Source organism: Vigna unguiculata, chromosome 3 (genome assembly GCF_037176805.1).
Source record: "Vigna unguiculata cultivar grain cowpea cultivar isolate G323 ecotype 2 chromosome 3, ASM3717680v1, whole genome shotgun sequence".
Lineage (NCBI taxonomy): Eukaryota > Viridiplantae > Streptophyta > Magnoliopsida > Fabales > Fabaceae > Vigna > Vigna unguiculata.
The window spans coordinates 14,045,880-14,117,968 of NC_140794.1; the positions used below are offsets into that span (position 1 = coordinate 14,045,880).

Here is a 72,089-nt window from a genome sequence, read left to right on the forward strand (position 1 = left end):
ATTTCTTAATTCAAAAAATAATTGAGTTTAAAATACTTCTAAATGAAAAAACAATTAAATTTAAAAAAAAAACACTTAAAAGATAAAATAAAAATAAAATTAATATATATCTTCCACGTAAAATAACTTTTGAGATTATTAATTAAAAGATATATTAGCTTGCGCACACCCTATTTTACAAAAATATATTTTAAATCTTGCAACAAATTTACGTTACTATTCTTTAATATTGTTCCAGAAAGAGATATGGTGGTATCTTTTTATTCAACGTATTTATTAATAGGGTGGTCTTGTTTGTTCGGATTGTCAAAATTCGTCTGGGTCGTCATGCTCGTATTAATTATCAGGTTTGATCGTGTCCGTTTAGGTTGTCAGGTTCGTCCGTGTCGTCGAGCACGACCGAATTGTCGGACCTGTTCAGGTCGTCGGGTTCGTTTGGGTCATTGAACCCATTTGGGTCATCGAGTCCGTCCATCTCGTCGTGTCCATCTGACTAGTTGGGATTGTCCGGCTCGTCTTGGTTGTCAGGGTCGTTTGGGTCATTCTGGTCGTCAGGCCCGCCCAAGTCGTCCGATTGATCGGGCCTGTCCATGTCGTTCGGATCGTCAGGACCATCCGAGTCATCGGGATCGTCCGGGCCATCGGGCCCCGTCCAGGTCATCGAGCCCGTCTAGGTCGTCGAGCCCGTCTAGGTCGTCGAGCCCGTCCAAGTCATCGATCTCGTCCAGATCGTAGGTCCAGTCCAGGTCGTCGAGCTCGTCCGAATCTTAGGTCCAGTCTGGGTTGTCGAGCCCGTGCAGATCGTTGGGCATGTCTGAGTCGTCGTCCCTGCCCAACCCGTCCGAGTTGTTGAGCCCGCTTGGCCAATCTGGCTCGTTGGACGCATCTAGGTCGCCGAAAAGTTTAATAATGTATTTTAAAAATAATATATTTTTCATGTTGAAGATGAAAGTCCATGGGTTGGCCTTGACCCACAGGACTTTTGTGGGGTTTTTAGCCCTGTCGACTTTTTTGATGGAGGGCTTTTTTTTCAATGTGTGCTTTTTTGGTCCCATCCCACATAGGTCAGGGTCAAGTCCTATGGACAGGGCCAAATTGACACCTCTACACAAATACGATATGTGTATCGGTTACGACACGTATTTGATACGCTGATACGCTAATTTTGAAAATAATAGAACACGACACGTGATATATGCATATTGAAAAATATACATTTTTTAAATCATGAGAAATATATGATTATTCTTGTGTAAATCCAAATTAAAATCAAATAAATTAAAGACTTTCAACATAGAAGTTTATAATAAAAATATTATTGGTTTATATATTAGGTATATCATTGATAATTATCACTAAAGTTCCTAAAATATCGGATACGAATACATATCGGACATAAATAACGTAACACAAATTGAAGTATAGTGCATCATAGATCATCCTCCCATCTCTATTATTGTCCTTTGAGTTAAACCTTACACACCTAAAGACTATTGAATGATACAACACATCTCAAAATCCCACACTACCCACTTTTTCTAAACTATGAGGCATAACATTCAACTAATATTTATAACAATCACAATTTTTTCTCTTTGTGTTTTCTCTTTCTAGTCTTGGTTATGAATAAAGAAAAATCAATAGCAAATGAGGTGAAAAATTGACGGGAAGGGGATTTATTTATATATTCAATAAATGAGGTAAAAAAACGAGAAAAAACAGGCGGAAGGGGATTTATTTATTCAATGAAATCATTTTCTGATATTTAAATGATATTTATATAACAATTCTCATTCTTTATTTCTGATTTCTGACGTGATAATTTAACATAAATCATCGATTAATATATCTTTATTTTTTTCACCGAAAGAATTAATAACTCTCATTAAGTGACGTAAGATAAATGAAAAATGGAATTCAAAAAATTAAAGTCGTATTTTCATTTTTCTATATAAATATCACTCATATACTGTTTATGTATACATTTAGATAATACTTAATAATAATATTCAATTTTAATATGTTTTTTTGAAAAAGTTATAACAATATTTATTTTACTCTGTGAACTAACTATAAATCATACATACAACATTTAGGAAAATGATATTTTAGATAAATGATAGGTTAACAAAATTTCTTTTTACAAACTTTAACAAATTACCTATTTAAATAAAAGAAAAGTACTACTTTGATTTTATTTAAAAATTAAAAATAATCTATTTTAAATTTATTTATGGAGATTTTGTTTTGTAAAAAAATATTTGTCAAAAAGATAATTTTCCCTACTTTAAATGGTATTGTATCTACATATTTAAAGATGGGACAAATGGCCACTTTCACTTTTGGAATTGTTGCGTTTTCGTCAGAGAAGGCGAAACAGAAGAGCCGAGAATTCGCCCGCAAACGTAACGATGTTAACATTAAGCTTCAGACTACTATAAATTAGAGCCTCTACATTCATCTTTCTCATATGAACAACAAACCATCAATAAAAATGAAGTATCTAAGCTCCTGTTTTACCTTTGCTACTGCCGTTCTTCTTCTATTCTCATTTCATCCTTCTTCAGCAGATTCTCATGAACAGTTTGTTCAGTGTCTTTACAAATATCCCCATATCACCAACTCAATCTCCGATGTTGTTTACACAAAAAGCAACTCTTCATACTCCTCTGTCCTAGATGCTACCATTCAAAATCTTAGGTTCTTCAACATAAGCTCAAAACCCCAAGTCATTGTCACACCACTCGATGTTTCCCACATTCAAGCCACCATAATCTGTGCCCAACGCCATGACCTGCAGATTCGAGCACGAAGCGGAGGCCATGATTATGAGGGTCTCTCCTACGTTGCCAGGGTTCCATTTGTCATCCTTGACCTCATAAATCTTCCAAGAATCGAAGTTGATGCTGAAAACAGAACTGCTTGGTTCAAGCTGGGGCGACCATTGGTGAACTTTACTATAGGATTAGCCAGAAAAGCAAAACACTTGTGTTCCCAGCAGGTGAGTGCCCCCTTGTGGGCGTTGGTGGCCACTTTAGCGGTGGTGGCTATGGATACATGATGCGTAAGTACGGTCTTGCTGCTGATCATGTAATTCATGCTAAGATTGTTGACGTCAATGGTAATCTCCTTGATAAAGAAACAATGGGCGAGGATCTATTTTGGGCCATCAGAGGTGGTGGCGGGGCAAGCTTTGGAGTCATCGTGGCTTGGAAGATAAAACTAGTTCCAGTTCCATCAACTGTCACAGTGTTCAATATTGCAAGGACGTTGGAAGAAAATGCAACGGAGATTATTCAAAAGTGGCAGCGTGTGGCAATTAAATTTAATGAGAACATAACGATGAAGGCCAACATGGAAAGGGTAAATTCAAGTAAAAGTGGGAATCCAAAAGTAGAAGCGCGGTTTGAATCGTTGTATCTGGGGCGTGTAGATGAGCTGATTCACATGATGCAAAAGAGCTTCCCGGAATTGGGTTTGGTGAGAGAAGAGTGCACTGAGATGAGTTGGATAGAATCAATTCTGTACAAGGCTGGTTTCCCTAGCGGTCAATCCACCGTTGTTTTGTTGAACAGAACTCAATTAAACGGTTTGATGTTATTGAAAGCAAAATCTGATTATGTGAGGGATCCAATTCCAGATGTTGGGTTAGAACGGTTATGGCATTTCTTATATGAGGATGCAGCTAAATATGGTTACATTCAATTCACTCCTTATGGAGGAAGGATGAATGAGATTTCAGAATCCGAAACTCCATTCGCACACAGATCGGGCTACATATTCCACATTCAATACGGTGTGTATTGGGAAGAAAAAGGGGATGAGGCAGCTCAAAGGTACATGAATTGGATTAGAAGAGTGTATAAATATATGAAACCTTATGTTTCAGAGTCTCCAAGAGCTGCATATATGAATTATAGAGACCTTGACATCGGAGTTAATAACAATGGTTACACAAGCTTCAGCCAAGCCAGCATTTGGGGCTTTAAGTATTTTGGTAATAACTTTAATAGATTGGCACGCGTGAAGACCAGGGTTGACCCTCGAAACTTCTTCAGAAACGAACAAAGCATTCCTCCTCTTATGTCGAACGGAGGCAAATAGACCTTCTTGGGTGCGCAGCATGCCATTATAAAATTAGTTACTTTCTATAGGTTTTTTTTCCCTTATAGGCAGATCAGTCTTCAATATTACGGAAGTAGGAATGTTTTTAAAAAATTACGGAAATGGGCAAAACGTTCTGGGGGTGCACGTTTTTTGGATGAAGAAATCGTGCAACCCCCAAACGTTTTCATGGTCAAGCGGGTCAAAGGGCGAAATCGTGTGGGGGGGGGGCACGTTTTTGGCTCAGTAATCGATTACAGCATGGTGTAATCGATTACTGCATGATGTAATCGTGCAGGGGGGTACGTTTTTCATTGTGTAATCGATTACCACATGCTGTAATCGATTACAGCATGCGTTGCAGTTTTCTGGGTGTAATGTAATCGATTAAGAATGAAGTGTAATCAATTACATGATTAGTGAAGTATGTTCGAGGGCAATGTAATCTATTACAAAGGTATTGTAATCGATTACAATGACAAATTTTTTTTAAAAAAAAAAGGTGATTAAATTAGAATTGGATAGAGAGGCAAGCATAATAATTTGTAATGATTTTATACAGTTTTTTGGTCCATCAAAGAATAAAGTATTTGAAATTATAGTTCATGAAGACATAAGAAATATTAATCTTCATAAAAAGTTGTCTTAGTTTTGACATTGTACAAAGAAGAAATAAACATTGAAAAGTAAATTAATTGAAATAAAAAATGTACAAATTATTGGCAAAATGGACATTGTCCCCTATGATGACCCTCAGTGCGACAATAAGAGCATTTTTTTGGCTTATCCGTAACGGGTTGATCCATTTCGTTATGGATCCTATTTGTTGTAGGTCGTCCGGAAGCCTTGCGCCTAGTTTGGGGGTCTGGAGTGAAATTAGGACCTGTAATCTTTCTTTTTCATTATTATCATCGTTTTTAGTTTCATATTCAACTATGTCATATATCATTGCTTTCCTATCCACTAAAATGTTTGTTAACGTTTTTTTTTTAAATCACGCATGTAATCGATTACACTTCGTTCGTAATCGATTACATTACACCCAGAAAACTGCTACGCATGTTGTAATCGATTACAGCATGCGGTAATCGATTACAGAACGAAAAAGTACCCCCTGCACGATTACAACATGCAGTAATCGATTACACCATACTGTAATCGATTACTGAGCCAAAAAGTGCACCCTCCACACGATTTCGCCCTTTGACCCGCTTGACCATGAAAACGTTTGGGGTTACACGATTTCTTCACCCAAAAAACGTGCACCCCCAGAACGTTTTGCCCATTTTCGTAATTTTTTAAAAACCTGCCTACTTCCATAATATTGAAGACTGATCTGCCTAGAAGGGAAAAAAAACCCTTTCTATATTTACTTTTATGTTTTGGGTGATGTCGTTAATAATGTATCTTAGGTACTTAATAGTGTGTTAATTAAGTATACTCTTAAAATTCATACAGGACATCTTAGAGATGTAAGTATTTTATATTATAATAATAAAAAATATTTTTGACAAGTTAATGCAAAAACATATTAAGGTAATTATTGAATAAGGAGTCATTCACGAAGAGCATACAACAAAAGATATTGACTGTAAATGAATCTGTTCATGTTACATTTGAGAAATCTAACCAACAAATGCAAGTGTTAACAAAGAATAGTGCAAGTAACAATGATTTATTGCATAACTTCACCAATAGAGGGTTATCATATATCATAAACTGAGAATGTTATCATAAACAAGTGGGAAAGAAAGGTCCAAGAGTAGTGAAACCAAAAGACTTCCTCTGAACCACATGTTTTTACAACAAAAGGAGCATTCAACATTTCTTATCCTTATAACAAGGTCAATCAGAACCAATAAAATAGTGGAATTATGAGACATTTTCATCCACGAAGACCCAGTTTGCAGGAAAAGGCAGAAGACAGAAACAAGTGACAAGCTAGATCATCTACTGGGGTTTGTCTTATAACAGAAATACAAAATCCCTCATCAATATCACACCAACCAATATGAGAACATAACATAAAAGGCAAAGAAAAATTATAATTAAACATTTCATTTTGGCTTCGCTGTTGAAAAGGTACGTGCTTGAGAATAAGACTGCTTATGTTCGATAACAAAAATCATAATGATGCTTGTTTGAAATCTTTTTTCTCTATCATTTTATTTATTTATATCTTAGTACCTTTTACAAATTAAAATATTAATTTTTAAAATACATTATTTAAATAATAATTTTATGTTAGCTATAATAATTATAAATTTATAATAACAAAATTAATACTAAAACCATTATTATTTTTATAATAAAAATATTATTCTACTAATTATATTTATATTTTTAATAATATTATTATAATATATTATTATTATTATTATTATTATTATTATTATAATGATTCTATTACTATTGTAGAAAACTTTCGTAATAATATTTATTAGTTTAAATAATATTTTATTATAGTAATTTTATAATACTTTATATAAATATTAAGGTGGATAATAAATATTTTCGTTATAGTTTTAAAATAATATATTAATTATCAATTTTTTTCACACGTGCATATCATTTACTAATTATCGAATATTCTTCTATTTCTTGGAAGGAGTGCTTCCATTTGAGTTTTGAGAGAGATGATTATAGGTATCCATCTCTTGACATGATAGTTTTGATGCTTTAAGTCTAACTTCGAGTAAGTAGCAAAATGGTCCGAGAATAGCTTTACTCAAGCCCTACAATAGACACCAAATATTTTTATTGGGAATGAAGAAAGAATTTTCGAAGTTGAAGTTCCAGGCAAACCGAGGAGAGATTCACCTCAACAAGACTCTTAAGCGATCAAGTTAGTAAGAATTTAGGGAGTATGGTATATGGTATCGTATAGTGAATGATGAAAAAGAATTGATGATATAATGTAGCAATAGGTTTTTTGGGCCCATATATAATGACAATAGATATAAAACATATTTTGTTACTTAGAATATTTGTGAAGATAATAAATTATTTATATTATATCAATATATTTGAGTTGTTCGACAACAAAATTTAAGAATATAATTAGTTTTGAATATCTGCGGGGTTTGCTCCCAATATTTCGAGATCCAAGTATTTCAGGTTGAATACCCAAAGGCCAAGTAGGTATGTAAGTCCCCAAGCTAAAAAGCCAAAATTAAGGTGCAGGTGCAGGTGGACCGTGTTGCTAGATGAACGTTTTATCATTCTCCAAGTTTCAACATAGGAAATTAATTAATTTAAAGTTGCATTTTCACAACAATTTAGATCAGGGTTTTTTTTGACCGAGTTTAACGTTGAATCTCTGTGATTGTTGGACATGTCACCACAAGGTGATAAAGTCGTTGCACATTTAATGAAGGTTTTTTCCTTGTAATGGCATGATTTAAAAAAGATAATAAAATAATGACCTTAATTTTTTACTTTTTTTTTTCGACGTGGCAGCATGTTTTTTAAGTTTATAATTTTTGAAAATTGTTTGGATGTAACAATTGAAGGTGCACGCTCGTGTGAAACAAAATAGGCGGTTCAGTAGAAATAAATTCAACCCTCAAAAATATTTTCCCTCCTTCTTCGCGAAATGCTTTGTAGAGTAACAAAAATTTTTGGGCTTTGAAGGTTTGAAAGAGAGAAGGCTTCTCAAATGAAGCGTTTCGTTGAAGGTTGGGTCATTCAAGTCATGGTTCTTCTGTTGTCATCGATTTTACGTCTTTGTTGAAGGTTTTTTCAAATCTCTCTTTTTGAATAATGTTCTTGCTTTGTGGTCTTTATTAACCCTGTGAAACACGAACGACGTGGGTACTATTTCGTTGAAATTGTTTATCTTGATTTTTTTTGTTCGTGAACCCTTGATACCATTGAAAATTTTGATTTTTTTTTTTTTTTTGTTGAGGGTAGCTTGACGTTTTCGCAGTTGTTGTTTGTTCGTTGTGGGTGACCGTTGAGGCAGTGTAAGGAAGGGAAGTTGTTCATTGTTGTATTTTAGGGTATTTTGTTTTCTCCTCTTGTTCATTAAATTGATTTTTGAAATTTTGTGGTAGATTGATTTTAGGATTATTGACTTTGTTATGTGGAATTAGCGTGATAAGTTGTTTTTCAATTTATTGGGTTTGAGTGGTTGTTATGTGTTTGCTTTTGTACAATGCAACATATAAATTGGAATTTCAAATCCATTACATCAAACATAACATAACTAGTTATATTTTTTTTGTAGGGAGTAAGTTCCATGGACAACACATTTTTTGCTGGAAAAGCCGTTCACATGATTCAAGCCTGATGACATTGACAAACACATTCTATTTTCTATGGTTTTTGTTTGTTAATGATATTTGATATTTTACAATTCACACACTATAGCATAAACCTATATTTTGTCTTGTACTTGCTTTTTTGGATACAATATATGTGTTGTTTAAGACCATTTTTTGGACAACAATCATGTAAGTGCAATGAATTAGTGTCCATTTCTATTTCTTTGGACAACAATCAGTGCATCCATATTTTTACATTAAATGATTTGTGTGGTTCACATCTTTCAACTGAATTGAACTCCATAAGTTTTACTTTCAAGTGGACTAAAATTATGTTAAATTTCATAACTCAAATGGTCCCCATGAATATATGGATCACGAACTAATTTTTTAGCGTCCAATAACTGTTTTTCTAAGATATAGTTTTTGTACACCAGACATGTCAGGGTTATTATTTGATGAAATCATTAACGTGCTAAACATTTATCAACTGAACTGGATTCCATAAGTTTTACTTTCAAGTGAACTAAAATTATGTTAACTTTGATAACTCAAATGGTCCCCATGAATATATGGTTCAAGAACTGTTTTTTTATCGTCCAATAACTGTCTTTCTAAGATGCAGAGTTTGTACAAGAAACATATCAAGGTTACTATTTGATGAGATCATTTATGTGCAAAACAATTTAGAACTGAATTGGACTCCATAAGTTTTACTTTCAAGTGAATTGAAATTATGTTAACTTTCATAATTTAAATGGCCCGCATGAGTATATGATTCAGGAACTGTTTTTTTATCGTCCAATAATTGTCTTTCTAAGATGTAGTTTCTGTACAACAGAAATACCAGGGTTACAATTTGATGACATCATTTATGTGCAAAACAATTTTTAACTGAACTAAACTCTATAACTTTAACTTTGAAGATCACTCAATTTATGTTAACATTCATAACTCAAATACAGCCCACGAATATATGATACATGAACTGATTTTTTACAGTTCAATAATTGTCTTTCTGAGACTTAGTTTTTGAACAACAGACATGCTAGGATTATTATTTCATGAAGTGATTTGTGTGGTAAATATCTTTCAAGTGAACAACACTCTTTAAATTTAACTTTGAAGATCACTTAATTTATGCTAATATTCATAACTCAAATGGAACCCACGAATATATGGGCAAGAACTGATTTTTTTACAATTCAACAAGTGTCTTTCTTAGACTTAGTTTTTGAACAATAGTGCTGCCATAATTATTATTTCATGAAATCATTTATGTTTAAAACAATTTTCAATTGAAGTGGACTCCATAACTTTAACTTTGAATACTCACTCAATTTGTACTAACATTCATAACTCAAATAAAGCCCACGAATATATTGGACAAGAACTGATTTTTTATAGTTCAATAAATGTCTTTCAGAAACTTAGTTTTTGAACAACAGTGCTGCCAGAATTATTATTTCATTAAATCATTTATGTGCAAAACAATTTTCAACTGAATTTAACTTTGAAGAATCATTCAATTTATGCTAACATTCGTAACTCAAATAGAGCCCACAAATATATGGTACATGAACTGGTTTTTTACAGTTCAATAAGTGTTGTTCTGAGACTTAGTTTTTGAACACCCGTGGTGCCAAAACTATTATTTCATGAAATTATTTATGTGCAAAATAATTTTCAACTGAAGTGGACTCCATAACTTTAACTTTGAAGATCATTAAATTTATGCTAACATTCATAACTCAAACAGAGCCCATGAATATATGGTACAGGAACTGACTTTTTACACTTCAATAAGTGTCTTTCTGAGATTTAGTTTTTGAACAACAGATATGACAGGGTTATTATTTGATCAACTACAACGACAAAGTAAATTAATAGCCTTAAACACCAAGACAAATTATTCAAAACTATATGTTTCCTACATTTTCACTTCAAATAACAGTTCGTACATTAACCAAATGAAAATGATATTTGATTCACAGCAAACAAATAAAAGCCCCAAAAGAACAATTTACCAACATAAACAAGTTTTCTTCCTTTCACTGCCTTAAAGGAAAACCATCAAATGAATGTATCACAAAAATTCGAACTTGGGTTTAATGAGTGGGCATCGATCCTTGTTGAACGATAGACAATCTTCATTTTGAGTGGGCATCGAACTGTTCCAGAAATGGTTTTCCGTTAACAAGCTTTCCCTCTTTCAAACCACGATTCCTTTATTTTTCACAAAGACCCTAAATGTTACTTTGTTAATTGAGATTTGGGAAAAAAGAACAAAAAAAAAAACCACATTCATAGGTCACTTCAAACCTTTTTTTTATACAACCGCCTGCTTTTTCCATACTCTCTTTCACGCGCGTGATACTCCAACAACCTTCACTTGACAAGTAATAGTAGTTAAAAAAATTAAAAATTAAAATAAATCAAATACCACGTCACTGGGTAAGAAAACGATAAAAAATTAAGGTCATTCTATCATTATCCATTTCAAAAAGCGTATTGTTTTCTGACACTGAACTATCGCTTTTGTGACATGTAGCCTAGGGATGTTATTCTGGTTTGTGCAATTGAGTTTGATTGTTTGTTACTTGATTTCATTGATTTAAGTTTTTTTAATGGTTAAAAGTTTTGAAACTTAGTTTAGGTGTCTCTTTTTGTCATTTATGATTTTGAGCAAGAATAATTGAGCGTAACATATGTATATTTGTTCATAGGTAATCGTTTTTATGATTTTAGAGAGTTTGTGGTTTTACTTTTTTTCTTCTCCAAGAGTGCAATAGTTCCAATGAGGTGGTATGATAAATCCCTAAATTTTAAACTTTTTATGTCCATTGGTATTATTTTTGGTTAGTTTAAGTGCTTAATTAGTAATTTTTAGCTTAGATTTAATTTAAAGAGTCTTTTAGTTGATTTTATAAAATTAGCTTAATTAGGGTTTTTTACATCTTTTTCTAGTGTAGTTTCTTAAATTGGTAGATTTTACTCACTTAGCTTAGTAGTCATTAGATGCATTAGATAAGCTTTGTAATATGCTTAGATAGTTTTTGCTTACTTTCTAGCTTGTACTTACGTAAATTTTGTATTCAATAATTTCGTATAAAATTTGCCTATTCTAATTGAATATTAACAAAGTTAAAACAAACTAAACTATTTATAATAATCATCGGACTGTATTATAAAACAATTCAGTTTTAATACCAAATTAACTGATTATTATTTAAACTGTATTAAGTAGGCCATTGACGTGATAGGAAATGTGAAAAAAAAAACACCACAAATGAGATATTGGCACTAGTGCAAAATGGGTCTTTAATGTTATCATTTTAATATCAGTTCCTAAAACAACCAACGTAAAAAATGATTTGTGGCATTTTTGTAATTATAATGTCAAAGTTAACGTTAGAACCCCTTCCCACAAACGTCGAAGGACATTTGGTCCCTTTCCCACAGACGTCGAAAGACGTCGGACCCCATCTAGTAGACGTCAAAACACATCATATCCTCACCAGCAGACGTTAGATCCCCACCAGTAGACGTCAAAGGACGTCGGATCCCCACCAACAGATGTTGAAGGACGTCAAATCCTTACCAGCAAACGTTGAAGGATGTCAGATCTAGCACTTATCCAACGTCACATTGCTTAAAAACATCAACACGACCTTAGTTTCCCTGCATTGTTTCTTCGGGATCTCTCTTCCAAGACTCCCTCACTACTGCGACAATGCTCCCTACTGCTTCACGTTATCACCTAAGGAAGTTTGTGGTTCATTTGACCCAAATGCATGTTCCTTTTAGCGACGCGTTGTCTTCCATTCTCCATTGTCGATGACAACTCCTCCACAAACACTAGTGAGTCTTTCACAACGACGACAAGGAGGCTTGAGGTGCTTAGTTCCCTGCAACATCGTTCAAGGTTTGGATTCATACCAAATATTGAATAGGTATTGAATTATATTCATTGAATTTGGTATGCTTGATTTGTATCATCGTTCAAGGTTTGGATTCATACCAAATATTGAATAGGTATTGAATTATATTCATTGAATTTGGTATGCTTGATTTGTATGTGATTTTGGTTATGTTTCCCTTTATTTTATTTATCTTGGAAAAACTTTTGTATGGATTTTAGGAAATTTGTCTGAACAAGTTTTTCTTATCACTTTTTGTCTTCGTTTGATTGTTATGTTTGTTTCATTTAAATTTGTAGAATATTTGTGAACTATGCTGGAATTTTTCTATTTTTTAGGTGTGGGAAAACTGTAAATACAACAAAAATTAAAAGGAAAAAATAGCAGCTTTTGACGTCTAGTACTGTACTACCACATGTCAAAAGACGTCAGATCTTGTATAATTGACGCCCTTGGACTTCAGGTTTGCATTACAACGTTAATTGACGTCATCCAATACAACTTTGGAGTTTGAACAGACATCAAAAGCCAAAAATACCGAATGTTAAAAACTTTTTTGTGTTAGGGTGGTATTATGGTCAACTGTTAGGATTATGGGTTTTGTGTGTTATATGTTATGTTTTGCATTTTCGTTGGAAAGTCTTTTTTTATCTTTGTTTTAGCTTTTTCTTTTATTTTTTATTTTCTTTATTCTCTTTCCAGAACAAATATAAATATTTATATTTAATTTATTAAAAGGAATTTAAAAATTCGTGTAAAATGTTATTTTATTTTGAATGAATTTTATTATATAATATTATTTTTATGTTAAAATTTACGAAAAAATAGCAGTTAAGTTTTGTGACAACTAACAATTTTATAATTTTTATTTGTATTAAAGTTTTCTTAACTTAAAAAGTAATTAAAATATTAAAATTAATATAATAAATATAAATATTGGTATATCACCGTATTTTTTATTTTAATATATTATGTAATATTAATTTTTAGTTTTAAGATATTTATTATGTTGCGTGAACCTTTTTAAGGAGAGTTTATTTTAAAAAATTCTTAAATTTAATATGTTTATGAACATTTGTATTTGGAAATGATACTTTCTTTGAAATATTTGTGTGAAAAATGTTCTATGAAGTTTTAAAATATACCTATAACTTACTAGAGAGGGTAGAAATGTGTACCTATATTATATCGTATAGATGAGCTCAATTAGTTTGAAATTAATTTAAAATTGCATGTCATTGTTTGAATACTGTCAATTGAATCATTGAATAAATAACTTTTCTTTGCATAGTAAATATAAATTAACTCTTCAAATTATTATCCAATGTCAGTATAATTATAAAAATATATTTTAATTTTAATTATGTTGGACGAATAATTATTTCATTTTTATCTATTCAACAATTAGATCGGAGTCTAGTTGTATTCTATAATGCAACTTATATTTGAGAATATAATCTTTATGTCTTCTTAGTTTTATATTTGAAAATATGTTATTAATTAGAGATATTTTTTTTATTTACTTATTTTTATGTCTTTTTATTTAGTTTATGGGAAATCTATATTACGAATGAAATGGGTAAATACTATTTTTTTTTGTTTTTTTAATTGAAATACTATGTTTAGTAGAATAATTTAGTTAAATAATCAAAATTTTCGGTTCAAAAATATTATAATTTGGTTCAAAATTAATGTAATTTAGTTCAAAAATAGTCACTAGTACAAATTATTGTTTTTAACTCGTCTTATATGCCTCAGTTATTAAAAAAACGAAGCATATAATGGTGCGGTGGCATTTTTGCAATTCCACCTAACTTTTATGTCTCGATTCACAGAAAACCCGAAGCAAAAGCCAAAAGGTAGTATATGCCTCGGTTGCGGAGAATCGAAGCCAAAAACTCACATATTTGGCCTCGGGTGACAGATGACCGGTGCCAAAACGTGAACCCCTTTTTCTTTTTCTTCTTGCCCGCACTCTCCATTTCTCTCTACAACTCCATTTCTCTCTTCTCTCTCCCCGCAACCTGCACCTCCACCGACACTGTCACCACACTGCTCCGGCCACCGTCACATTGCCGCCACTGCTGGTTCGCTACATCTCCATTTCCTCCACCTCCATTTCCTGTTTCCTTGATTAAATTTTATATGTAGCTTTTAGGGTTTGTTGAAAATGGGGGCTGAAATGCAAAATGAAGGAGGGGCTGAAACCAGGGGGCTCAAACGCTGCCAGATATGGGCATTTTGGCGATGTTGGACCAACATGACTTTCTTCCTCGTTCCTCTCCTATACGAGACAGGTCGCTTCTTCTTCCTCGTCGGCGCCGACAACACCAACCTCCATCATTGAAAAAGCTGGTGTGGCTCACAAGATCAACTTCAAAGAAGGACATGTTCTTCCTTTTCTGACGAGCTTCTTAAAAAATGTGCGTTCACTGTTTCTCACCATCTCAATTTGTGTATTAATTTAGAAAAAAGAAGAAAAAGGAACTGTTTTGGTTTCATGAATTAGTCTATCCTTGATAGTTAAATCAACTGTGTCAATTATGCAGGAGAATAAGAAGGGAACGTTCAATTTTGTTTTTGTGGATGGTGATAAGAACAATTACTTGAACTATCACAAGAGAGTAATTGATCTAGTGAAAGTGGGAGGTCTGATTGGATATGACAACACCCTATGGGTTGGATCTGTGGCTGCGCCTCCTGATGCATTGTTGATGGATTACATTAAGCCTCTTCGCATCTATGTGTTGGAGCTGAACAAGTACTTGGGACAAGATTCAAGGATCGAGATTTTCCAGCTCTCCGTGGGTGATGAGATTACCTTATGTCGCCGCATCATCTGATCATTTAATTTTTCTCTACACATTCATTACTTAAATAAGTAGCGTGAAGATTGTAGAATCCAGATTAGGTTGTTTGGGTGTGTTTATGGCTTCGGTCCTAGCTGACCTAAGGCAGAAAAGACACCATATGGCTCCGGTTCGCCAACAACCGAGGCATAAAAGGGACTATATGACTTCGGGTAACAACCGAGGCCAAAAGGCACCCCGTTTTGGCCTCGTCCCAATATGCCTCGGTTTCGGACCCGAGGCAAAATGAGGAAAATAATCAGGGCAAAAAGCCCTTACTGCACTAGTGAGTATAGTGTGGCTCAAAAATAGTACAGTTCAATTCAAAAATTGTGTAATTCTATTCAAAAAGTAATGCAATTTAATTTAAAAATAATGCAGTTCAAACAAAATTTAGTTCATAATAGTCAAGTTTAGTTCATATTGTAGTTTAGTTAAGTACAATTTAATTTGTTAGAACAAAAAATATTTCAGTTTAGAAAAAACATGTCAGTTCAGTTTGTTTGAACTATTTTTTAGCTCAGTTCAAGTAAATTAGTTTTCAATTCATTACAGTTTTTAATACTGCAGTGCAGTTCAGTAAATTATTTCCAACCCTAACTAACAATGATTTATGTAAGAAATTTGACCAAGAATACATAGTTAACAAGCTTTGACCAAAGTTGATCCGATGTTGACTTTTTGTATTTGATTTTCAAATCTTGTGTTAGCTAACGAAAGCTACAAAAGACATTAATCCACAAAATTGATGAGTTGTTCTGCCCTTTGGGAGTGAGGGAAGTTGTTGTTGCCATGATGTCTAAATGAGTTGGAGTTGTTTTCATGTTGTCAAAATGCCAAGAATTTGTTGTCAAGATGGATCTAAAGTGTGCTACCATGGTGCAACTGAGATAAACTTGTTGCCATGCTGGAATAAGTGAAAAAGAACCAGCCAAAGTTGAACTAATGATCTGGAACATGAGGCAATTAGTACACTTACATGCATAACATGTCAAGAACTCTAAGAGGCAAAAAATGGAAAGTTGTGTGACCTACTATTGGTAGTTGATTCACTTGTTGTTACACAATTGGCAAGTGTATCTAATTGTGCAAGTAATACAAATAAAAACTACAAATATCATTTCTCCAAGAGGTTGGGGTGATTAAGTTGAATTATGATTATTTATTGAATTTAGGCTAAGAGGCTTTTAAAATAATGAAAAGAATGGAATTTGCATAAAATAACTATAAAATTAGAGAAAGGGATGTAAAATATTGAGATTAGTGATATGGTAGAGAATTCACTAAGTTGGAGTTCATGATCAAATTCAATGTAAAATCATTAAACAATATACCTTTAACCTACTCTAACATTCACACCACAAGTTAACAACCCGGGTTAATGTTGAGAGTTAATGTTGTAGGTAGCATCTCGTAACGGAGGTCAAGTGGATCAGGTCACAATCGAATGAATCGTGACGCTTGGGCTTGTGTTACACTTTTAAGTAAAAAGAGTTACATCTTGACTAATAATTATAACTTTTGACCTAATGATAAACGTTCGATCTAACAATTGGTATCAGAACAAAGGTCATGTTTTTTTTCATATAAATTTATTCATTAACCAAATCATTTTTTTCATTTCGGGTTTTATGGGTTTGGACGGGTGAAGTATTTTTTTCTCACTCCTACTTTGATATTTTATGATTTTTTTAGTTTTCTTAGAATTATGAGCTTTTCTTGAGAGGTTATTTCATTGCCATGATTGTACAGTAGGCTTGGTGTGGGAGAATTCTTCGAGATTTTCTTTTGGTTCATATAAATATGGTACTCCATGTTATTTTTTTTTTCTTCTACTTCTACTCTTATTCATGTTTGCATTCAATTCTACAGTTATATTACTTCTTTTACATTTTTCATCTAACTTCGTTTCAATGTATTTAGTTTCATTAATTGAGACTTGCCATTGCACACCAACACCGGTTCAGTATAGAAATATGCTGAATTTTAGAAGATGCATGGTCATCTATCTAAATTTAAATGTTTTTTTATTAGAAATAGCAGAATCACGTAATTTGAACTTAGCTTTTGAAATCTGCTTTAGATGTGCTTTTTGAACTGTTCGCATTTGCTTATACACTTCGCTTTATGATTTAAAATCACTAACCTTACTGTTCAATGGATCTTAGGAATCTATAGTCACGATAAGGTTACTTTCACGGGTAACTTTAGGATTTCTACATAGAGATATATGAAGATTTCTTCCCAATGTTAGAAAACTGTGAACACTTTCACATGCTTGCTTCATGTTTTGGATTGGATTGGATTAATTTGCTAATACAAGAAGGAATTGTTCATTTACTTTTTCTAATGTGCCCCTAACTTAAGACATTGTTTTAATGATACTTAGAAAAAGTAAAGTAATTAAATATATTGTCACTGGAGTGAGTGGCATGAGTTCACCATCTTACAGAGGCTCAAGATATATAGGTGTCCATTGCTATGGTGATTCGATGGTTGTCACACAATACGTGCCGACTACAACGTCTCCTTGGTGGAGGTTGGTGTTGTAGTAGAAAAGATGGGTGTTGCTAGTGTGTTGGAGTGATTGTAGAATCATATTTTAGTACTTTAGATATATTATTTTAGTTGTAGAATTATTGAAGCTAGTTTATGGATAATTAATTATAAATGATAAGTTATATGTTTCATCTACTTTCCCTTCTTTTTTTTTTTTGGTAATTTATTTTTATTAAAGTAGAATGTAAATTCTTCAACAACATACAATAATATAGAAAAGTCTAAGATAGAATTATAGAAATTTAATGAAAAATCTAGAATATTGTAGAAAGGCTTAAAATAGAAGGAAAAAAAATCAAGAGCATTCTACATGAGTAAAAATCTAGAACATTCTATGTAAGTGAGATGGGGTCGATAAATACCCATGATACCCATGTACACTAACATTTAATGACAACAACTAAGATAACATCTGTTAGTGAAAAACCAATATGGCAAGTGCACCGGTCGCACATAATAAGTAATAAGTATTTTATCGTTTTTTCCCAAGGGACTTGTGCAACACATGACAACTCTCACAATTCACGACTCAATTAGAGACAAAGTTCACACAAACAAAATGAAAATTGTTTTTGTATTTTATGATACAGTTGGTGTGCAACAAGAAATTAACATAGTGTATTTACAATTTGTCAAGATTAGACTTCAACCATTTCATTCTCATGCATTCTAAATTATCCCAATTCCATATTCATATTAAAATCAATTCACAAGAATACTCAAATCTTATTCTTAGAGCCTTTGAGCCTATGATCACTCATCAAGTTTCAATTCCTTAAATCATCAACAAGTGAAATCATGCATTAGTTTTAAGAATCTAGGATTACTAATGAACCAAGTTTTATTCCTAGATACAAGCATGTTTTCTACCTTTTATTGATGTTAAGTTTTGTGAATAAAATCAACTCCTACATAACTTTTATCTTGTTTAATCCTCTAGTTTATGTTGTTTTTACATTGTTTCGTATTTTAGTTGTTTTATGCTTTTTTACTTCTAATCTCTATTATGAGTGTGTGAAATAAAACAATAGGAAGCAATTCTGGTGGAGGAAAATAAGCTGAAACTCAAGGAAGCATGATTGGACATGAAAGATTGACTTTTACACAAATACACATGTCAAGGGGCACCAAGATCAAGTCCAGCACTGCAAACATCGAGAAAGGACTCGCCTATATGTATATACGACCTTGGACCAACCTTGGAAGGCCAAAAAATGACCATTGGGCGCCAGGGTCACTCGCTGGGCGAGATGGTAGCTCGTTGGGTGAAAATGACAGACAAGAACTGCAATATATAAGTCGTTGGGCAAAAATATGGCTCGCCCAGCGAGTTACATGTCCGAGAACGTCGATTTTAGGCCTCAATGGGCGAGTGTGAAGCCGCTGGACGAGAATATCGACCCCAATACGCGAATATGGTTATTTAATCATGTTTCTACGAGAGTATTAGGGGATTCCTCTTTTTTCACGAATAGAAACACCTTGGGTGCTTGGGAGAGACTCTTGTAGGCTATTAGGAGTGTTGGGAAACTCTCCCTTCTCTTTCTTGGGTCTCCTTCTTCATCCATGGAGGTTTTACCCCTTTTGGGTTTGAGAGGATGATGGGCTACAAAATTGGAGGCGGAGATGCGAATGGGAGGCGCAAGTGGAGCATGGAGCAGTATTCAAGAACCTTGGGAGAGGGATTGTTTCTACTTTATGGTTCCAATTTCTTCCATATTCTTCAATTTTGTAAAACCCTAGGTTCTCTACCATGGAGAGCAATTTCTATTTGTTGAGATTAGATGTAAAACATTGAATTCTTGTATACATTTATATCTATATATATATAAGGAAATGATTTTTTTTTCATATTTATTTTTTAATTTTACCTTTTAAATATTTTTTAAATAAAAATAATTATTTTATTAATATTTTCTTTTAAAATATTATTGATTTGATTTAACTATCTTTTATTTGATTACTATTTTAAACTTAATCATTATAAATGGAAATTAATTATAATAAAATTATAAAAAATATTTATATTTAATTTTATAATTATAATAATAACATAATTATTATTTTATTATTTTTTATTATTATAAAAGAAGTAAATATAATTTTTTTACTAATTTATATAAAAATTTTGAAACTACTCTTTAGGCTTCTATTTTTGTTCAAAAATGTACTTCAGTCTTCTTAGTCTCAATTTGGTCACGATCTTGAAAAAATGATGCAATTTTATCTTTTTTTTCTTTAATTTCTTAAATCGAATTAAGGATTTTTCATCAAAATTGAAGTAGTAAATAAGGATAATTTGCTTTATTGGTGTATTGACATAATCCTAATGTTAGTTTTGATGAAAAATTCTTGTTCTACTTCAAGAAATTTAATAAAAAAAATCAAATTGCATTAATTTTTAAAAAATCAAAACCAAATTGAAACTAAAAAAATTCTAGATGACCAACTTAATATTTTTTAAAAGAAAAAATATTCAAAAAAGTAATTTCATCAAAATTTTGACACCCACATAATATTGACCGAAGATTCGTTACTGGTTACACACTTAAAAGTTCCTTAACCCGTCGACCTAATAACAAACTGATTATTTTATATACTGATCAATTATATTTACAACCAATATTTAAAACTATCACAAATAATTAAATTAAATTTTAAAATAGTTGATTGCCCTAATAAAGTATATGTCAACCCATATTATTTGTTAAAACTAAATTAATATAATTAGTTAAATTTATTAATTAAATGTTAGACATCATTAAAGATATGCCAGCTACATTCTTCTTGGCTCTCGTTTAAACGTAAGTGAGAGTGAATGTCAATACACCAATAATTTGTATAAACTGCTATATAATTCAAACACATTTTTTGACTTGACGCAAAACGCAAGATATGCCAGCTACAATCTCTTTGACTCTAGTTTAAACACGTGAATATGTCTACCGGAAATTCTTCTCTTTTATTATTATTATCGAAAATACAGACAGTTCCGCATGTATTTTCGTATTTTTTAATTTGTATAAGTTAAATTAATAAAAAATATATAATTAATAATTAAAATAGTTATTAAATATAAAATTAAAAAAATAAAATATATATATAAATTTTTTGTTTAAAATAATTGGATGATTTTTAAAATGAAATGACTAAAAATAAATTATTTATAAATAATAATTTTAAATAATAATTAAGAATAAAAATGAAATAATCAAATATGAATACAAAAGAGGATATCCATTTCATATATTATTATAGATGTTTATAAAATTTTGTATTGATAAAATTATTTAAAACCTTATATATATATATATATATATATAATTTAAATATACAAATAAACATTTAATTATTAACGTATTTATTTATTATTGATTTTGACATCAACAAGAGTGTAATAATTGTATAATATGATAATTCTCTCCATATAAACAATATATATCTTTCACATAAAGTAATTTTTGAGATTACTAATTAAAATATATTACTTCATCTTAGTTGACCTGCACGGCCTATTTTTACAAAAATATATTTATATCTTGCAACAAATTTATGTTACTATCTTTTAAGTGTCTTTGGGGTGATGAATATGAGGGAGAGTACGAAGATAAATTTGTATAGATTTTGGTGAATGGATTTTTGTATTTTTTTGACTGGATTTAGAGACTAAAATGAGTGAATTTGGAGATAAATTTTATAAAAGTTAGTGAAAGATTTGATTGATGTGATAGATAAAATAAAGTGTAAAAATAGATGAATTAAAAAGTTACCAAAATATCCTTGATGGAAAAAGAGAATGATTTTGTAATTTGATGTTATAAAAATAATTATAATTCATTATTACAAATTAAAAAAATATTACAATTATATAAAATTTTAAAATAAAAAAAATTAAATTTTTATGAATGTAAAAAAAATTATACAATTAAATTTTAAAAGAAAATTAAACAATTAAATTTTAAACAAAATTTATATAAAGTTTTAAAAAAGTTTTAAAAAAGTTAAAAACAATTAAAAAAAGTAAAAAAAAGTAAAAAAAATAAAAAAAAGTAAAAAAAAGTAAAAAAAGTAAAAAACAATTAAAAAATAAAATAAAACCATTACACCGGTGTGGTAACCAGTGTCACTCATTCAGAAACCAAGGCACCGGTTACGTAACCGGTGCCATCACCTTCTATAACACACAACACTAGTGCATCCCCTCTATAACATACAACACCGGTGCCAGTCCCAACACACAGCACCACAACACCTCTCACAACACCACTGCAACACCATAACTCAACCACGGTTACCCTTTTCGTCGACCACCCTTTTCGTCGACCATCACACCCCAAACGCACATGGATTGGCAAAAATCGAAGGATAATTTGGTAAAGTACTCATTATACTCTGATTATACTCACTTATCTCTCCTTTCTATCGTGGATGAAATGATACATCCATCTCTCAAATCTTCACTCCCATATCCTTTCGTATCAGTGAAACCGAACACGTTCCAAAACCAATTTCGCGCTCCCAAAAGGGGATTTATTGCTGGTAATGTTTTATTCAATGTATTTATTAAATTCTAAATCACAAAAATATATAATGTGATTTTTCTTCTCCACCATTTTATTTACAATCTTAAAAATACTTATGATCTGATTATAGTATTTCGAATTTTGGTAGAAAATAAAATAAGGCTTAAATACCTTTTTGGTTCTCATTTTCTGTTTGTTGCGGATGGTCCTCATTTTGACAGAATGTTTAAAATGGTCCTCATTTTCGCAATTCGTGTTTTATTTAGTCCTTTACTGTAACGCCATTTAAATCATTAATGAAGCAGTGTACATGTGGCACATTTGTATTAGAGTGTATTACGTATACTTTACATATGACTAATTAACGTTAATTTCTCAATTTATGGGAAATTTTGCAATTAAGAAAATTTCTTCATTTTCGTCTTTCTTAAGCTCGAATTATTTGCAGAGGAAGCAACTAATACTTGCCATTTCATCATTGGATTGCATTTGCGCTCTTCATTTCAATTTTCCAGTTAATCTTCTTCTTCCTGCAATCCTATTATATAGGTATGTTATGGTCCCAATCTTCTTCCTTTACCTCTGGTTGTAATCGTTGGGAGGCAATTGTGTTGTATCACTTCGTGCACTGTTGGTGGTTCAACGAGAAATGGATTAACCCAGATTTGTAGTTGCAGAGAGATGACAACTTTGAGGATGACAAGAACTCCAAAGAATATTGGTAGAAAATTTTGGGTACAATTTGTTTTTATTTTTGTGTTAATAATAAATTGGTTTATTGATTTACAGAGTGGTGGTTCCAATAATGTGAGTTGCAATGTTTTCAAATGGTGTTGTTGATGAAAAGGATGTCATCATCATGACACAAATGAGGCAGATTAATGATTTGGAGAAGTCATTGAAGGTTGTTGAGAAGAGGTTGTAATTAGTAATAGGGTTCACGTTATTGTGTGTAATCTTTTAAAGTCCAATCTATAAAATTGAAATAAAGAGAGCAACTGCAGTCCAATGATGAAATGACAAGTATTAGCTGCTTCCTCTGCAAATCCGAGCTTAAGAAAGACGAAGATGAAGAAATTTTCTTAATTGCAAAATTTCTCCTAAATTGAAAAATTAATGTTAATTACCACACCTATACAATACATGTAACACACCCTACTACCTGTGCCACCTGTACAATGTTTCGTTAATAAAACACGAATTACGAAAATGAGAACCATTTTAAACATTCGGTATAAATGAGGACCATCTTAAACATTCTGTCAAAATGAGGATCATCCGCAACAAACACTACGAAAATGAGGACTAAAAAGGTATTTAAGCCATAAAATAATTATGATTTAATGATAATCGTTAATTTATAAAATTCATGTAATTAGAAAAGTTTCATTAATGTAACGTTTGTTATTTAAATGAAGAAAGAGGTTCTCATAAAAATATACTGTCAAGTTTTAAATATCGTAAATAAAATAAAAAATGCATTCAACATAACGTGCAAACAACTTTTTCTTCCATAAGGATCTTGATTACCTACCGACAGCTATTAAAAGGTAGGAAAACTATAAATAAAACTATATCCACTCACATTTTAATAATATATATATATATTAATATTTGAAGTTAAAATATTGTAAATAAAAAAAGTAAGCATTGAACAACCCCTGATATCAATCAATCGTGACCCAATCCCCTAACCCCTGTTATGAATTTGCATTGTCGTTTGTGTTAAACCTTGATCCACTAAAAGATTCTATTAACCATCTTGAATGAGACATCACGTCTAAAAATCCATCACTGCTGTCATTTATTTGACAGAAGCTCTTAATAATACTATATTAAATTAAAATATAAATTAAAGTATTGAGTATAATGTTATTAAAAGTTTGTGTCAGATGAATATGCTTTCAAAAGTTGTGTTAAAGTACTATTTTTCCTTCTAAACTAATCCCGGATCTAACATTCAACCCATATATCTACGGAAAGAAATGATATTTTGAGAAAATTTTATTTAACAAATGTTTATAAACAAATATTTTTGATAAAAAAATTCTAAAATTTTATTATTTTATTTTTATAAATTTCATAAAAAAGAAAAAAAAATTAAGCTGTTTAATAATTTATCAATTATATCAACAAAATATATATCAGAAAAATCATTTTCGAATATAAAATCATAGATATAACTATAAATGTACTTATTTTAAGCGATATAAAATCACAGTACTTATTTTATTTTGTGAACTATATAAAATGATAGATATAACTATAAACGTACTGTGTCTAGATTTTTAAAAACGGCACGAATTTTCTTTACGGGACTCGAGGTATCCTTGCACTTTTGTTTTAAGCGAAACAGAAAAGCAGAGAATTCGACCGACACGAGAGGTGATGTCAAAATAAAACTCAAGCCTCCACTTTACTCTTTCTCATGTCAACAACAAACCATTCACAGAAATGAAGTATCTAAGCTCCTATTTTACTTTCGCTACTACCATTGTTCTTTTATTTTCATTTGATCCTTCTTCAGCAGATTCTCACGAAAAGTTTGTTCAATGCCTTTACAATTATCCCTATGTCACCAACTCAATCTCCAGTGTTGTTTACACCCAAACCAACTCTTTATACTCCTCTGTCCTAGATGTTTCAATTCAAAATCTTAGGTTCTTCAACGCAACCTCAAAACCAGTTGTCATTGTGACTCCACTGGACGTTTCCCACATTCAAGCCACCATAATCTGCTCCCAACGCCATGGCCTGCAGATTCGAATCCGAAGCGGAGGTCATGATTACGAGGGTCTCTCCTACGTTGCTGAGGTTCCATTTGTCGTCGTTGACCTCATAAACCTTCGAGGAATCGAAGTTGACGTAGAAAACAGCACTGTATGGGTTCAGGCTGGGGCGACCGTCGGTGAACTTTACTACAGGATTAGTCAGAGAAGTAATACACTAGCGTTCCCAGCAGGTATCTGCCCCACTGTGGGCGTTGGTGGCCACTTAAGCGGTGGTGGCTATGGATTCTTGATGCGAAAATACGGTCTTTCTGCTGATAATGTAATTGATGCTCTTATTGTTGATGTCAATGGTAATCTCCTTGATAAAGAAACAATGGGCGAGGATCTATTTTGGGCCATTAGAGGTGGTGGTGGAGCAAGCTTTGGAGTCATCGTAGCTTGGAAGATAAGACTGGTTTCAGTTCCATCTACTGTCACAGTGTTCCAAGTTGCAAGGACGTTGGAAGAAAATGCGACGGGGATTATTCATAAGTGGCAACGTGTGGCAAACAATCTTAACAAGAACCTAACCATTAGGATCAACTTTTGGAGGTTAAATTCAAGTAAAAATGGGAATCTAACTGTACAAGCGCAGTTTGAATCCTTGTATCTGGGACCTGCAGATGACCTCATTCCCTTGGTGCAAAAGAGGCTTCCAGAGTTGGGTTTGTTGAGAGAAGAGTGCATTGAGATGAGTTGGATAGAATCAATTCTCTTCATGGCTGGATTCACAAACGGTGAATCCACCGATGTTTTGCTGAACAGAACACAGCTAAACGGTTTGTCGTTTTTCAAAGCAAAATCTGATTATGTGAGAGATCCCATTCCAGACGTTGGGTTAGAAGGATTATGGCCTTTTTTTTATGAAGATGAGGCTGAACATGGTTACGTTCAATTCACTCCTTATGGAGGCAGGATGGATGAGATTTCAGAATCGGAAACTCCAATTCCACACAGATCTGGCTACATATTCCACATTCAGTACGGGGTGAATTGGCAAGAAAAAGGGGATGCGGCAGAACAGAGGCACCTCAACTGGATTAGAAGAATGTACAATTATACGGAGCCTTATGTTTCAAAGTCTCCAAGAAGTGCATATCTGAATTATAGAGACCTTGACATTGGGATTAACAACAATGGTTACACAAGCTTCAGCCAAGCCAGCATTTGGGGTACTAAGTATTTCGGTAACAATTTTAATAGATTGGCACGCGTGAAGACCAGAGTTGACCCTCGAAACTTCTTCAGAAACGAACAAAGCATACCTTCTCTTGTCGGTTTATTTACAAGAATGGTGCAGATTTATGGAGAATTTACAAAATTAGGTAATTTTTTAAAAAGTTATTTATATTGGTAAGTTCTTGTCAGAAGCGCGACTTTAAAATGGAAAATGATATTAAGAGTAGTTAAGATGGGGAAAAAGAAAAAGTGATATTAATGTAAAGACAGTACACATTTGAGTGTGATAGTATATGTCTTCCTTGTTTCTTTTTGCAAGCAAATTACTACCTGTCAGATGTCTCTCACTCACACACCCTCTGATTAAAAATAATTACTCTCTATATATTTTTGTTGCAATCAGGCAACGCCTCTGTTCCAAACAACCATAATACATCGTCATAAACCATGCCCACCTTCTTCTCTCACCCCACGTAATCAATCGTGCAATGTCTCAATTGTCTTTTCAGTTTTATGATTCTTGAAGAATTGATTATCGTCTTTGGTTTTTTGAGTTTCCCCCTAAATTAATATAGTATAGAGGCCATCTCAGATCACTTCAAGGAACACACAAACCTATTGAAGTTTTTGATTTAGTTCAAAGAAAGATTGGGGGATTTTAAAAGCGTAAACAAATGAAAATGATGAAAGCCGGAAGTTAGAAATCAATAAGCGCAATGGAAGGAAAAAGAGAATTATGTGACAGGAAGAATGTTAACTGAAAATGTAAAATGTAAAATGAATGCATTAGACGACACAAAAAACTAGACGAAATAGCTCAAAGAAATAAAGGCCAAAGCAATAGACTACTCAAACAGACATTAGACGACTCAACTTGAAAAGTAAGGGCTAGAAGAACAAACACTAGGTGACGATATGAAGAAGTATCAGAGTAAATGACTCCAACATTAGATGACATAAAATTGTAAAACATTAGAGGAGTTAGAACAGAAAAACATCAGATGATTTAAAACAAAAAAGAGCAAGACAAGTAAGGTCCAAAGCATTAAACGAAATGAAATCCAAAGACATAAAAAGGAACAAAAACAGAGAATATTCAATGCAGAACAACAAAAGAAAATACTACTGATTCAACTTGAATTCAGAACACGGAACAGGGGAAAACAGATTAAACAATGATGAAAATGAAAATGAAGCAGAGTAACGACTAAAATAACAATAACAAACTAAGGAAAGCAATGAAGAAATTAAGGATGTTTTAACCAGAAGAAAGACTCATCCATGAATCCTTCAGCAAAATGCAAACAAATGTAACATTTGTTCTTTTCTTTAAATATGCTTGTGTTTTAATAAAATGACTTATTGAATGATGGTTATCGTAGATTCGCTAAGAAGAAGATGAATAGAGTAATTTTCTATCATAGATGCATGTATAGCTATAAATTTTCTTTTGTAAAAAGTACAAGTAGTTCTTCAAGGAGTCTTCACTGAGGAGATGGGGTACATCCAAGACCTTTCTTCAAACGGCCATACCATCACATAAATAAGCAAGCATTATAAAGTGAAGCAGTAGTTAGCCAACGTGGGACTTAGGATGAGCTAGGCCTTAAAATAGAAAGTGATCCTTAGCCCTCTCCATTAGGTGGTCAAAAACCTAATTGGAGAGTCAACTAAGGAGTATGTCATGGCCAATCCATGTAGCTCACAAAACCTTGCACTTCATCCATGCAAATGGAAGCCTGTAAAGGCTTCGAAAACGCATTGAGAGATGTGGAACTTGAAGAAGGCTAGGAACATGCGTTTCCATGTTCTGACCTTTCGGACTGTTTGGATAAGATTTTCTTCCCTAGCTGTCCAATTGAGTTGCAATTTTAAAATATTTTGCTTCCACCACTTCGTATTCTTGTCCTTTAAGAAGGTTAATCACTTGCTTGTTGGGTCGTTTCTCAGGCCGACTCTGCAACCAAGGAGCAAACACATTGATTTCTTCTTTCACAAAGTTTCTTCTTAGTTTTGAATCAACCATCTCCTTGAACTTTCCTTTACTAAATAAAGGCTTGACCCACTCATTTATTGTTCTCTTAAGCCCACGAAAGAGCTTCTCTATGGGCTTTCTTCCACTCACAAGTTCCAACACCAAAATTATAAAGCTATATACATCACAACTTTCCGAGACCTTTCCCCACATTCACAATTCTTGTTGAATGGATAATTGGAGGACATGAGGGATTCTACACTTATTTTAGTGGCAGTAATTTATTTGCAAGCATTCGTCAGCTGTTTCATCTTCTTCTGATACATCCTCAGGAATATTGACAACACTCTATCAAGAAAGCTTTTCAAGAAAGTTTTTCAAACCCTTGATATTTGATAATGTTTTTTTTATCCAAAATAAAATAATCACAACCTTTCTAACAGCTACATTTCTCATGTACCATCAATTTAACATAAAAGGTAAAATTCCGACATTCTGAATGCTATCAAGCTAAGCAGGATAATTTAAGTTGACAAATTAAACATTGCTGAAATGCCTAAGCTCCAAACCAGAATTGATAAAAGTTTTCACTGTGTTATCAAGTTCAAAGAGCTTAGAATAGTATAAAATCTTTATGGTCAAGTGTGCAACTTTCCAGGTCTATTAACTAGCATTCAGAAAAGGCCTAGATACTCACCCCACGGTTGAGGAGAACAGAAGGCAATAAATCAACGTCTTTGGTTACTACTCCACCCATCCCTGCATTGTTAACCTTTCATTGTACAATTTTCCTTAATGAAATATGCAAACATCCAAAATCAGTGGTTTCGTCCCTAAATGCCAAGAACCAAATTGATAATTGTTAAATTAAATAGCTAACTTGACGGTGGTTGCTAAAAGACCAAATTAACTTGCAACCCTTTCACAAAAATATCTACAAACATCTCTTTGTAGGTCGTTGTACCTAGATTGTCACATAGGAAAAACCATTGAGGTAATTTATGATCGACTCTTGCTTGGGTTGTTTGATATCAAAATTATAATATTCACGAGTATTTTTTCTAAAATTTTATGTGAAAATGTTTTGTATAAAATATTTTCTAAAATAATTGATTACAATTTTTTATAAATTATTTTTGGCTTAATACCTTTTTGGTCCTCATTTTCGTAGTGTTTGTTGCGGATGATCCTCATTTTGACATAATGTTTAAAATGGTCTTTATTTTGACCGAATGTTTAAAATGGTTCTCATTTTATTCGTGTTTTATTTGGTCCTTTTTTGTAACGCCGTTTAAATCATTAACGGAGCATTGTACAGGTGGCACAGTTTGTATTAGGGTGTGTTACGTGTACTATACAGGTGTGGTAATTAGATATTTGGGGATAAATAAGTGAGCTAGGGTTTTGGTAAGGAATGTTTGGGCAGTTGGTGAGTTTTGGCAATCTTGTTCCTCCATTCCCAATTGGTGTTGCTGCAATCTTCTTCTTCCTGTAATCCCACTATATAGGTATGTTACGGTCTCAGTCTTCTTCCTTGCAGCACCACTACCAACACCAGAAGAACCATCTCAACAGTTTAGGATGAAATTACAGATTAGGAGGAGGCTATGATAGCAGCTACAACCATCTTAGTTATTTTTTGGAATTTCTGATGTAGAATTCATTATTGATGTACTGCATTTTTACTTTTCTTAAACTTCGTTCAATTTCACTTTTGCCAAACATTAATGTAGTGCATTTTGATGAGGATGAATTAATGTTATGAATTTAACTTCTCCCAGACTTAGATCAATTTAATTTTTCCCAAGCTTAGATCAATATTACTTACTTCAATGCTCAGATTAAGATGTCATTTTGAACATGTTGAGACTAATATCAACATAATCAAACTAATTCATTTCTTCATTTAATAATAGTACAAAACATATTGGACTTTAAAAGATTACACACAATAACAGTACGAATAATACAATAACAAGTAAACCCTATTACTAATTGCAGTCTCTTCTCAGCAACCTTCAATGACTTCTCCAAATCATTAATCTGCCTCATTTGTGTCATGATGATGACATCCTTTTCATCAAAACCACCATTTGAAAAAGTTGCAGCCCACATTATTGGAACCACCACTCTGTAAATCAATAAACCAAAAATTAAAACTAATTTATTATTACCACAAAAATAAAAACAAATTGTACCTAAAATTTTCTATCAATATTTTTTGGAGTTCTTGTCATCCTCACGGCTGCCATCTCTCTACAGCTACAAATCGGGGTTAATCTATTTCTCGTTGAACCACCAACAGTGCACGAAGTGATACAATACGGTTGCCTCCAACGATTACAACCAGAGGTAAAGGAAGAAGTTTGGGACCGTAACATATCTATATAATTGGATTGCAGAAAGAAGAAAATTACATCAACACCAATTGAGAATGGAGAAACAAGATTGTCAAAACTCACCAACTGCCCAAACATTCCTTACCAAAACTCTAGCTCACTTATTTATCCCCAAATATCTAATTACCACACCTATGCAGTACACGTAGCACACCCTAATACAAACTGTGCCACCTGTACAATGCTCCGTTAATGATTTAAATGGCGTTACAGAAAAGGACCAAATAAAACACGAATTGCGAAAATGAGGACCATTTTAAACATTTGGTGAAAATCATGACCATTTTAAACATTCTGTCAAAATAAGGACCATCTGCAACAAGCACTACGAAAATGAGGACCAAAAAGGTATTTAAGCCATTATTTTTTATTACAAAATTTATAAATATTTTTTATAAAAAAATTGCAAAATAAAATTTAAAAAAATATGTGTTTTATTAGTTGCATACCAATAAACAAAACATATACTACAACACCGCAAAATGTTATGACTCAGATAACTCGGTGAACCACTAAAATGTATTCCCATATGTCAATATTACATGTAATACTACGTATAATATTGGTTAAGTCAAATATTGTTCCATCTCTGCTGCAAGATGTGGTTATTTCCAAACCTTGGCCTTAGAAAAGTAAAAACCCTACCAACGCTTACTTATTGGGGGCAAAGGTCGGAAAAATCAACAGACCAGTTGGGATGACACGGGCGGGTACGAGTTTTGCTATCCCATATTCATTTCTGTAAAAAAAAATATCCCCATCCCCATATCTAAACCCAACGGGTATAAAACTCTTGTCTCATCCCATCTCCACCGGATAACGGGTATAATATCGTACTCATACCCATACTCATTTTCTTACTACTTCAATATTAATTTTAATTAATATTTATAAAATAATAAAAAATTATGATAAAGAAAACATAATATTATCAAATATTCAATACTAGAAGGATGGTAGTTTCTTCGATATCAAATACTTTAAAATAAATTATAATTGTTTACATTTTAGATTATAATACCAAATAAAATTTCATGAGAACCAAAACAATTATTAAATTTGCAAATATTAATGAAACATAGTTGATAAAATTTAAAATATTTTTTAAAAAATATAAAAGAAAAACAAATATTCAAATTAAAATATATTTTAAATGGTTGTTTACTTCAATCTTTTAAATTATAATAAATCTCTTTTTTATACACTAATAAAAGTTATAATACATCATTTGATCAAAATGATACAAAGAACAAATAATAATCATAATAAAAATTTAAAATAAATTATAATTGTTTACATTTTAGATTATAATACCAAATAAAATTTTATGAGAACCAATACATTTATTAAATTTACAAACATTAATGAAACCTAGTTGATAAAATTTAGAATTATTTTTTAAAAAATATAAAAGAAAAACAAATATTCAAATTAAAATATATTTTAAATGTTTGTTTACTTCAATCTTTTAAATTATAATGAATCTCTTTTTTATACACTAATAAAAGTTATAATACATCATTTGATCAAAATGATACAAAGAACAAATAATAATCATAATAAAAGTTTAAAATAAATTATAATTATTTACATTTTAGATTATAATACAAAATAAAATTTCATGAGAACCAACACATTTATTACATTTGCAAACATTAATGAAACCTAGTTGATAAAATTTAAAAATATTTTTTTAAAAAATATAAAAGGAAAACAAATATTCAAATTAAAATATATTTTAAATGTTTGTTTACTTCAATATTTTAAATTCTAATGAATCTCTTTTTTATACACTAATCAAAGTTATAATACATTACTTTATCAAAATGATACAAAGAACAAATAATAATCATAATAATAAGGTATAATTACTGATTTGGTACCCCAATTTTTTCGTTAAGTTCAATTTGGTACCCATACTTTTAGTTTGTTCAATTTAGTACCCCAATTTTCTAAAGAGATTCAATTTGATCCTCTCCGTTAAGTTGGAGTTAACACCGTGTCCTGTACGGACACGTGTCAAGCCATGGAATTTTAATTTTTTTTTAAAAATATTTTTTTTTTCAAAAAAGTTTTTTTTAAAAAAAAAATTTAAACCTGCCACGTGTCGGTTTATCATCGTGCCACGTGGCAGCTTACAATCATGACACGTGGCAGTGTAATAGTTGTTTTCAATTTAGTATCCCAATTTAAATTTTTGGTTCAATTTAGTACCCAATTTTTTAAAATGATCCAATTTCGTGCTCTCTCTCTTTTGAGACCAAATTAGTAAATAAGCTTAATTACAACCTATATATACATGTTACAATAACTTTTTCTAATATATACATCAAATCATTTTACCTAAATACTTAAATTATTTTATTTTTTACATTTTAACCTTTTTAATTTTTAACACATGTAAAAAATAAAATAATTTGAATATTTAAGTGTAATGATTTGATGTATAAATTCAAAACAATTATTTTAACATGTATATATAAGTTATAATTAAACTTTGTTACTAATTTGGTCTCAAATTGGAAAGGACAAAATTAGATCATTTTAAAAAATTGGGGTACTAAATTGAAAACAACTATTACCACTGCCACGTGTCATGATTGTAAGCTGCCACGTGGCACGATGATAAACTGACATGTGACAGTTTTAAATTTTTTTGAAAAAAAAATATTTTAAAAAAATAAAAATAAAAGTTTCATGGTTTGACACGTGTCCTGTACGGACACAGTGTTAACTCTAACTTAACGGAGAGGACCAAATTGAATCTCTTTAGAAAATTGGGTACTAAACTGAACAAACCAAAAGTTTGGGTACCAAATTGAACTTAACGAAAAAGTTGGGATACCAAATCAGTAATTATACCTAATAATAAATTTTTAACATAGATCTTGTATTTTTTGAACTTCAATTATGTTAGATGGTGATAAAAAAATATTCATGACAATTACATTAAATTTTTATATTGTAGTAAATAAAAATTATTTATACAATTATAGTGAAAAAATTACAGTATGATTAATAATGAGTTATAAAATAAAAAATAATTAGATAAAATATATCGAAATAGTATTTTACATAATGAAAATAAACAAGAAATAAAAATATTAAAAAATTAACAAATGTTTACAAACAATTTGAGAGACTATTGAAAGAAATCGTACAAAGAAAAATAAATGTATAATTAAGGGTACGATAAGTTGAAAAATATCTTAGAGATCTAAGAAAACTTTTCAAATAACATATATACCCAGTGGTTGAGAAATAACAAAAGTTATTTTAGTGAAACAAAATAGTTATTCAAATGAAACAAAAACTATTAATAATAATAATAAGTAAAGGATTTTTTTTTTATATTACCTAGTAAACGAAAGGTTTGTGTTATTAAATACTTAAATTGAGAGTATTAAACATTCTCATGTGAAAGGAAAATATACAATAAATAAAAATATTAAAAAACAATAAAAAGATTCAAATGTGAGACATAATTTATCTATTTTTAATTCACATACATTATTTTAACATAATTACATAAAGGTTATGATAAGATAAAAATATAATTGAGATGCGAATGAGTTTCATTACAAATCAAATAATTAGAAGAAATAAAAAATAATATATACATATATATATATATATGGTTACTTAATTAATTGAGAATATTTCAATAATTTAAACGGGGACGGATATTATAGCGGGGATATGTACATTCTCATACCCATCCCCATATCCAATTGAAAAAGTCGGGGATTCCCCATATCCATACCCATACCCAGTCAATGCGGAGATTTTCCGTCTAAACAGGGACGAGTTCGGACAATATCCACAGGGACGAATTTATTTGCCATCTCTACATACCGGTACGGGTTGGTGTGAAATGATTGAGAGCTCCAAGCACCTCTAAGGATTATTGCAACCATGTATTCACTTTTGTTATTTTAATGTAATTTGTTTTATTTTTTATTTTACTCATGGATTAATTTATTTTATCAATAGATTCTGTTTTGCTCATTTTTTCTATTAATAATAAAAAAAATCAAAAGATATATGTAGGTAACTAAATTTGCGCACCAATTTTATTCCCTGGGTAATTATGTATGAATTTTTTTTTTTGTGTAGTTATAAATATTTGAATTACTCTAAAAATATAAATACAACATTTATTTTATTTTATTTCAATTGAAGGGTACCAGATGGTTTACAATTGAAAACATGAATTAAAAACATTCACCATTTATTTGATTTGAATTGTAGATGCTAAATGGTTTCCTGATAATAATTTCCTCCTTAGGACAGTGTAGGAATGCTTTGTTCGTTTCTAAAAAAGTTATGAGGATCAACCTTGGTCTTCACTTCTACCAATCTCCTGAAATTGTTACGGAAATACTTGAGACCCCAAATGCTGGCTTGGTCGTAGCTGGTGTAGCCATTGTTATTCACTCCAATGTCAAGGTCTCTGTAATTCAGATATGCAGCTCTTGGAAACTTTGAAACATAAGGTTTCATATATTCATACAATCTTCTAGTCCAATTCATGTGTCTTTGTGCAGTCTCGTCGCCTTCCTCTTGCCAAATGGCAATATAGTGAATATGAAATATGTATCCAGATCTGTATGGGAATGGAGTTTCAGATTCCGAAATGTTATCCATTATGCCTCCATAAGGGGCGAATTGAAGCTGACCATTTTCAATGCCATCGTCATGAAGGAAGCGCATTAACCCTCGTAATGCATCAAGAGGAATGGGTTTGTTCACATAATCAGATTTTCCTTTGTATTTCCCAGGGGGAAATCGAGTTCTGTTCAGCAAGACTTCAGGGGTTTCATGGCCTGAAGTTCCCATCAACAGAGCATTCGTGAATACAGCTGAACCAATCCAACTAGTCCAGTACAGTCCTTTCTGTCCAAACCCAACTCTGGGAAGCTCGTTTGAATCAAATGAATAAATTCTTTTGCACCTCCCAGAAAAATGGACACAAAATTGGCTTGTATTGTTAGCTTTCCATGTTCACTTGGATTTGCCCTTGCCAAGTCCATCCTAAGGTATATACGGTCGTCCAGTTTATTCGCCACAAGCTGCCACTTTTGAATAATATCGGTTTCATTTTCTGCCAATGTCCTTGTAACATTGAACACTGTGACAGTTGATGGAATCGGAACTAGTTTTATCTTCCAAGCCACGATGACCCCAAAGCTTGCTCCCCCACCTCCTCTGATGGCCCAAAACAAATCCTCACCCATGTCTTTTTTCTCAAGAATATTACCATTTACGTCTATTATTTTAGCATCTATGATATTATCTGAGGCAAGACCGTACTTACGCATCAAGAACCCATAGCCACCTCCACTGAAGAGGCCACCAGTGCCCACAGTGGCGCACACACCAGCTGGGAACCCTAGTGTTTTGCTTTTCTCGTAAATCCTGTAGTAGAGTTCACCTATGGTTGCCCCAGCTTCAACCCATGCAGATCGGTTGTCTACATCAACTTCGATATGTGAAGGTATAAGAGGTCAAGGATGACAAAGGGAACCCCGGCAACGTACGAGAGACCCTCGTAATCATGGCCTCCACTTCGGGTTCGAATCTGCATGCCATGGCGTTTGGAGCAGATTATGGTGGCTTGAATGTAGGAAAAGTCTCGTGCAGTGACAATGACTTGGGGTTTAGAGCTTGAGTTGAAGAACCTATGATTTCGAATGGACATGCCTAGTATAGAGGAGTATGAAGAGTTGGTGTAAACAACATTGGACATTGAGTTGGTGATGTTGGGATGATTGTGAAAGCACTCAACAAACTTTTGAGAAATATCTAGTGAAGGAGATTCAAACGAAAATAAAAGAGCAATGGCAGTAGCCAAGGTAAAATAGGAGCTTAGATACTTCATTTTTGTGGATGGTTTGTTGTTCACATGATAACTGCAATTTAATGAGGAGTGTCTTATTTATAGTATTCTGGAGTTTAACGTTAATGTTAACGTTAACATCCGTATAAGTGTAGTATCATCCTAGGTTTATTAACACATGTGCCAAACTTGCTTTTGATATTATTTTAACCAATGTCAACGAATGTCAGAAACATTTTATCTGTGGGCATTTTCCTTTTATATATAAAGAATTAAAAATAGTTAAAAGATATTTAAAAGGTCACATGACACATTTTTGTGATTTATAATTTAATAAATACGTTGAATAAAAAATTACCACTATTAAGTCACCTTTTCGTTTCTGAATAAATATGAGGTTAAAATATTTGATTTTCGGTATCAATCATATTGATATTTATTTTTAAAATGGATAACAATTAGATTCATTTCGTCAATACAGTGTTTATCATGTTAAGAATGTGTTACGTACCAACTCTTATTTTTTTGTATTCTTATATTTTTTTATATTTTCTTAATTTAAAAAAAATATTCTTTTAAAAAGAGTTAAAATTTAAAAAAAAATTAAAATTATTTTAACTTTTTTTTAAATTATTTATGCCACGGTCAGTCAATATTGTATCACGTCTCAAGTCAATATGATGATACATGTCAAGTCATTGTCTGAATCTCAATTTGATCCATATATTTGTCATTTTAATTCCATTTCAATCCATAATTTTAGAAAAAAATTCAATTTCATTCCCTCCAAATTGAGACTAAATTTAACTTTTATATAAATATTATAATGATATTTATATAACCCTAAATAAAATATCATTATAATATTTTATAAAATTTAAATTAGGTGTCAATTGTGAGGTGATGACATTGAAAATTTTTAAAATAGAATTGAGACTGAAATAGAATAAAAATAACAAATATATGGACAAAATTGAGATTCAGGCAATGATTTGACGTGTGTCATCAAACCGACTTGATACGTGACACATAGCCTAAACAATTTTCAATTTGTTTTAAATTTAAAAAAATTAATTTTTTAAAATTAAAATATATAAAAAAATTCAAAAAATTCAAAAAAAGGAGGAGTTTACTCATGACACATCCTTAACGTTGTACTAACAGAATGAACCTAATTGTTATGCATTTTAAAAAATATGGATCTAATTGAGACTAAAAAAAATATGGAGACCTATTTGAGATTTTGGTAAAAAATGTAGACCAATGAAATATTTTAACCAATAACAATTGAATCAAAGTCAAAAAGTTACGTACAATATTAAACAATTATACATGACTAAACTTCCACTACAAGAAAACACACATTTAATGTCGACCAAAAGCTATTGTAAATGGTTCTTAATGACAAATTTGTGTTGTGACATGATATATCCAATATGACATTTCTCCTTAGGAAAGACCACATCCATACAATTCAAAATTCAAATATATTTTCAATCATAGCCTCAAACAAACTTAAGAAATCATCACCATTACCATTGATACCTCATTCTTTTCTTCTCATTCATATCACATATCCATATATAAAATAAAACAGTTAACCCTATAGTTGTATGGTAAAAAATCCAACCTCTCTACAACTTAACATTTACCATTACCGCAAAATCATCATCCTTTCATGTATTCATTGTATTTCAACATTTAAAATCATATTCTATTCAATCAACATCATGCTTACCATTGAAACCTCATATTTTAACTCATCATATATCACTCAACCATAGACTTGCTAAATGAGTCTCCTTTTCTCTTACTGAGACACCGTATTATGGCAAATTAATTCAAACTCTTACACCTATTCTTATAATTATCTTATCCATCAAAAATTCATTCATCACACACCAAAAATACCCAAACAAGTCACAAAACAAGTAACAATTGCTAAGTCAAAAGTCACATACCAGCCCTTATATAATTCAACAAAAACTGTCATGCAGATCACGCAAGGCTACTCCTAGATATCTAATTCACACAAGATGCTCTAACTATTACATAAAGTATCATATCACAAATATAAGCAAATCATAATGATCACAACTAAATAGATATTCACTTTGAGTTATTTTAAGTCACATGATGGATCCTAGAACCATGTGTGCTTCAAAATCTTAAACTACCTAGCCTTCATCATGGATATGGTCAACAATCACCTCTTCATCATGGTGAAAAATTAAGTTGTTTCTTCCTTTGACATCTCCAAATTTATGTGAAGATATCACTTGATGGTATCCTTGTCATAATTAATTTTTCTCCCATTGATCCATGAGAATGCATTTGCATAGAATTCTGTAACTATAATAAGCTCAGTGAAATAATTGTCAGGGGTGGCCAATCTTTCCCGGTGCTTGTTGAATAGTGCAGTTTGGAATGCATCAAACTCCCTATATGCCAAACCTTCTTTCTGATAAGATTGCTCTATCTTCCAAATCCAATAAGCTCTCTTGTTTTGACCTTGTGGGGAATTTAAACTGTCTCACATGTACACTCGTGATCCTTTGGCCTATCATTTCATATCAAACATGCACACCTTTTCCATTTTCTTCCACCCACTATTTTGAAATGGAATTTCATTTAATATAATGAATGATAGTTGAACCCTTCTATTAGCTGATTACAAAGCCTATTACAAACTACTGAGCTACTAGTTAAACTATTATTCTAATTTTATGCAGGAAAAAATTGATTAGTTAATGCTAAAATATATTTAGAAATTGTATTTGATATACTCCAAATGATCCAATTAAGAGCGTCCGGGTCAGGTTAGATGACCATCATATAAAGCTTGTCCTACTCTTACTTTTAAGCAATCTACTAGAAGAAGTTGTATGAATGTATGAATTTGCTTCATTTAATGCACTTTCACCATATATAGAGGACAATGTGCATATGAAAAATGAGCTTGCAACTATAAAAATCAAATGTAATTACTTGTAGACAAGATGTTTCAACAAATTTTACTATTATGGTTGTTGGTTTGGTTCTTCCTTTAATTATTGAGGTATAATTTACTTAAATATTTTATATTGTTGTCTTAATTTTTTTGAATAAACATTGAATTTGAAGAATTTTCATTTTATTATTTATTGCATACATTAGATAATAGAAGTGGTGTGTCAAATGATATAAAAAATCAAGTGCAGGAAGTATTTAATTAAAAAAATTGTCAAAAGTTTTAATCGACAATATTTACATCTTTAAAATATCACTTTAAACCGTGTATTAAATGACGAATATTGTGATGGTTAAATGAAGACCTTCATATCACATATGATATAAAACACACTCATAATCACTGAAACAATATATAACGGTAAAACAATCCCATCACATTTTAATGTGTAATTAAATAATAAAGGGTGATGAAATATATTCAAGCATTGAAAGATTGTTCAAAAGAAAGAAAGTAGAAAGGATTAGTTTGATAGGAGGCATTAGTGAAGAATTTTTATTTTTTTTTAGAAAAAACAAGATAACGCAGGCTTCAACAAAATATTTTCCATGCAAAGAAGAGAGAAAATTGTAAGCATCTTAATTAGAAGTACGAAAAAATAATCAATTTTGTTTTAATATTTGAATATATTTTCTGATTTCAAGTACATAACGAACTATATAGTAATAGGATGTTTGAATTGTGAAGGATTTCGTTTTGTTTATAGTTTTATTTTTATAGAAATAATTACAATATTAAAGAACAAATATCAATAAATAAATAAATAACAAGTTACTCAAAATAAATATTCTAACTATTTCCTCACTTTTTCACCACTTATGCATGAGACATTATAAAATGACCATCCATAATGTGAACAAGGATTGACTTTTAAAACAATTGCTAAAAATTCTCATTATTTCTTAATGATAATCATAACTTTACATGTTACAAACAAGGAGACACAGAGAGAGAAAAAGGGAGGGAAAGTTCTAGAAAAGTAAAATCACATCTCCAATGTGGAACTCATATTCTACAAGTCATCTGTAAAAACAATAGAAAGTAAACGATAGATTATTGGAAATATCGCTGGAGAAATGTTCAATTGAAGATATCATCCAAATTGTTATATAATTAAAGTTAACAGTCAATGAATTTGTGTGTGCGTATGCGATTTCCTCTTTGTATGCTGTGAAGGTTTTGTCATAGTTGTTAACATGTGATCTCTAAAACGGCAAAACAAACGAGGCTCTAGTTTTTCATAGTAAGCAACATTGTTTTCTAGTTTTTCATAGTAAGCAACATTGTTCATAGTATTCTGTTGCTATAACGTGATTGTGTCTCCAAGTTGCTAACATGTAAGATTTAATGAAAGTTTTTTAACAATTATTTTAAAAGCCAGAGTCCTTGCTCACATTATGGACGGTGTAATTTTATTGACTCTCATGCATAAGTAGTGGAAACGTGAGTAAATAGTTAGAATATTTAATCTGAGTAACCTGTTGTTTATTTAATCACTATTAGTTCTTTAATATTGTTATTATTTCTATAAAAATCAAATATATCAAAAAGAAAAATAAACAAAATAAAATCCTTCACAATTCAAACATCCTATTTCTATAGTTTGTTGTGTACTTGAAATCAGAAAATATATCCAAATACTAAAACAAAATTGATTCTTTTATCGTATTTTTAATTAAGATGTTTACTACTTTCTCTTCGTTGCATGGAATATATTTTGTTGAAGCCTATTAATCAAACATCCCATTTCTATATTTTTTTCTTTTTAAATTCTTCACGCCACCTATCAAACTATTCCTTTCTATTTTCTTTCTTTTCCGCAGTCTTTCACTACCAATATTTGAGATATATATATATATATATATATATATATATATATATATATATATATATATATATATATATATATATATATATATATATATATATATATATATATTTATAATAAATGAAAGTTATACAAGTTCAATGTTTATTCAAAAAAATTAAGGCAACACCATAAAAAATTTAAGTAAATTTTTTAAGTAAATTATACCTCATTAATAAAAGCATGAACCAACAACCATTTGTAACAAAATTTTCGAGAATATATTTTCTATAAGTAATGTAGGCAAACTGTATTTGCATTTAGTTTTTTATAGTTGCATTTTCCATTTATATAACTTGTTCTTTATATATGGGGAAACAAAGTTCATACAACTTAATCTTGTCGTGGATACTTAAAAGTAAGGGTAGGACAAGTTCAATATGATAGTCGTTAAAATCCAACTTAGATGTTATTTTTCAAATATGACACCAATTAGATGTTATTTTGAGTCTTGGTGGGAACTTCTATGCATTAGTCATAATAGATGATTTCTCTAAGTTCACATGGACACTGTTTTTAACATCCAAAAATGATACTTATACTTTCAAATGACTTGCCAAGGTCTCAAAAATGAAAAGAGCTCTAAAACAATTTCTATTTGAACTGTTCATAGAGGAGAGTTTCAAAATAATAAGTTTGAAAACTTGTGAAAAACATGGTATAAAACATAATTTTTCTGCTCCTAGAACTCCTTAACAAAATGGTGTACTTGAGAGGAAGAATATATCACTTGAAGAATTTGCTAGAATCATTTTGACTGAAACCTTGGTGCCAAAATACTTTTGGGTTGATTAAGTCAACACTGCTAGCCATGTTTTAAAGCGTGTGTTGATTACGCTAATTTTAAAGAAAAACCCTTATGAGCTTTCCAATGGTAGAAGGCCTATTTTGACTCACCTAAAGGTGTTTGGCCATAAATGCTTTATTCTAAACAATGATAAAGAAAAACTTTGCAAGTTTGATGCAAAAGATGATAAAGGAATCTTTCTTTGTTATGCTACAAATAGTCATGCTACATGTTTTATTTGATGAACCTAACTCAAAGTTGCAAGATCAAGTGATAATTGATGGAGATGAAGATTATGCAGTTCTGGAAAAGCAAGCTAGAACAACAAATGAATCAGTTGAAAAAGGAAATCAATCAACTAAAATTTATGTTCACAACAACTTACCTAAGGATTGGACTACTCCCAAAGAACTGTCAAAGGACAACATCATTCGTGATATAGATAAGGGATTCTGTACTAGAACAAGCTTAATAATTTTTTTGAACATATTGCATTTGTATCATAAGTTGAACAAAAAAATGTGAGTGGTGATGCATTGAATGATAGTAAATCGATTATTGTCATGCAAGATGAACTTAATCAATTCACTAGAAATAATGTATGGTCTCTAGTTCGTAGAAGTTATGATATGAATATAATTAGTACAAAAATGGGTGTTTAAAAATAAAATGGATGAAGATGGTAACACAATTAGGAAAAAATCAATGCTAGTAGCTAAATGTTATAATCAAGAATAAGGAATTGATTTTGATGAAACATATTCACTTGTTGGTAGGTTAGAAGGTGTGAGATTATTATTAGCATATTCTTACATGTATTACTTTAAATTGTTTTAAATTGATGTTAAATGTGCATTCTTGAATGGTTTCTTGAATGAAGAAGTGTATGTATTACAACTACCTGGTTTTGAAGATCATATTTAACTTGATCATGTTTTTAAATTGAAAAAGGCCTTATATGGTTTAAAGCAAGCACAACGTCAATGGTATGAAAGGCTAAACAACTTTTCATTATCAAAATGGTATGCTAGAGGTGTTGTTGATAAAACAATTTTCATTAGAAAATATGAAAGTTATGTGATACTCACTACAAAAAAAAAAATCTAATTTTCATACAAACAAAATCTGTATGTAAAGCCCTAAATCTGTATGTAATTGAATAATTCTGACAGATTATATATAGAAAAGAATCTATATGTAAAACAGTCGTAGGTAATTGTACATACGAAAACATTTCGTATGCAATGTTACATACGAAATAAATCCGTATGTAACTCATGTGGACATTATTCACAAAATAAATTCGTATGTAACTGATTATGAGATTACATACGGAAATGGATTCATCTGTAATAAATGTAGATTTTACCCATCGAATAAATTCATATCTAACTGATAAGTTCCATTTCCCATGGATAGATTCGTATGTAACGTGTGTTTATAAGAATTTTTTTTATATTCTTGTAACCTAATTGTAGTAGAGTTAAAATGAAATAAACTTTTACCAATACTAATTCAAATGAAGTTCAAATTGGTGCACATAACAATCTAATAAAGTTCTAATAGCATATCCAAAGTCATAACAACATATAATCCACAATGAAGAACTAAGAACCTATATCTAAAACCAAGGTCCACCAACTCAATCCAAATTGTTGATCTAAGAAGGTATAATCAAAATCAAGTTTGAACAAAATGTTACTTTCTTTTTTGAAGGATGGTTAATTAGGTCCCCAAGAAGACCATGTTGAGTAACATAGTGGTAATTGTAGTCAACACTAATCATCATCAAAGATCATATAACTTTTATTCCTCCGTGCTCTAGTTTCTCTGCCAGCCTGCATATATCAACACTCAAACCATAAGTGTTTTTTATGATTAAAATTAGGCCTAGTTGCGTATATTTTCATGCTTAAATTGCACTAAACCAGGGATACTTCTTATAATTGACATATGAAACCTTCTGTAACTATTGGTCACCAAAAAATTTAGACAATGTGTACCTTGGTTATGAGTCTTTCAAATGTTTTTGTTCCATGCTCTTCCATGTATCTCTCAGCACCATGAAAATGAAAATTCCCCCAAAGGGATAACTATAATTATAAATGGTATTTTTAAATTACTTAAACTTCACAAAGTAAATATTTAATCATGATAATTTTTCATATTGGTTTACTCACTATATGTTGATGACATAATATTTGGTTCGAATAATAACTCCTTGTGTGAAGAATTTGTTGCAGCTATACATGATGAATTTGAGATGTCCATATTGGTGAACTAACCTACTTTTTGGGGCTACAAGTCAAACAACTTAAGTAGTGAGCATTTTTAAGCATGTTAAAATACTGGTTTGACTTGGTGAAAAAGTTTGAGATGGAGAATTATAAAGAAGTTGCCACCCCAATAGCCGTAAACTATTAAATGGCCTCAGATCACTACAAGAAAGTTATGTATGATCCCTCACAAAACGATTCAACAAGGGATTAACAAGGAAATAGCAAAGACATTACGTTGTAGCTAAAATATAGGTAGCTAAGTAGCTAGAGAACCACACCAGTGCAGGGAAAGGAAATGGCCGCGATTATTTTGGCCTTTTGGCTACGGGTTCGCACCCAAGGCATATGAAGGCGAGGTAAAAAGACAAATTTGTATGCCTCAGTTATGAATCGAGGCATATATGAGGGTCACTACCTTGGTTCCCTCAACAAATGAGGCTTAATGTGCACCAGAAATTAAGAAAAAAAAGAAAATGAAATGGAGAATTAGGTTAGGTTAGGTTATCGGATACCCAGCCCATGTCGAAGGTGTTGTAGTCGACGCCGACGAGTTTGTCATAGAGAAGCTGCTCTATGTAGGTGTTAATGAGTTTGAGCGATCTGAACCCTTGTTTCTTCGAGATCGAATATACAATGGCGGGAAGTAATTCCATTCCTTTTGTTTTCTTCACTCTTTGCCCAATCTCAATATGATATACAATGCAGTATTCAACACTTGTTAAAAATTGCCACAATACCTGCATATCAATGCAAGAATACCAAGATCTATGGCAACAAAAAGACTTAAATCAATTACTAAAATAAATTAATTCTTACATAGTGAAATTCTAACAAGAGAACATAACCAACTCATCCAAAATCAAAAAATACATTAAAAAATAAAAAGATCATCAACTAAAGGTGGTTTCATATGCAGTCCACCCTCCCTTAGTAGCAATGATGGCAGAGGTAGTGGACGCTTGATCTTGCAGTTGCAGAAGCTTGATGCAATGGCGGGAACGACTACGGGAGTGGACGTGGAGGTAGCAGAACACGCGCTCAGAGGGAGGAGGGTGCTTCTCTCTCGATGTAGAACCCACGCGAGGCATATACCAATTTGAACCCTAAATAAATGTTTCTCCCTCGGTTCAATGTGCAACAGAGGCATATACCACATTATGCCTCGGGTCCAACTCAAGGCATATACGTACTACAATTTAATTAAAATAGTTTTTAGTTTGTTGAAATTAATTAACTTATATGCCTCAGGTGGCACTCAACTGAGGCCATAATATCTTCATGCCTCGAGTATTTGAAAACCAAGGCATAATCTAGATCGTCCAGTTATAACAAATATCAAAATTTTAGAATTTTTTTTCTTTTTATTTCATATGTTTTAGGATTGTGCATTAAAAAGTGCAACAAATAAAATTAAGAAGATTTGAAATACCAAGTAAAAACATCAATAAATAAGGAATTGCATTATAAGGGTAAGAAACCCCATCAAAAATTTAAAACTGCTCGAAACTAGTACAAGTTTAAAAAATTTTCACAAAGTACCAAGGATTCTATAACTATCTGTAAGTAACAAAGGTTTTAGAACTGTAGATAAGTAACAAGGAATTTTATAACCGCCGGTAAGTAACGAAGTTTTAGACTTGTCGGTAAGTATTGTTGCATCATGATCTTTTATTAACATTGATTTTTTTCGAGAAAAAGCAAACCTCGGATAACACCTTTACAGCGAGTATCAAAAGTAACCTCAATTAAAAATTATTTCTTTTGTAGTGTAATTCATTTGTGTTTGTTTAATTGTTATTGGTTCTTTACTTTGTCATAATTCATATATAAGTTGATTGGTGTTGTTTGATAACGCTTAGTTAAAGGTTTTTTTTTTTTTTAATTCTAATTCATAATACGAAATAAAGATGAGAACAAACTTAAAAATTGATCCTGTGCTCATATATGTTAAACTTGTAATATACACTTGAACTCTATCAAGTTTTCCATGTATATCTCTCTTTATCAACTTTGTTATCAACCATAACATTACTACGTTAAACGTAGTGATCCTACTAAGTTTACCAAGTTCATTACGTTTCTGCAAAGCGCGTCGACAATTAGAAGCCATGCACAATGGTCGAACACAGGAAATTTAAATCACTTTTTGAATTTTTCTTAATAAGCCTAAATTTCTGTTTATAAAGAAGTCAGCTTTAGTTAGCTGTTTACCTGTTTTATTTCATTATCTTCTTCTCTCTCCAAATTTAATAGTATTATTTTTCGCAGGTATAAGTTGTAGAAATTAAAATTTTCACACTAGCTAGATATTAGACAAAAAAAATTATAATTTTTTTTAGAAATTTATAAAAGCAAAATAAAATTGACGTTTTCATAAATTAAAATTATTTTAATGTATAAATTTATTTGCAGAAATGATCTCATATAATCTTTCTAAACGTTGAGTTTTAACTTACATACAGAAAATAATTTTAATATTTGAAAAAGTCAATTTATTTTAATTTTTTAAAATATTATTTTGAAAAACAAGGTCTAGTCACTTTTTTTTATGTAATATATTAAAAATCGGTTGGTCGTGGTACTAAGAATTATCACCCATATGTCGGATAAAGGTGGTAAAAATAGAGGGTCAATGAGAACGTGGGTAATATGAACTAAATTTAATGGAAATAATAGATTAAGCAAGAAAACTTCCTCTCTCTTTTTTGTTTGTTTGAATGAAGCTCGAAAATTTGGAAGGTTATCTTCACGTAAAGTACGTATGCATGCTGTCACTTATAATCTCATACGAACTAATAGATTCATAATTGAGAAATTCCTATTTTTCTTGGATACAATTTAATTACATTATGACCTTTGACTTTTCATTCTATCCTATGAAGAAAATGTCAATGACTTCAATGGTTATGAAATCTATCTATTTTATCTTTATAACAAAATCTTAGATGAAAGGTCATGACGTTTTATTTTAATTATAATATATTACGTGAGATTATTTTTAAGATATCTATAAAACTCACAGAATGAGATCTGAATATGACCCTTCCATTAAAAATCATATTTAAACTTAAACAATAACCTATCAACACAAAATCATAGAGATAGAAAAATACGAGGATTAATACACCAGAAAGAAAAACGTTGAGTATTTCTTATCCACAACATTCAATTATGTCCATAATTAGTATTTATCAAGTCCAAAATTTATTCAAATTAAAAAATATTCCAAATCGCGATATTGTTGTAAATTATTTAAACAAATCATAACACTGCATGTAAAAGAAAAATATTTCCATGTAACTTTTTTTCTTCTTAAAAAGAGACAACTTGATGTTGAGATTCGAAATATCATGAAGCAGCACCTCAAAATAGCAAAGTCAAGCTTAAAAAGATCGTTATTAACAACATAAAAGTAAGTGTTATTATCTTTCTTTCGAATAGTAAACACAACGCGCAAAATATGTCTTACAACCAAGACACTTCTCTTTTGCTCACTTTGAAAATACACTAAATCTATAAAATTTTATTAGCTTTTTAACATACTTAATTTATAAGAGACAATCTAGTTAAAATATTGAATTTATATTTTAATGTTAAAAAAGTCTTGCAAATTTTGAAGGACCGTGTAGGAATTTTTATGATTTATTAATATTTTTAAAGAATTTTTATGATAATTATTTTAAATGCAATTTTTATATAATAAAAATTTAAAATGTGAAAGCTGTTAACGCCACTAACAAATTAAATAAACTTTTGCAACAAAAATACGTGATTCCAAACATTTAAAATTTCGTCGCACAAAATGTTTGACGAAAATTGATATCGTCACTCAAAGAAGCATCACAAAAATATTCTAACAAAAATCATAATTACATTACAAATTGTTACGTCAAACAAATTGTTACAAAACTTTTTTTTTTTCATTACAAAGTGATTAAGATGATAGTATTACGTGTCAATACTAATTGTAATAAAAAATTCATCACATAATCTTTATTGGCGACAATGTCACTTGAATTAAAAAATTGTGCTTTTTTGATAATAAAAAAATGAATTTAGTAATATATTATCAACAACTTACTAATAACCAAAATTGTAAAATTTTTGTTGATAAATTTTATCGACATATTAGAAAATTTGTAAATAATTACGAACGATCAAAATTTATCCTTAATTATGTAAATATCTATTGTTATTGTTAATGTGCCGAGAAGTGAATTCTAAGTTTAATTCAATCCTACAAATCAGTTTATAAGGTAAGATTTGTACTCCACTTAATATTATGAAATTATCTTATTTTTAGTTAATGTGGAACTTTCACCACGATATTTTTTTTTGTCAATAAAACTTATTATTAAATATTTGATTTTCTTTTTCTTCCTCCTCCCACTTCTTTTTCATTTTTCTTCTTGTTCTTTCTCTTCTTTTTCCTCCTCTTCCTCTACCACCCTGTCATCGTAGTTGTTTCTATTATCATCTCCACAACCTTTAGTTCTTCCTCCTCATCTTCCTTATTCTCTTCCTCTTTATTTTTCCCTCCTTTATTGTTGTCATCGTTGTTGTCGTCATTATTGTCCCTCCCTGACACTGTTACTATCACTCTAGTCTCCTTTTTCTCTTCTTCTTTCTATATTTTTCTATTTTCTCACAAATCTCTATTTAATTTATGTAAGGTAAGATCTATGTTAATTATATTTTTAAAGTGAAAATGGAAATGGTTTTATTAAACTATATCTTGTTGATCGATGAATTAGTCTAGTCTATTGGCAGCCAGGAATGGACCAATGAGTATTGACTTTATCATTAAATATTGATTCTTTTACTTTAATATTTCTTTAATTTTTAATCGTTTATAAAATTTACGTTTAAACAAAATAACAGACTTCACATTAGAGATTAAAACACAATAACTTTTGTGTTCCTTTTTTAATAAAATTTGACATCAACAATCAAATTAATATAAAATTATAAGTAACTAGTTTGATTAATAGGATTATTTTTTTAAAAAGCTTATCATCAGTGTAATACATTAGGTAAGTTACACTAATATAATTTGATATATTCTCTTCATATATATAAACTACATATATATCTTCCACGTAAAATAATTTTTAGATTACTAAATAAAATAAAATTATTTCAAGTGAGCTGATTCAGACACCCTATTATTTCCAAAACATATTTTAATCTTAACAAATTTATTTTACTGTCCTTTTATATCGTTCTAGAAACGAGAAGGTTGCTTAGTGGTAGTTTTTATCCAATATATTTATTAAATACTAAATTGAAAAAATATCTTTTATGAAATTTCGTTTCTACCATTTTATTCATAATTAGAAAAACACCAATAAAGTGAATCTAGTTTTTGGAATTTGACAGAAATTAAAAATTATTGATTTGATGATAACTGCTGAATAATTGTTTATAAACTTGTCTTAAAAAGTTGGCCATGATTATGATTTGATGATAACATCTAATTTTTAAAATTCATATTACAATCAAATATTTCAATGTGACATCTGTTGTTTGAGTGATAAAAGTCTAGGATCATTTTTTTAAAATATAATATTCAAGTTTGAATACTTGTGTATAAAAAATAAATATTAATATCATGTTTCTAACTCGACGTCTTTTTCTTACTTCAGGAAAATAAATTATGCTTAAGACCACATCCATCATTAATCGCTTATAATTGCAAGCAACTTTTCTTAATTGAAAAGCTGGGCCCCACCTACTTTTTATTCGGTATTGGGTAAGTGAAATAAAGGAAAAATTTACCATCTTTAGGGTTAGATTGTAAACAGTCATTCAACATTTATTACAGAATATTTAATTTAGGGACGTGAATAATAATATCTTCACAAAACCAAACCTATTTATAGGACAGTTCACACGTTTACTATCTTTCCATTCCTCTTCTCAATTTTTTTATATTTACAAAAGTTTTCTTTCAATGTTAAAAGTTTTCAAAATGGCTGTACTGTTATTAAAAAAGTACTTTTCATTCTTCAATAAACACGCATACACAAGAAAAAATGGGTGGTTTAAAAATGGGCTAGCAAAGGCGGCTATGAGCATAAAGATGCTTCCAACATGGAAGGTTTAACACAACAACAAAACCCTCAGAAAAATAATTGTTCAGTTTTTCTAAGGATGTTCAAAATGAAGTTATGATTTATTGCATATTGCGTGCACATATATGGATAACATGCAAGTTTGCTAATGTTTACTTTTTCTTTTTTATATTTGGTCAGCGTGTACTTCTTACATTGAAACTTCTCCATGTATCATTTGTAGAATAGTCTAGTTTACGTCGTTGAATAGTCTTCTCTCATATGGCAGAATTAGGCATTCGTTGATTTTTTTTATTTAACCAAAATTTCGTAACGTAAGGCTTGCGTTGACAAATCTAGTTTCTACACTTAAGGACGTCAATATGAAACTCCAGACTACTATAAATTCGACATTCGGCATCCCTCATGCTCAACTTGCACCTCTCCTATGAACAACAAACCATACACAAAAATGAAACGTTTAAGCTCTTCTTTCTCCGCCGTTATTGCCATTGCTCTTTTGTTTTCACTTACACCTGCTTCGGCAGATTCTCATGAAAAGTTTGTTCAATGTCTTTACGATTATCCCGAAAACATCTCAATCTCCAGTGTTGTTTACACCCAAACCAACTCTTCATACACCTCTGTCCTAGATGTTTCCATTCAAAATCTTAGGTTCTTCAACGCAACCTCAAAACCCGTGGTCATCGTCACTCCACTGGTTGTTTCCCACGTCCAAGCCTCCATAATCTGCGCCCAAAGACATGGCCTGCAGATTCGAACCCGAAGCGGAGGTCATGATTACGAGGGTCTCTCGTACGTTGCTGGGATTCCATTTGTCGTCGTTGATCTCATAAAAATGCGAGAAATCGTTGTTGACGTAGAAAACAGCACTGCATGGGTTCAAGCTGGGGCAACCCTCGGTGAACTTTACTACACGATTAGTCAGAAAAGCAACACACTAGGGTTCCCAGCAGGTGTGTGCCCCACCGTGGGCGTTGGTGGCCACATTAGCGGTGGTGGCTACGGATTCTTGATGCGTCACTACGCTCTTGCTGCTGATAATGTAATTGATGTTCACATAGTTGACGTCAATGGTAAACTCCTTGATAAGAAAACAATGGGAGATGATCTATTTTGGGCCATTAGAGGTGGTGGTGGAGCAAGCTTTGGAATCGTGGTGGCTTGGATAGTAAAACTAGTTCCAGTTCCATCAACTGTGACAGTGTTCCGAGTTCCAAGGTTGGTGGAAGAAAATGCAACGGGGATTATTCATAAGTGGCAGCGTGTGGCAAGCAAACTTAACGAGAGCCTAACCATTAGGATCAACATGGCAAGGGTAAATTCAAGTCAAAGTGGGAATCTAACGGTACAAGCGCAGTTTGAATCGTTGTATCTGGGACGTGTAGATGACCTCATACCCTATTTGCAAAAGAACTTCCCGGAGTTGGGTTTGGTGAAAGAAGAGTGCACTGAGATGAGTTGGATAGAATCGATTCTCTTCATGGGTGGATTTACAAACGGTGAATCCACCGATGTTTTGCTGAACAGAACTCAGCTAAACGGTTTGTCGTTCTTCAAAGCAAAATCTGATTATGTGAGAGATCCCATTCCAGATGTTGGGTTAGAAGGGTTATGGCCTTTCTTTTTTGAAGACGAGGCTCAAAATGCTTTCGTTCAATTCACTCCTTATGGAGGAAGGATGGATCAAATTCCAGAATCCGAAACTCCATTCCCACACAGAGCCGGCAACATATTCCACATTCAATACGGGGTGTCTTGGTTCGAGAAAGGCGATGTGGCAGCACAGAGGCACGTCAACTGGATTAGAAGATTGTACAATTATACGGAAGCTTATGTTTCAAAGAATCCTAGATCTGCATATCTGAATTATAGAGATCTTGACATTGGAGTTAATAACAAAGGTCACACAAGCTTCAGCCAAGCCAGCATTTGGGGCTTTAAGTATTTCAGTAACAACTTTAACAGATTGGCACGCGTGAAGACTAGGGTTGACCCTCGAAACTTCTTCAGAAACGAACAAAGTGTACCTCCTCTTGTCGTGAAGGGACGAAAATAGATTTTCTTGGGTGCAGTACATGTCATTATAAAATAAGCTGCTGTCATTTTACTTTTACGTTTATAAATTGCAGTATTCATCCATATTCCTTAGTATGATGTACAATAATATTGATTTGTAGTATGTGGACTGGTCACACTTATCACTTTTTTTCACTAGTTTCTAGCTTCATCTCATATTGAAAACCTTGAATAATCATAGTCTATTAACGGTAATAATATTTCTCAAATGGAAACTACATCATACCGACTTAATCTTACCATTTACATTATTTATGTGTATTATTACAGGAAGGTTGCGTCGTAACTAAGAAAAAAAAACTTTCTTGTCAAGGTTTCAACTATTTGAGAATGAAATCAGCATGATGATATGTGAGTTTTGAATCTGAAGTTCTTGCTGAAAACGTGTTTTTTAACTCTATGATATTTAAATCAAAATATGATAAAAAATTATGAGAGAAAATATTTCAACTTTGTTACTTGTGACTCACTCAATTGTTATTTTACCAAAATTATTATCAAGTAGAGTTGTCTATGGCATAGATCATGAGAAATACAAATACCTACGTGCTAAGATTCGGGGAACAAAATTTGGAGAAAAATGTGTTAGCTAACTTTTTAGAGGTGAACAAAGATAAGTGGCTATTTACGACTACTGTGAATCAATGACTATTATAATTACAATTTGCAACTAAATTATTTTTGTGATTAATATCAGTCGTTAAATTATATTTTTTTAGTTGTGGTTGTTGTGTATTTGTAATGCTCGTCTGAACAGTGTCATGCGGAGGCAGAGACAATTTTGAACCCATCACTCAATCTTGCTCTCCAAATCAAAGATGGTCCAATAACCCAAGTAGATCGTATTTCATCAAGTTCGTCAGGTGTGAACTTGCTTATGTCAATATAATCACCAATCAAATTAAAGTCATCGGAGGAAGTTTTGCTTACGAATTTGATGTCGAGTTTTTTGTTGTATACAAGAAAACATGCCATTATCTTAAGGTTTTGACCTTTCAGGTTATATAGGTATTTGAACTTCAATGGTTTTTCTTTTTATATATGAGATGAAATACCACTAGAATATCTTATATATATAATTAATATAGTTTTTACTGATAAAAAAAAAAGAAAAGAACTAAAATGATGTGGTGATGAGCATTGTTAGGGATAAAGAAAATACGTATTCAGATAAATATTTTCAAATGAACTCAACAACTAATATCAATCTCATCATTGCTTCTTTCTCTGCATGTTGACGACACTAAGCTCAAATGAATGATTCTAATTAACAAAGGAACTTAATACAAAAAAGACAACACATAATTGAAAACACAAAGATTACAACTAAGTTGTAATGGATGTGAAATTGGAGAAATGAGAAAGAGAACATGAAAAAAAACGAGTAAACAACTAGAATTAGAAGAATAAACGGAGGGGGCTCATGAAGATAGAAGAACGTCAGCATCAGTTGGAGATGTAGAACAGGTCTTCATCTGCACGATAAATTCTATGTAGAATCTTTACTTGAATTTTGAGAGTTCAATATAAAACTCAAAGTACATGATCATTCTCACCGGTGTTCTCACAAATGCTTGAATTTTATATACTTAAAAAGTTGTCTACAAAATGGAGATGACTGTATGTAATATAACATGAGCCCTCCAAAACTTTTATGCTAAAACCTACTCAAATTAGACCAAATGAAATGTAAACTTCTAAGTGGTAAATGAAAATTCATATTCATGGAAGAAAGCAACCTCTTAGAACATTCATCAAGGTGTTGGACGCGTAAATGATTTGGATAAATCATTTGTGGATCCCTTTACACGATATTTCAATTTGTGTCACGTATTCGTATCTGATACGTTTCTGTGTTTGATATTTTGGGATACTTAATCGATATTTATCAATAAAGCATTTAATATATAAACCAATAATACTTTTATGATGACAATAATTTATAAATTTTTATGTTAAAAATATTTAATACATTTGATTTAATTTAGATTCACACATGAATAATCATATATTTCTCATATTTTTAAAAATATTGTATATTTTTCAATATTCATACATCACGTATCGTATCACGTATGTTATATGTGCATCATAGTTTGTTGGTATTTTGAAGTGAAGGAAAATGAGCAGCTCACTAAAGTGAAGGTCATAGAGAATAAGAAAAAACCACTCACCAGTTAAGCAACTTGACGAACAACGTATTACGTAGAAAACATGTACATGCAGTCGATGCATACGTTTTTCAGACTCTTACAATGATATAAGTTTTTCTGTACACGTTTTACCAAACCCACATCTATCCTTCTTTATATTCTCTTGCATTTTAACTGTTTGGAAGTAACTTTTGCTCGGTAACAAGAATCGATTTCACGATCAAGGTGGTCGAGCGTTTCATAAATAAAATTCCTCCTCTCGAAACTCACGATCTTTTGGTCAAAGAAATGCAAACAACAATTCCTAACTACTTCACTGTTAAGTAAAACCGCTCTTTATCACTATGTCACCGACATCATTCTTCTTCTCCCATTTCCCTCCAATCACGAAGAATACAAGATGTGGAGAATCTTTCAGAGGTGGGGGAAGGTTCAAGAGGTATTCATATCAAAGAGACTAAATCAGAAAGGCCAAAGATTTGGGTTTGTAAGATTTTTCGAAATTTCTAATCCGGAGGCTCTTGAAAAGCAGCTGGGTAACATTTGGATTAGTAATATGAAGATCCATGTAAACCTGCCAAAGTATCGAAGAAACACAAATCTATCAAAACCAGTAGGAAACACAACTAGAGAAGCAGACCAACCTAAAAGAAGGGAGCAACTGAGATATAAGAAAATGTGGGTAAAGAAAACTGATAAAACATATGCCCAGGCGGTAAAAGGGAGAGCGGATAGCAAGGATTGTAAGCAAGTATGGAAGGGTATGGAAATCCAAGTGAAGGAAGAGGCAAAGGAATGGCTTCAACGAAGTTATGTTGGGAGGGTCAACAAATTTTGTAACATAAAGGATATAAAAGAAAGCTTCATTCTTAATGATTTGAATTTCATTAGGTTGAGGTATTTGGGTGACAATGTTATGCTCTTAACTGCCAAAGGGGAACAAAGTATTGAAAAGGCTATTATTGATAATCAAGAGTGGCTCTCAAATACATTTGAATCACTTTCAGTCTGGACCAATCAAACCAGTATTGGGTATAGAAGAGCATGGGTTAGATGTAGAGGAATCCCAATATTTCTTTGGGGTTAGGAATGCTTTGAAAAAGTTTCCGCTACCATTGGCACCTTGATATCAATTGATAAAGCAACTGGGGAATGGGACGAAATAGAGTATGCAAGACTAAACGTACGCCTGCCAATTGAAACAATAGCAACAAAGGGATTTCAGGTGAAAATCAATGTTAAAACCCTAATTCCTTAGGTGTTTATATTAGAGATTTGCATTAAGTCTAGATGTTTTGAATGCCTAACCGTCAAGCTCTATGTCTAAATACAAAATCAATTAGTTGTTCTATCATAATCAGAGTTCTAAATTCTTTTCCAATATTTTAAACACCACAAATATGCCATCTGTTAAAATGCAGTTAAGAACAAAAAAAAACACACAAGAGTAATCGAAAAAGGGTATATTGGATAGCAGAAATCTCAACAGATTTTAGGCCAACTTTGAAGGAAGAGTATCTAAAGGAAACCAAGGAAGGGAGCTCTAACCTAGTGATTCAAAAAGAAGTAAAGTTTGAAGTGATCTCGACAGAGTTTCTCTACTATTTTCTCAATGGAGGTGTTCATAGTGAAATGAAAAAGGGGAGGCAAAAATCAAATTACTCCCCATGTGCTTCATAAACCTATGCCATATTTTGTGGACCAAGTGCCAAGTGGCATTCACAATTCTCATGCTTTTGCAACATGAGCAAAAGATATAAAATGTGTGTGTAACATCCCAGCCGAATATTACTAATTTAAATAATTAAAATAGGGATATAAGTATAAAATCGCATTTATGATTTCCTTTTCCCAAAACGTGGGAAAAATTAAAACTTAATTTCAACGCGCCAATTATAAAATCCATACGGCGTTCAATTATTACAAAGATTAATTATTCATAATATTTATTACAAAATAATTCATGAAGAAAACTAGTAAAAACTCCCATAGTTGGCCCCACTCCGAATTTAAGCATTCACGTGCTCACCTGCATCCACATCTGCTTCCATGTAACAAGTTACATGATCATCGCCAAATACACACAGATAGGGTGAGCTCAAAATAAAAATGCATTATAAGGTACATACATTATAATAACAATTAAAAACTTCTAACACTTCTACTACACTCAAATCTCTTTCATATCTTTCTCTGGACGCCTCTTGATTCTACACCCTTTGATGAGAACATTGATCGATCTTTGTTGCACGAGTGTCTACTCGCCCCTCCGACTATAGGCCACCACCTAATAGTCCACACGTGGGAATAAATTGTCACGGGTACAATCTGCGACACTGAGTGGAGTTTCCCAAAATGAACCGCAGTCCATAGTTGTCCCCAAACTACCAAACTCAATCAATTACACTAAAGAGGGCAATCTTCCAGAACCCCATCATACGAGCCACAATCTTGCACACTCCACTGGACTTCCAAAACCACCAGTCTACAACCTCGAGTGGCCACTTGTTACCCCAATACAAGTTACACTCGTAACTGGGCCCTAGCAAAGCATCGCATCAAGACCTTCATCCAAGCCATGTAGAATTATCCTCATAATCCAATTCAGCACCCCAAACTGCTTGACGCATCACACACATCGCCTAACGCTGTCTGGTTCCAGACCGCTTGGCAGAACACTGGGCATCGCCGGGCACCAACCCACGAGATTTTGGTCCAAGCCTAGTTCTACAACACACCGCCTAGCGGAACCACTTCCGTTGCCAAGCGCCAACTCTTGAGTTTTACTCTAGAGTTCACTTTGTGACCTATCTACTAACGGTTTACACCATTCCACCAGATGCCACACTAGTAACTGGTAATTTACTGGTATTTGACACTCTAGAATAGGTTCCAATGAACCTATATACATAAGACACTCAGTGCACAAAAACATGAATCCATGACAAGTAAATACACTTTCATATCATTAAGTTGAGCTCAACTACACAATATCACATGGTCATACATCAAACACAACCATATTCTTGCTTTTATACATCTCGGAGAATCACAATAAATCTACATAAAACTATAAAAAAAAGTGCTATACCCAACACACAATCCTAGACAACCAAACAATATACAAACTAGGAAGAACACATACCATTACCCCAAAATATCATATAGGCAATAAAATAGTAATAATTATAATAATAAAAAAAACAACAAGAATAACAATAACAATAATGATAATAATAATATTAATAAAACGAAACAATACAAATAAAAAAAATTATGAAAATAATAATAAAATAAAATGAAACAATAATAGTAAAACAATAATACTAATACTAATAAGAAAAAATAATAATAATAATAATAATAAAATAATAAAAATAAAATAAAACAATAATAATATATAATGATAATAAAATCATAAATAAAATAAAACAATGAGAATAATAATAATAAAAATAAAATAATAGTAAATTAAAATAAATAAAATAAAATAATAATATTAATAAAGATAATTATAAAGTAAAATAAAATGAAAATAATAATAATAACAATAATAATAAATAATAAAAATAAAAATAGAAATAAAAATAATAAAAATAATAATATAAATAATATAAATAATGATTATTATAACAGTAATAATAGTAACAAAACGAAATTTTAAAAATAAAAATAATAATAGTGAAAATAAGAATAAAATAAAGTGAAACAATAACAATAAAAAAATAATATTAATAAAATAAAATAATAATAATAAAATTATAATAATGATAAAATCATTAATAAAACAAAACAATGATTATAATAACAATAATATTAAAATAATAGTAAAATAAAATAAGTAAAGTAAAATAATAATAATAAAGATAATTATAAAATAAAATAAAATGACAAAAATAGTAATAATAATAATAATAATGAAAATAAAAATAGTAATACAAATAATAATAATAATAATAATCATAATAATAATAAAAATAATAATAATAATAATATAAACAATAATAATTATTATAATAATAATAAAACAAAATTTTAAAAATAAAAATAAAAATAATAGTGAAAATGAAAATAATTATAAAATGAAATGAAACAATAATAATAAAATAGTAATATTAATAAAATAAAATAATAATAATGATGATAAAACAAAATAATAATAATAAAATCATCAATAAAACAAAACAATGTTAATAATAACAATATAATAAAACAATAGTAAAATAAAATAATAATACTAATAAATGTAATTATAAAATAAAATAAAATGAAATTAATAATAATAATCAAAATAAAAATAATATTAATAATCAAAATAAAAATAAAAATGATAGTAATTGTAATAATAATAGTAAAATAAAATAAAAATAATAATATGAATAATAATAATAATAATAATAATAATAACAACAATAATAGAAATAATAATTATTATTATAATTATAATTATATATATAAATATATTAAAATAATAATAATAATAATAGTAAAATAAAATAATAAGAATAATAAGAATAAGAATAATAAAAATAGTAAAAATAATAATAATAATAATAAATAATAATAATAATAATAATAAGGATAACAATAATAATAACAATAATAATAACGGTAAAATAAAATAAAATAAATAATAAGAATAATATTAAGTGCGTTGTATTTAGAAGAAAAACTTTAAACATCTCGTGAAGCCAAAAAGAAAAATCATGATAATCATAACAATGATTGGGTCACAAAAGCCAAAAAGGAGAATTATGATAATCATAACAATCATTGAGTCACAAAGAGAACTCAATACAACGGAAACCACAAACACACACATACTCTCTCTAAAATCACATATTAGAATCCTTCCTCCATTTGATCTCCACCCTTGAGCATTCCTTCCAGCCCTAACACTACTCTCCTAAGTTCAGTTTTTAGGGTTCTAAAACTCCCTTTTGGTAACCACACGAAAATACCTTCCCAAGAGCACCACTCCCCTCCCTTTCATTACAGTGTAACAGATTATTCCATGCCTCTTTAGTTTCTCTAACAGCTACTAGGTATAAAACAATTAAATTAATATACTAATGACATACATAAGGCTTGAACCTAAGTCCTCTCATAATAGTTAAGTACTCTTAACCACTTAAACTACCATTGCTCCTTGTCTTCTCTATCCATATTAATGAACTTAGGGATTACCACCCTCACATTTATTACATATTTATTTATTTATTTATTTAATTTTCTTGGGTCTTACAATGTGCCCCCTCTGGCTTGAATGACTAACCTAGGGTTGTAATTGGGCTAATTCAAGCTCAATTGACCTTAGGTAAATTCTCATGACCAAACCCAAACATAGGCCCAAATCCTACAAAACATGGTCCAAATACAAGTTTCAAATGAAATCCTACTCTACTAGGCCCTAATACAAGGCCAAATGAAGAAACTAATCTTGATCTTCACACCCTCTTTAACCATGTAACCATCTTCTTAAGCCTATTCAACTCAATGGATGTTGAACCTTCTCGTATCTTCCTTGACATAACTATTGTGATAGGTCCCTTGGCTTAGCCTAAGTGATTCATATTAGTGAAGGATGCTATAAAATGGGCATGTAAACTCATTAGAAACCGACTATTTATCACCTATTAAAAATTGGATCAAAGAAAAGAAAAATAATATAGCTAACGTGGACCGAGAAAGGATAATCGAAGTAAAGGGTCAAAGAAAATAGGAAAGAAGAACAAAAAAAAATCATTATAAAGAAATAATGACTTTTAAATGCTCAAGACACGTGATATTTAAAGGTAGTCATCAAGGGAAGTTTGTTTTCTAGGACAATTACATGACAGGTTAGCATGATAACTTGGTTAAATTTTGAATTTACTATATGTAACTATTAAATGGGGTTTAGAAAATATGAATAGGATGACTTTTTATTTTATAGGGGTGACAAATTGTAGAACAATACATACGTTTTGAGAAATGCCGTAAGGAAAAATGACTAATTCAGTGTTGGTTGTTGCAATTTGAGTCACCAGTCTCATTGATTTATGTTACATATTCCTTTACATTTCTTGACAATTTATTTCCAATAATTTATTTTGTGTTATTTACATTTCATTACAATTTGTGTAATTCATTTATTATCACTCTTGGCATCATTCCTTGATTCACCATTTGTGATTTACACTTCATCTATTGTAATTATTTCCCATTTCCATCGGTAATAAAAAAATAAAAAAAAAACGAAAAGACATATGGAATTAGTGGGACTGAATTGAATAAAAAAATACATATATATACATGAATTAAATTAAATATAAAACAATAATACTTGACATTGATACTATATTGGATACTAACATTGATGTGTTATTCTAGTGTCACGTTACATGTCATTAGTCTTACAAATGAAAAAAAAATTAAAAAAATAATGACTACATTTTGACTACATACTGTATATAATTAATTTTATTTTTATCATATTAGAGTTGGACTGTAATAATATTATAATGTTACCAACATTAATATTTATAAATAAAATTTTTCTTTCCTTGTAAACCTTAACTTATTGGTCAAAGTAACCCTAAAACGTTTTTTCGTGGTTGAATATATATGGAGTGAGAGAGGAACATCTTATCGCGGGTCCAATCAATATTTATTATATAATTAATTATTTTATTTATAATAAGATTACTTTTAAGGTAAAATGGAAATGGTTTTATACCGATATCTTGTTGACTGATGAATCAGTTTCCTCTGTTGCCATCAAGGAGTGGACAATGAATATTGACTTTATCATAAAAATTGATTCTTTTACTTTATTTATTTATTTAGTTTTTATTCCTTTATATCATCTACGTTAAAAAATAATAGACCTCATTAGAGATTGAAACACACCAATTTATTTGTACCTTTCCAACCATTAAAAATAAATAAAATTTAAATTAGACCAATTTTATACGAGATTGTTTTATCGATACGTGTTTGATATATAATTTATCCCAACCATTACATAATTTAAAAAATTTTAACGGATAATTTATTCTAAATACATATGATGCACTGAAATTTCTTCTCACCAATTCTCTGTCCATAAAAAAATATATTAACAAAGAATTATTAATACCTAATATAAATATACGTATTCCAGAATTATTCCATAATTCGAATTCGATGTGAGTTGAATTGTCTTGTCTCATATTCCAGATTTAGCATGCGTTGACAAAATAATTACTGATTCCTTTTTATATAACCAAATTTTCGTAACGTAAGCCTTGCGTTCACAAGTCTAGTGTTTATTAACATGAAACCCCGGACTAGTATAAATTCGACATTCGGCATTGCTCATGCTCAACTTGAAGCTCTCGTATGAACAACATAGCATACACAAAAATGAAACATTTATGCTCTTATTTTTGCGCCATTACTATCACTGCTCTTTTATTTTCACTTACACCTGCTTCAGCAGATTCTCATGAAAACTTTCTTCAATGTCTTTACAATTATCCCGAAAACACCACTTCAATCTCCAGTGTTGTTTACACCCAAACCAACTCTTCGTACACCTCTGTCCTAGATGTTTCTATTCAAAATCTTAGGTTCTTCAACGCAACCTCAAAACCCGTGGTCATTGTCACTCCACTGGTTGTTTCCCACATTCAAGCCACCATAATCTGCGCCCAAAGACATGGCCTGCAGATTCGAACACGAAGCGGAGGCCATGATTACGAGGGTCTCTCCTACGTTGCTGGGGTTCCATTTGTCGTCGTTGATCTCATAAAAATTCGAGAAATCGAAGTTGACGTAGAAAACAGCACTGCATGGGTTCAAGCTGGGGCAACCCTCGGTGAACTTTACTACACGATTAGTCAGAAAAGCAAAACACTGGGGTTCCCAGGAGGTGTGTGCCCCACTGTGGGCGTTGGTGGCCACATTAGCGGTGGTGGCTATGGGTTCATGATTCGTAAGTACGGTCTTGCTGCTGATAATGTAATTGATGCTAAGATTGTTGACGTCAATGGTAATCTCCTTGATAAAGAAACAATGGGCGAGGATCTATTTTGGGCCATTAGAGGTGGTGGTGGAGCAAGCTTTGGAATCGTGGTGGCTTGGAAGATAAAACTAGTTCCAGTTCCATCAACTGTGACAGTTTTCCGAGTTCGAAGGACGTTGGAAGAAAATGCAACGGGGATTATTCAAAAGTGGCAGCGTGGGGCAAACAAATTTAACGAGAGCCTAACCATTAGGATCAAAATGGAAAGGGTAAATTCAAGTAAAAGTGGGAATCTAACAGTAGAAGCGCAGTTTGAATCCTTGTATTTGGGACGTGTAGATGACCTCATTCCCTATATGCAAAAGAGCTTCCCGGAGTTGGGTTTGGTGAGAGAAGATTGCACTGAGATGAGTTGGATAGGATCAATTCTCTTCATGGCTGGATTCCCAAACGGTCAATCCACCGATGTTTTGCTGAACAGAACTCAATCAGACGGTTTGTTTTTCTTCAAAGCAAAATCTGACTATGTGAGAGATCCTATTCCAGACGTTGGGTTAGAAGGGTTATGGCCTTTCTTATATGAAGATGAGGCTAAAGATGCTTACATTCAATTCACTCCTTATGGAGGAAGGATGAATGAGATTTCAGAATCCGAAACTCCATTCGCACACAGATCTGGTAACATATTCCACATTCAATACATTGTGTTCTGGCGAGAAAAAGGGGATGTGGCAGCGCAGAGGCGCGTCAACTGGATTAGAAGATTGTACAATTATACGGAAGCTTATGTTTCAAAGTCTCCCAGATCTGCATATCTGAATTATAGAGACCTAGACATCGGAGTTAATAACGATGGTTACACAAGCTTCAGCCAAGCCAGCATTTGGGGCTTTAAGTATTTTGGTAATAACTTTAACAGATTGGCACGCGTGAAGACCAGGGTTGACCCTCGAAACTTCTTCAGGAACGAACAAAGCATACCTCCTCTTATTTCCCAGGGACGAAAATAGATTTTCTTGGGTGCAGCACATGCCATTATTAATAAGCTGCTTATTCACTTTTATGCTTATAAGTTGCAGCATTCATCAATATTCCTTTGCATTATTGTTTGTGGAATACACTTGTGAAAGAATCATGGATGTGTTTCCATATCAGATTCTTTAGTTACTCCTCCGAGGAAGATAAATTTCTCTATTGATCTAATTTCGAGTGTTGGGCTAGTATCCGTGGCAGAGTTAAAAATGTAGATCAAGAATATGTTTGGAGAAATAACTCATTTACTAGTGAAAAATAAAAATCCCTTTCTATAACAATTTTTATACCGGCCGTAATACACTAAGTATAAAAAGTGGCACAATATATAACTATAAATATTATAAGAATTTTTATACCAGTTGTAAGTAAAATTGATATAAGAAATTGGTACCATGAAAACAAGGTAATAAAAGAGAATACTTTTTATACCTGTTCCAGTTCGAACAAGTATGAAAGTAATTTGTTAAATTTTTCAATTTTTAAAAAGAGATTCTGTATATGTTAGACTTTGTAACTAGTATAGTATGCTTAATTTCACTATACCTCAATGCCCCCAACATAGTTCTCTATTGTCTGCCATTTTGTTGTGGTCATGATCGTTCCTTAGGGGTGTTGTCATAGTCGTGCCCTAAGTCTGCCCCATGCACATTGTTTATGAGGTTGTTTACGTTTCTCTCGTCTTGGTATACTCGTCGCTTTCGCGTGGTGTTCTCTTTGTCATTGTCTTCGTGTGGCCTTCTCATCTCTGTTGTCGTCCATCTCCTCTGCCTTTTCTCTGTTTAAAAGGGTTAACATTTGGACCCTAATATCTATATTACGCGACTTTGTTATAATTTCTTTAAAGGAGAGAATTTTCCAAAAATTGACATTCCTTTGCAGCTTGGTTGAAGCAGCTACTGAGTTTAAACACAAGTTTGACCTTATTTAGTTGCAACAGATTATAAGCCAACCACACATAGTCTTCCCTAACCAATAGTTTCATTCGTGAGTTCATTACTCATTATTCATTGTATTGGAATTTTGAATTTTGCATTGTGGAAAAGAAAAGGGTAACATATTTAGGCTTCGGTTGCAACATTTTTTGAGCATGCTTCATGTTTTCCTTCTATTAGGATGTGTTAGTTAAAATAAAGAGAAAACTAGTTAGAGGCAAGAAAGTCTTGTTTATTTCTCATTTTTACTTCCTTTTTTTTTTTTAATTTGTTTAGAAGACAATATTTGTAGTCTAGAAAGAAATTCATCTTCCTAGAGAATATCTAGGAATATATTAGATTCTCAACCCTTCTGAAGTATCCTATGAGATATTCTTCTATTCAAGTTTATGACGTTTAACTTGTTAGCAACATGGAATAGTACTTATGTTGACTGTGAACATAAAAGAACTTGTTTGGTCCCAAAAAGAGTGTACATTAAACACAACATTTAACCTTAGCTCACTCAGTTATGTTTCTTTCATACTCCATCTCTCGCCATCCCTCTATAAGACTTGTCTAATACATGACAACTCTTGCAATTCATAACTCAATTAGACAACATATCTTACAAAAAAAAGTAAACATTTTTTTTTGTGTTTTTATCAAAACATATGATGTGCAACAATATATGATAAAGAATTCACTAGGATTGGGTTTCATGATTAAATTCAAACCAAAACTACTAAACAACATACTTTTAATTCCTTCTCTAGCATTCACATCTTTTGTAACAAGTCATAATGTCTTATTGACAAGTCTAAACTTGAATAAAAATCCTATGTCTAGCAAGTTTTATTATAAGCTCGAATTAATGATCAAGATTTTGCTGTTATGAATGAATAAATGTTTCAGATCTATGTCTAGCTTGTGAAATTAATTAGTTGTTTTATCCTAATCAGGTTTTCCAAACTATCTTTCAATCAGCTTCTCTGAATGTGCCTCTACTTTCTCTCTTTTTAGATCAAATGTCCTTCTCCCCAAAAGAATTATTTTTCCTTCTATCCCCCAAAAGGGGTTTCCTCAAAAGGGGGTGTTTATTTCCTAGAAAAGGTGTTCTTTTTTTACCTCTGTCAAGCCCCTTATTTATAGATTTTTTTTGAAATGGACTAGGTCTGCAACTTTGTACTGGAGTAACAAACTTTATAAATATCTCCTCTTGATGATAACTTTGATCAAATTTTCTTGATATTCTTCTTAATTTATTTGGTATTTCCACTTATCTACAAAATATTAAATATGTAAACCAAATACTTACTTTTTCCAATTTTATTAAATAAAACCTAAAATATTGAAAAAGATAATAATAAAATAACAATAAAAGATAAAAAAAAAATATGATAATTCCAATTATCAGTCCTGTTCTCCGCTTTTGTATAGCTCATGGTAAATCTCCTTCCCTCCTAATATATGGGTAAAGGAAAGTTCAAATTATATAATACAAATAAGTGGAAAACTTATTATATAATTTATGTTTATAAGATTGAATTAACCTTAAAATATAGTTCATGTTTCAATTGATGAGTTACAGTGTTTTCTTCACATATAGGATATGCTTTATGACCCTTGATATTATACCCTAACAAATTATCGTAAGATTGGTGATACATAATAACATAATATGCATCATGAATGTTTTAGAAGCAAAAGCATTAAATATATCAACCCCATGAACCCACTAAATCTTCAAATCTTCAACTATAGATAAACATCAATTCTTAGACCAGATATCGTCATAGAAAACATCATGTACTTTCTCTTCATGCACAGTCCAAGAGATATAAGTTGTAAATAAATAATATAATGGGCCAACAATTGTGGTTGATATTTAAATTAGCAATTGGATTCATTCCATTTATAGCTAAACCAAGTCAAAGATTTTTATATTCTTGGCCTAACTGAGGGAATTCCTAATCAATTTTTTCAATTACATTGAATTAGCTTGATGGTAAAGTAGTTTGTCACACCTTCTCTCATCTTTATTCCATCTAAGATTTCTAGTGTCTTTTAGGTTCACAAACAAACGCTTGAGTCTGGATAGGATTGGAAGGTACCAAGCAACTTTCATAGGGAGCCATCCTTTTGTATTCTTTGACTATCTTCACTGTTGTCTTTCTGCTTTTACCATGATAACCCATACTTCAGACATTTTTTAAACCTTTCAAATTATATTTTGTATAATATGTAATCATTAGGACATGTATGTATCCTTTTATACTTCATCCCCATCTAACAAAAAATTTTCTTAGCCTCATAATTACTTGTAGGTAATGTATATCCATTTAAAAGCATTTCATTCAACAAACGAGTAATTATGTGAAATCGGCTCTCCCATTTGTCTCCTTCAAATTCACCAGTCTTAATATTGCTAATAAATGCATGAACTTGGTTAAAGTGACATACAACAAAGTCTCCACATCAGTTGACATTGTCTTGTACACATGCACCAATAGCACAAATCATATCCTCTAATCAGTCTTCTTGCAATGGGTGGAATCGACAACATCTTCAGTTTGAGAGCCAGTTAGGAAGTTTACTAATTCGTTGTGTCATCACAGAGAATTTGTTCCCTAATTTCGATTGCATACAATCTTCTTCCATTTAAATAGTTGACACAACTTCTAAACTTGACTTCATCGCCACTTCTACTCTTATTATATTGCGCAAATTGTATAAATTCTTTTACTACTCTCTCATACTCAACATTGATGCGTGATAAATTAATTTAATATCAATCTATATTGTATATGTACTAAAATTGTATGAACAACTTCAAAATTTTCAAAATGAATGATCACTTAACTTTTGTATTTAAGAGTGACACTATCCCATTCAAGAAGATTCACCTTTTTTTAGTTTATTGGTAGATATCACTTTAAACAACAAATTCTTAAATTTCAAAAACTTTTGCTAGCATTTCACATTGACTTTCATGTTATACAAAATGATAGTAAATATTCATGAAATTTAAGATATGTAATTAATTTCTATCCATCGGTATATAGTGTTTTCTAACGAATTTCTGACAAACAAAATTTCGTTGGTAGCATGCTTGTCTGAAAAATTTATCGACGGATCATGCGTCCGTCAGTAATTATTGATAAAAATATCCGTCAGTAAAGCAAAAACGCCATTTATCGATGGATCACGTCGTCGGTAAGGCCATCGATAAATAATGATCAGATGTCCAAGTTAATTTTATATGTTTGCTTACTACACAGAACAATAATAGACATGCATTATAAATGATTGAGATCTCGTTTGAGATTTAGTATAAATGATTAAATATTAATCGTTTGTATCCTACTAGGAAGTTTGGAAAAATGTTTCTCATAATTATTATAATGTGTACATTAAAGTTTATGCATAAATTTGATAATATTTCGATTTAGACAATTTTTGTGTTGTTTTTAAGATGCATACTTAATTGTGATCATGAATGATCACTTTTATTTACTGTACTTCGAAGATCAATATAAAATGCTATTAGAATTTTATCATTAATATAGTAGTTACCCGCTGAAGTTCAATATTACATCTATTATTAAAAGAAATCCACACTTTAAAAAGAGTATCATGTTATCCGATAAAAAAAAAAAAAAAATCATCCCTTGACGAGTAAGTGGTGCCTGAAAAAGAAAAAAAAAACAAATGTTGTAGCAGTTTTTCTCGCTTGTTGTTTTTTAACTTATACAAAGACCATAGAATAAAAAAAATACCCACGAAAAATAGATATTTAGAGAAATAACACTTTAAAAATTCTACATCCCACATTAATTTTATTTATTTTCTAGAAAGTCGTTTACTAAGAAAGTCAAAGTAATTAAAAAGCTTTTAAAGTATTTACTAGGAATACCTAATTTTGTCTTCAATCTCCTTACATATACTGCACCAAGCCACCTATTGAAAATTTTGTGTAAATTTGACAGCCCATTTACTCCTTTTTCCATAAAGCTTAATGAAGTAGATGATTAACACTAATAATGTGGGTTTAATGATCCAAGTATAACTATTAAGTTAGGTTGTTTTTTTAATTTTGTCAAAGTAATAAATAAAATTGTTTATATTTTTTATATTAAAAAGTATATACGTATAATGTCAGTGTTATGTATAAGAATGAGGTATTAAACAAATATGAATTGATTTTAGGTATGATTGAATTGGATATAAATTAAAAAAGTGATATATGAAATTAGCTATTTTTATTTAAGTTTTATTAATTGATTATCATAATTTAGGTAGGATGTAATTATGACGGTAGACTATTCGAGGGCTAACTTGTAATATAAAAAAATGATTTAATTAAACCAATGAAATGATATTCGTCAATCAGGAACGCGTTATAGACAAAACAAAAAGTGGGGTTACATAATCTTTCAATGGCTAATAAAATTGGATGCTGACTTATTATAAATTTGATTATTAATCCAGTAGTTATTACATTTAAGGTTAAATTATTTCAGAGGTTCCTTGTAGCGAAATCTCAAGTAGGTCTTCCTAATTTTTATTTGACTCAATTGAGTCCTTATTTGTCCTTATTTTTAAAAATTTGTTGCAATCACTTCCTTTCCGATAGTTGTACGGGATTAATTATGTGTCACGTGTCAGGTTTTTTTGACTTTTTTTTTAATTTTTTTTAATTTTTAATTTTTTTTATAATTTAAAAAAAATTGCCACGTGTCAATATGACATTGTGCCACGTGGCAGAGACGATGTGATGTGGCAGTGACAATGCCACGTGTCACTATTGGATGTGAAAAGTCTCAATTTGGTCCCAATTTTTTTAATACTAAATCAATTTCATCCCTATATCAAATTTAATTTTTATATAAATTTTACAATGGTATTTTTATTATAATTGATATTTTTAACAAAATTAAGTTTATTTCAATGTATATTTTGCATTGAACTTTATTTAAATATTGTTTCAAATATTTATATATCAATAATTTATAGACAAATGTTAGAATTTATATTTAAAATTCTATATTTGAATTTATAAAGTTTTTATTTTTAAAGCAACTCTAACATTTATCTATAAATTATAGATATATAAATATTTTTAAAAAATTAAATAAATACCGGTGCAAAATATACATTTAAGTAAACTCAATTTTGTTAAAAATATCAACAATAATAAAAATATCATTATAAAATTTATATAAAAATTAAATTTGATACAAGGATGAAATTGATTCAATTTTAAAAAATTTGGGACCAAATTGAGACAAAATAACAAATACAGGGACTACATTGAGACTTTTCACATCCAATAGTGACACGTGGCATTGTCACTGCCACATCACATTGTCTCTACCACGTGGCACAATGTTACGTGGCAATTTTATTTTATTTTATTTTTAAAATATAAAAGAATTAAAAATTAAAAAAAAATTAAAAAAAATTAAAAAAAGTAAAAAAAAAACCACGTGCTGACACATGACACATAATTAACCTCGTTACTGTACAACTAACGAAAATGAACTGATTGCAACGAATTTTCAAAAATAGGGACTCAATTGAGTCAAATGAAAATGGAGGACCTATTTGAGATTTCATTACAAAAATGAGGATCTCTGCAATGATTTAACCTACATTTAATGTATGATTTTTTTTTCTCTCACATCATACGTCTTTCTTTATTTACACACGTTTTTTATTTTTACTTTTATATGTTTTTTCCAAATTTAAATGTAAAAATTTTAAATCTTTGTAATATTTTCATTATAATTTGTGATTAAAAGTATAAACAGAAAAGTAAAATTTTTAGTTAAAAAAAATTACATGCTAAATTTAGAATGACGTACCTATAAATAAAGGAGAAAAGTTAGTGAAATATTGATAGATTTATAAGAATAAAGAAAGAAATACATAAACATGACGTAATATTTTATATAACATTGATATATAAAATTATAAAAATAAATAAAATAAGTATCACATAATATATTTTTTCTGTTGAGATTCACCTAAACAAATATTTTGTCAGAGATATATTTAAAACATTTATATTAGATAAATACATATATTAGATTGTTGTGATTTGTCAGCTTCCTTTATCATAATCATTTCAGATATTATGTTTGTAGTCCACTTAATTATCCATTGTTATATCATCGTAAATGGTTGATCCTAATATCCAACTTGATTTAAATCCATCAAAGTGAACCTAAAATATTATCATCAACCACTTATTTACACTTGAATCGTGATACTTTAAACCTCATATATGAATTTCTTATATATTTTGTGTAATACTCCACACCCAACTTAATGGCTTTTTACGTTATAACAATATAAAAAATAAAAAAAAATTGGTCAAAATTATAAAACACATCACTATATATAATTTTTTAACGATATTTGTCCAACCGATATAATTCAGTTACTTGAATGATAAATTTTGTACTAAGTAACTACTAATAATTTATAAACTTCTCATTAAGTGCATCTGAATGATTGAATTGGATATAAATTAAAAAAAGTATACATGAAATTATATTTTTTTTTATTTAACCTTTAGTTTGTTTTATTAATTCAAGATCATGATTGTAACACGATCTGGGTGCCAATAGACGCTTATATAGGGCTAACTTTTAATATAAAACGATGATCTTTATAACAAATATTTTAAATAATAATCAATTTTACACTATCACTATAATAACCAATTTATATCAATTTATACAATAAAAAAAAGTTAAATAAAAAATTATAATTAATTATTAATTAATTATTAAAATTAGTTAGAAATTAATTTAGAAACTAATTTTTTGTTACGAAAACAATAATAACTGATGTTTAGAAATCAATACACAAACTAACTTTTTTTGGTAATCATTATTTTAATAATTAAATTTAAATAATTATTTTATAAATATTAATTATAATTTAATAATTAATAATTTTTTATTTTATAAATTGATATCTAAATTGATAATTTAAATAATTAATAATTAAAATTATTCTTAACGGAGGATTTTCGAAGTCAAAATCTGGTAAGTAAATCCAAAGTAGCGTTAGAGATAACTTCATCTTTTATGATAACGAATAAAAAATAGATCGCTGACTTATTCTTTATTGATGCAGTAGTCAATACGTTTAGAGTAAGACATTTTTTTCTCTCTCACATAATACTATATTTCTTAATTTCATAATTTCACGTGTTTCCTTTTCAAATTTAAATATAATAATTTTTAAATTTTTTTTTAATATTTTTATTATAATTTGAATTAAAAAATAAATAAATAAGTAAAATTTTTAAGTTAAAAGTTATAGATAAATCATACAAAGTTTAATTAAAAAATACGGAGAAAATTTATATATATGTTTTTTATCACCTAAACTTGCGTAACTTGCGTAGATTTTATTAATAGTTTATAATGTGGAGTGTTATTCATTCAAATCTATATGGATCGATAATCCAGCTAGGACTATTTTATTTAAAGATTTTGTTTAACGAGT

General features: G+C 30.8%; 5 pseudogenes; 4 read left to right on the forward strand and 1 right to left on the reverse strand.

Moving 5' to 3' along the window:
• The first annotated feature begins 2,467 nt into the window (after positions 1-2,467).
• LOC114179912 (tetrahydroberberine oxidase pseudogene) lies at positions 2,468-4,556 on the forward strand (annotated as a pseudogene).
• A 19,953-nt stretch (positions 4,557-24,509) lies between these two features.
• On the forward strand, positions 24,510-26,506 carry LOC114175928 (tetrahydroberberine oxidase pseudogene; annotated as a pseudogene).
• Positions 26,507-34,775: 8,269 nt separating this feature from the next.
• Positions 34,776-36,425, reverse strand: LOC114176074 (tetrahydroberberine oxidase pseudogene; annotated as a pseudogene).
• A 14,383-nt stretch (positions 36,426-50,808) lies between these two features.
• Positions 50,809-52,617, forward strand: LOC114175487 (tetrahydroberberine oxidase pseudogene; annotated as a pseudogene).
• Positions 52,618-61,994: 9,377 nt separating this feature from the next.
• Positions 61,995-63,736, forward strand: LOC114175739 (tetrahydroberberine oxidase pseudogene; annotated as a pseudogene).
• Positions 63,737-72,089: the final 8,353 nt, after the last annotated feature.